The sequence below is a fragment of the Eretmochelys imbricata genome, chromosome 11 (genome assembly GCF_965152235.1).
Source record: "Eretmochelys imbricata isolate rEreImb1 chromosome 11, rEreImb1.hap1, whole genome shotgun sequence".
NCBI lineage: Eukaryota > Metazoa > Chordata > Testudines > Cheloniidae > Eretmochelys > Eretmochelys imbricata.
Window position 1 is genome coordinate 55,321,910 of NC_135582.1, and position 72,089 is coordinate 55,393,998.

Genomic DNA, 72,089 nt, shown 5'->3' on the forward strand with positions numbered 1-72,089 from the left:
AGATCTGATTATCTTGCAATTTCCTTACAAAGTCCTCCATTGGGGATAAATCTAGTTTAAATTGTCTCCCTTTCTTATGATTTTATCATATTTTAACTGTAAGAAGATACAAAATTCCTGTCTTTCTAACTTATATTCCAATTGTAACTATGTGAAAGATTTTAGTTCAGTTTTGTCAAATTACTGTCTTAAATTTTTATTCTATTTTGTCTTATACTTCCTGTGAAGTTAAGAATAACATCTATTTTTCTATCCTTATACTGTTCCCATCACTGTGATACTTTACTGTGATATCTGGGATATTATAAATGGTGGTCAGTTTTGAAATACCTCTTGAAAATCCTAGTTGTATTATCATATCTCCCCTTATTTTTCAACAAAATAGAAATTCATGGATTATTGCCTAACAGATGGTTGCTCATTTAGATTCTGGTTTAGCAAAGCCCTTGAACACATGATTGAGTTTAAGCACATGGTTAAGTCCATCCCAATTCAGTGAAGTACTTAACCATGTGCTTAACTTTAAGTAAATACTTAAGTCTTATTGACATCAGTGGCTACATAGCGGGCAGGCCAAAAGATGAGGCTGAAGGGGAGCTCACATGATCTCTGTCCCGGTCCAGTTCTGTGTAGCATAGGTTGAAAAGATAATACACAGCCTGGAATTGTATTATCTTTCTTGCTGAGTCCTATCCTAGGGGTCTGGGAGCATATGTAGCCAGAAAGAACCCTTTGTAGTGCAGTTTCAGTGGAGCTAGGGGAAAAGTCAATAAGGTTTTGAGCCAGTGCAGAGTCACAGGACTTCTGCATTGATGGTTCCAGCTTCTCGTGCATCCTTGGGAGCCTGCCAAGTTTAGAGATTTTTTTTCAAGACTGGACCAAACATTTTACCCTACCCCACTAATGCAATGATATGTGGGAAACAATGATTAAAAAATTCCCACAGAATTTTCCTCCCTGAGGGCCTCCAATACACATGACCTCCATGACCATAACATAAAGGAAGAAAATGGAAGGTGAAAAGAAGATAGTGGGAAAACAGGAGGAGTTTGCACCAACACCATTTTCTCTCATTCTTCTACCTTCAAACTCCAAGTGATCAGGCCAAAAGAGCTATCAGAATTAAACTCTACTTTTGGATAAAGCTAGTGAAAAATATCCTGTCAAAACTGTTGTTCATGGAAAACTGGGATTTTGATTAAATAAAATATGTTGTATAAACTGTCTACGTTCCACGGAAAAGTTTAACTTTTCATCAAAAAACAGTAAATCAAACATTTTTTGTCTGAAAATGTTTTGGTTGTTTAACAAAAAAATCTAATTATCCTTGGGGGGAAAAAAAGCTTTTTCTTCCTAGCTCTATTTTTTCACATAATGAAGATGGATTACTAACAGGTATCTGCTACAGACCACCTAATCACACTGGGGAAGAGGATGACAGACTCCTTACGCACTTATCTGTAATGTGAAGGAGAATAAGTTGCACCAACAGGGTTGACTTCAATTTGAGTGACATATGATGGAGGTCTCATGCTGCCAGTACTAAAACATCCTTGGAATTCTAAATATGATGATCTAAATAATATAAATGACAATTTCATAAATTAAGAGTGTGGGAACCAATACTATTCTATACTAGATCTCATCTTGACAGATAAAGAACTAAAAAAAATAATGGTAGTTTAGGTACAAGTGATCTGCCTTGATCACAATTATAATGTGCAAACAGAATAAAATACAAACCAGTTTTTTATAATATAGATATAGATATATAGATAGATATAAAAGGGCCAGTTTCACAAACCTGAAAAGAATTATGAGCTAAATCAGCTGGGAAGAAGAATGTAATTAGAAAAAATATGAATGATAATTGGGAATTGTTTAAGAACACTTTACTAAATGCCCAGAAAGTCACTATCAAGAAAGAAGACTGTATTGGTTAAAAGGTTACTAGGTTTAGAGGAGAAGTGAAGACAGCTATTATATATAATTTCTTTCATTTGTGTTATATATCACAAATGAAAGAAAGGGGAAGTTGATAGTAATGAACATAAAGCAGAAGCTTGGAATTGTAGAAAGTTGATAATGGAAGCAAAGGAACACAAGTTGAAATCTATGGCCAGCATATTTATAGACAATCACAAGACAACAAAAAGAATCCTGACAATGGTTTTGGTCAATTACTAGATGGAAATGGTGGCATTATTAACAATAATGTAGAAAAGGCTGAAGTGTGCAATAAATATTTCCGTTATTTCTGTATTTGTGAAAAAGCAGATGTGGTTGTCCCATGATATGATGATAACAGTCTTTCCATTCCACTTGTATCTCAGGAGGACATTAAACAGCAGCTACTAAAGTTAGACATTTTAAAATCAGTAGGTCCAGATAATTTGCAAGAAGACTTTTTAAAAAGCTAACTGAGGAACTCACTGGACTGTTAATGTTGATTTTTTCCATACGTCTTGGAACACTGGGGAGATTCCAGACGACTGGAAGAAAGTGAAGGTTGTACCAATATTTTTAAAATGTAAACAAATGACCCAGATAATATTCAGATAGTAATAACTGGTTACTGTCCATAAGTATCTAAATGGGGAACAAATTTTTAATAATGGACACTTCAGTTTAGCAGAATAAGGTATAATACAATCCAATGACTGGAAGTTGAAACTAGGCAAATTCAGACTGGAAATAAGGTGCATATTTTTAACAAAGAGAGAAATTAACTATTGGGACAATTTACCAGTGGGTCATGGTGATTTCCCCAGCAGTGACAATTTTAAAAACAAGACTGGATGTGTTGTTTTTTTTCTAAAATATCATCTGTTCTAGGAATTATTTGAGGGAAGTTCTGTGGCCTATACAGGAGTTGAGACTAGATAATCATAATGGTCCCTTCTGGCCTTGGAATCTATGAATCTATAAAATTACCCATCACTAGTAAAATCTTACCTCAAACTGCAAGCAACAGTTGACAAATTATATTAGGCTTACAATAGGGAGCATACTCTAAAACAATATAGATGCCTTAACTTCTCATCCTAAAGTGTATAAAAGAAATTGTCCCACAGCTAAGGGGCAATTTATCAATTAGAAAACTGAAATCTTAAATTACCATTTTGATCAATGTACTAAGCAAATGCAAAGTCTGGTCAACCCATTAAATAAGAAAGTTAATAAGAAAAGAAAATCATCTCAGAGTTCATGAAATAGTACAGCAAAGTATCATTTTTCAAGTCCTAGTAATTATGTTGGCTATCACACCATTACTGATATAATGTGAAGCTAATAAGCCAAGTAATTAGAGTGCACTGGGTCAGAGTTTTCACCTGAATATCTGAAGGGTAAAAGAAAATGAGGCATTATAATATTTAGCATATGCCTAAACAGCACAAACACAATATAGCTGAAAGGTTACTTTTTAGAGGGAATCTGCTGTGTCTTGCTCATTGAATTGTTTTTATTGACTTACATGCTGGGCCTAATGGAGGTCATTACAGGGATTTAATTGTGTTACAAATATGTCAAAGATGTATGCCTATCTGACTATCTAGTACGGAAACATCTTGCTAAATCTGCTGATGTAAGGTTCTTACATTTTGGATTAATGTTCTCACTTAGATTCACCGATAAAGACACGTTATTGACTGCAGTACTAGTAAAACATGGTGGGATCTAAAGTCCTCATCCATTCACACCCAACAAGGAACAGTGACATTCTCAAAAGACAGGGGGGAAAAGGACTTCCCTCCTCCTGTTTTAGTTCACAAGGATACAAGCTGTACTTCCAATATTTCAGGTTTATAGCTCCCAGCTTCTCAAGCAATTTCAAAGGAAAGTTAAACACAGATTTCAAAGTCCAGCTGTCTCACCAGAAGATGGCTGGAGGCAGGCCTGTCAAGAGAAAATTGGGTCCCCAGTACCTCACTGTTGCTGGTACCTCACCCATGTCCATTTCACTTTATTTACAGAGGTGTTTTGGGAGCCCCCTCAAACTCAGGGCCTTGGAACAACTGTCAGTCCTGGCTGGAGTCATCATCAAGATTATTCATTACTGGCTGTCCTAGGGGCAGAAACTTGCAGTATTTCCTTTCTTCTGGACAACAATACATCCTGTGGGTGAAATCTAGCTTCCAAAAATGCCCAGATGAAGCTCATCAGCAAGTGACTAGCCTGGAATGGCAACATAATAATGCAAAAAACGTGCCACTAAACCAAGTTATCAAAAGAGAGAATTTGGATCAAGGCTCATCTTCACAGCAATAACTCCATGCAAGATGCTATCAGCACAATGCCCTGGCCTACCATTTCTTTTAGAGAGCAACTGAAGTTATTTTTAATACCTTTTTTGCAGTTTCTCAGGGCCACATTCATGACCTTTGATCATAGCTAGATTTTAACAGTGATGCATCTGGTTTGCAGATCATGTGATATACTAGAAGGGTTTTATTTGAAAGTGAGGCTTATCCTTAGGTAGACTCTACTTCGCATTGAAGTCTTTCTTGCTGACCCTCATTTGTCAGTATCAAAGGAGAAGTGAGATCAGAGACTCAGTCTGCAGTGAAAATATGCGAAAATAGAACAAGTGAAACAACAAGTAAGCGAAACAAGTGATTTGCATTCTTATGGCAGAGCCTTGCGAAAAGACTTCCCTCCCCAAAGCTTTTGAATTCAGGGCACACCTTTGAGGTTTTGAAATCTTTCTCTGCTTCAGATCAAACATTGGAAGTGACAAGAATAAAATACACTTCTAAACATTGATATATGGAACATGCATTCCTATGGTTCATTGAACAATTGTACTTTGTTACTTAGTTGAAAAGTTAATTGTTATATAAACCAGTTCTTAAAGCTTACCACACTAATTAAATGAAAGGAAAAAATAACTATGTGTTAGTATGCAGCCTACAATGCATTTAGTTAATAATTACCATGTGCTGGATGTGTGGAAGGGACCCTCTGTTCATGGATCTCCCTCTCCCGAGGCAGAAAAGTATGGTACCACCCTTATCTTCCTCCTGGATCTTACAGAGGACTATGTGGAAAAGTGGAAGTGGGGGATGGTAGTACCATTTTCTTAACCTCCTTCTACCAGCAAGTGATAATCCAACTGAACAGGGACATGATTCCTGTGTGGGAGCAGCAGGAAGGCATCCCTCTAAGAGTGTAACTCCATCAGTCACCCTGCCAGAGAATCAGAGGGGAGAAGAGACCCCAGAGACAGTAGATGGCACAGGGCCTCTACCCAGGATCTGTGCAGTTGGGGGTCTGAACACTATGCTTCTTGCCTGGAGGGCAAACAACAGAATTTGAAGGAACCATCTGAGATGAACCCTTGCAAAGTTTCCATCCCATAGGGAGTTGGGGACAGGCAGGTTTCCCCATGGGATGGAGCAAGTTTGATTAGAATCCACTGTTTATCAGGGACACTAGAAATCTCCAAATAACAATGATTGCATAATTGCATTAATTATTTATTGTCTAGCATGCAGAGCCCCTGATCAGGAGCAGGGTCCCATTCTGCTGGACTCTGAGGCAAGGGCTAGGTCTTCCTATTGTATGTACTTAGATCTTAGTCTAAGAAGTGAAAAGGCATTGTGTTAATTGTTAGGATTTGTGTGTGTGTGTATAGTTGTTCTTTATAAATAAACAAAAATAAAGTGTCTATCTCCATCTTCCTGCCCTTCAAGATGTTGCTGATTGACTAGATTGGATTTTTATGGATTATTTGTCTATGTATCTTATTTACTACAGGATTGCCAACCACGGTTCCATTGTGCTAGACACTGTACAAGCACAAAGTGTGAAACAATTCCTCAGCAAGTTTTCAATCCAAATAACAACACAGGCTAATGGTGGGAGGGGGTAATGTTACCCTCACGTAATAAAGAGGAAACTGAGGCACTGAGAGATTAAATGACTTGGCCAACACAGGGAGTCTGTGGCAGAGCTGGAACTGACTCAATATTTCCTACGTCCCAGCCCAGTGTTTACCCACAGCACCATCTTTCCTTTCGGGAGGAATGAGTCTCCAGAAGTGATGAGATGGAAGACAGGGTGTTGGCTTTAGGGACCAGTAGATATGTATTCCCCAGTACATAACGTTTGTTTTCCAAAGTCAATCTCTTCAGCTTCTGTAGGTGCCATCCAAATATGAATGGTTTTACACTTGTCCATTTCACTAGTGCTCTGAAATCCAGAAGAAGTTTAAAAACAAACAAACAAAAAAAACCTGATGAACTCCAAATGTGCTTCAGAAATCTCCCTCTGTAGGGCTCCAGTTACAAATATCAAACTTTGTTAACTGCATATTCTCACAGCTAATGTTTGTTGTTTGTTTGTTTAAGTCTTTTATAGCTGTACATTTAGAACATGCTTCCTTTTTCCATGCAGCCTCCTGTGTTTCAGGTCTTCTGATTTGCTAGTCTTTTGGAAGAACTAATTAATTTGTTTAACAAACTATATTAAAATCCCATCATCTGAGTTTGCATGAAAGAAATTGAGGGTTGGATGGAGATGGGGCCATGTCCAACTCAGCGTACTCATGAGTAGTTCCATTGACAACAGTGGAAATATTCACGAGTATGATGAGTGCAATTTAGCTACCCTGACCTTGCTATTTGTGATTTCCAAGTATCCATGACACAAGCTAGTGGAAGACTGAAAATTAAATTTATGAGGCATCTGCATAATTTAAGAAAGCAATGAATTATTCTAACTATAGTATTCTCTTTAGCAATGACTCTCCTAAGAAATTTCTGTTTTGGGCTAAATCAGCCCCTCAGGGTCATAGAATCATAGAAATGTAAGGCTGGAAGGGTCTTTGAGAGGTCAAATCTAGCCCCCTGCACTGAGAACATAAGAACAGCCAAAGGTCCATCTAGCCCAGTATCCTGTCTTCTGACAGTTGCCAATGTCAGGTGCCCCAGAGGGAATGAACAGAACAGGTAATCATCAAGTGATCCATCCTCTCTCGCCCATTCCCAGCTTCTGGCACTGAAGAAAGACCACATAAAGGTAGGCCATCCCTGACAAGTGTTTGTCCAATCTGTTGTTTAAAACCTCTAGTGATCCGCCTCTCTTGGAAGCCTGTTCCTGGTTGAACCCTGTGTACAAAGAGGGAATAGAAATTCTTTGAGGTTAACTGCACACATTTTCTATATAATCAATGGGCAGGAGGGATGTTTGGGGACAAGGGCTTGATCCAACTTCCAGTAAAGTCCATGTCATTCTTTCCTATTACTTTAATGGGAGCTAGATCAGGCCTAAGGAAAGTATGGGAGCATAGCCTTCTAAAGCCACACTTTCTGGGGATGCGCAGGGAAAGGAAGATTTTTCTAAAACATATGCTCTAGTTCAAACAGGAATTAATTTAGGGAAGTCCTGTGGCCTGTGCTATACAAAAGGTGAGACTAGGTGATTAGCGTAGTCCCTTCTGGCCACATAATCTATGAATCTATGCTGTGCAGATGCTGCTGTGTCCCCTGCTTCAGAATCAGCACAAGAGCCCCCTTCCACTTGCACAAGTGTGGGGAATGAACTTGAACTCTGATGAAAAACAATTTTTTTTCTCTCTACTTATTATTTGTATCCTATTAAATAACACAATAATCAATAAAGTAAAAATAAATGAGCACAGAGCTAACTTGTCATCACTGTGGTACATTATGTCAAATTATAGTACATCAATCATGACTTAATTGACGCAGCTAAGCATAATATCTACCCTATCCATATTAATTAATGGTATGTCAGTTCAAGAGATTCAAAAATATACTTTTATCCCCTTAGAAATGATGTATAAAACATCAGAGAATTTTCATATAAAATTCCATTTAATATTTATATTTCATTAAAAATGTGCTTTTACTTTGGAAGAGTATCTACCATTTAACTTTCATTATTATCTCACAGCTCTTAAAATGTGCACAAAGGGGAGTGAATAATACATCACCAATCATTTATTCAGCTCATTTCCGCTCTTTTTTCCCGCTGTTTCATGGATTGTCCATGAACAGATCATGAAATTCTCAAAGGTATGTATTACTCAGATTGATTTGTGATTATTGGCAGCAAACAGTTCTTGGGCTGTAGTGAGGCTGTTGCACACATTGTCAATTTTTTCAGAAAATAATACAGAATAAAGTGATTCAGTGAGCTTCAGAGACTGGTACAGAGGCTCCTGAGAGGTGGAGATTGGCAGTCTTTTGTCTTCTCAATGCCTCTGCCAAAGGACTTTCCAATAAGATACTCAGATATCTGCATTCTAATTTTTTTTTTAAACTTTGTGTGATGCTTCAAGCTGATAAGGGACTGAAAGTCACTCAGATTTCATCTCTCCTTCCCCGCCTCCCCCCAGTCTCTCTCACCCCGTGTGTGTCTCATGTAAATCAACATGAGGGAAAGTAAGGCAAATTAAGATTCAGAGATACTGGAGCAGCTCTAAACCTGGTTGTCTTCTAGCCCACAACAAAGTGTGTTTTCAAAGAGTTCCAAAACTGTGTGACATGAGCAGGTCTGAATGGCATTATGAGACAGGCATTCAAACCAGAAAGTGCTTGTTCATGTTTGATACCAGGATTTTTATATGGCTTTAAAGATATTGAAGTAGGTATCCACTTATATCTAAAAATGAACCTTTCTACATACGATAAGCAATCAAGAAAAGACAAAGAAGGCATTTAATATCCTTACTATGACTATGCAAGAAACTTTCATTTCCTTTTGAATCTCTGGTTTTAAAAAAAGCTCACTCCTGTTTAATTCTTTTTAGAAACATAATCACTGTCTAGATTATGCAGAAGGGCAAATGCTGTAGAGATTTGAGGTACTGTCTATGTTGGAGCAATATATGATAATTAATGTCCCAAGATAGAAGAGGCAAAGAACAGAGGGGAGTTGTGTGTCTGTTGTGCATTCTTAATGAACACAAAACAGATTAAAAACAAATATTGTATGTTGCAAGCCTTAGCACTGAATTTTGCTATCCTGGAATTCTTGACACTATTTTTTAAGTTAGGTCAACAGGTTTCATTTCTGACTAAAAACAACAATGGGTGAAGTTCTAATGTTCAGAGGCTCAGTGAAGTTCAGGTGAACACTAATATGTTTCAGTGCTTCACCCAGCTTATCCAAACCATCTTAGTCCGCAGAAATATGCTCAAAACCTTTCTTGTGGCAGTAAAGCACTCCTGTTTCCAGACCCGAAGAAAATCCAGAAATACAGTATTGCACCCACCTGAAATGCTATTTAAAGGATCATCAGAACTGTTTCAAACTTTCTACAAGGTTTCATTTAAGTTTTTTAGTCAGGATTTGTACATTGTAGGAACCAGATTCCATCCCCAATTAAAACTCCCTCCACAACATAGAAGTCACCATGCACCTCTGCTTTGGAGCATGCATCAGCTGACAACAAGCATAGCTATTCTGGATCAACCTAGTTCTCATAGTATTTCAGAAAATGATGACATCAGACCTTTATGCTTTAAGGTCCCAATCCAAAGCCTACTGGAGTCAATGGAAAAACTCTTACTAATGGAGCTAATTATTTTTTACTTTTTCATTAAGGTAGAATGGTAGGCCTACCTCTTAATAAAGGTAGGCCTTTATTAAGAGGCCCTAACTGAGATCACTGAATCATTGTGCTAGGCTCTGTGCATATTCAGGCCATAAACCCCTGAAGGTTGATCAGTATCCAGTTCCAAAACCTCAAGACTTACTTTCAAAATTGGCAGGTGGGGTGAAGTTTACAAAACTTGACCCATCTCAAGCACATCATCAGCTGGGTTCCACAAATAATCCTTACTGTGAACACATGCAAAGGGCCTGTTCAGGCATAAAAGGTTGACATATGGTATCATGAGTGCACTTGCAGCCTTGCAGAAAATGATGGATCAAGTGCTCTAGTAGTTACATGGTGTCATCTGTTATTTCGATGCTATATTGATAAATGAGAGAGATACAAACCAATATATGTTGTATTCCAGAATTAACTAACTAGTTTGGGGTATATAGTGGTGTAGACTGGCATACTTTAATATGAAGGTAGAGAACACATGCACCATTCAGAACGGGGCTGAATCCCCAGATCATTTTTGACAAGGCTAAGCTATTATAAGAGATTCCAAATTCATCATCACTAACAAGCTGAAGGTTAAGGAAAAATGTGATATAAATTTGGAATGAGAGAGATCGTATGTTCTCTGAGGCGGAAAAAACAAACCAAAGTAGTCCCCATAGCTCAGAGCATTTTAATGCCAGGCTTCCTCTGCTGCTAGCATGCAGTCTCTCTCTGCAGGAGGGAAGGGAGTTGTCAGCTTGCATATATGTAAAGATGGGATTTGTTTCTAGACTATAATGGAAGGCTCCGAGAAAGTAGATCTCAAATAGAGAAAGCAGCATTAGGCATTATGTTTGGAATAACTTACATCTCACGGCTGCTTCTTGGTAACAATGTCACATGGATCACAAGCTGAGGAATGCACAGCTCATCTCAGAAATGGGGTGTGCAAAGGTGGACTTTGTATTCTCCTTCTTTTGGGCCATCTGTTCCTGGTTCCCCTGCTCTCTGGCATTTTGCCCCCTGCCAATGGCCTTAAATGGTTGATAGGGCAGGTAAAGATCACCAGAATGTCAGGAAGACCCATAATGCCCCATTCCCTTGAACCATGTCCTTTGTGACCAGCTGCAGGGAAGGGTGGCTTAGTAAGTGCTATTCTGGCTATAACCTGAGTAACAACCTGAATTGGGTTGAGCCTCACATCTGAGTGTCAGTCAACACAAGTTTCAGAGTAAGAGCCATGTTAGTCTGTATTCGCAAAAAGAAAAGGAGGACTTGTGGCACCTTCGAGACTAAGTGAGCTGTAGCTCATGAAAGCTTATGCTCAAATAAATTTGTTAGTCTCTAAGGTGCCACAAGTAGCCCTTTTAGTCAACACAAGATCATCCATCCTCTCCAGGGACAGGACATAGGAACAGTCTGCTGTTAAGACTGTAAAGGCATTACAATATATGATTGTTGCTTATAGATTACTTGAAGATGGAGGTCTCAGATAGCACTTCTGGGTTACTTCCTCAGGAAAGCCAGTTACTCATCAGGGGACATTCAGTAGAGTATTAATCCTGGTGCATATCATCCAGCAGCAAAATGAGTTAGCAGACTGCTTTGTGCTGACACCTAATAGGACCTTAGTTAAAAAAAAGTGAAACCTGAAATAGTACATTTCAATGGTTTGCTGTTGTCATATTGGCCTGCACCTCAGTCAGTGCAATACAGAATACTCCAATACAGTAAGTTCTAAAATATCATTTATTAATTAAGGGACAGATTCTGTCACCTTTACTTTCATTGGGTAGGTGCTCATAGAGTGAGCCATTTTCCAACATGAGTAAGGATAGCTGAATCTGGCCCTGTATTTGATTTCCTTTGACCTGATTTAATAAAAGAAATGGTTGGAAAACAGCACCAAGTAAAGGACCTATAAAATGTGCCTCCCATGGTTTTACACCTAGAGTGGAGAGGCACTAATCTGAAATTACAGAGGAGGGAAGGAGGAAGGGGGCAAATGGAATTGCCAAGGATAGTGCCATACGTGGCTGAAATAAATGGTGAGGTGACAATGCAAGAAGTCTATTGCCCAGTTGTAAGATAAAGGTAAAGAAAGAAAGAAAGAAAGAAAGAAAGAAAGAAAGAAAGAAAGAAAGGCAGCTGCTGAAAGTGAAAATCATGACCGTGGGCCTGAGCCTGACTCACTGAAGTAATCCGAGCTTTGCTATGGACTTAAATGGACAGTGGATCAGCCCCAAAGTGATCACTACGGAGGGAAATAGTTGTGTGTTCTATTGGCCTGAGAAAGCAATTGAAAAATTACACAGAAGAAGGTTGATCTCTAAACACAGAGGAGGAATTCAAAGAAGAGCCAGTGCTGACCATCCATCGTGCCAATGGCCTTTGCCCGCATCTTGAACACTGGCCTCCCTCTAAATGTAAAGGTATAGAGAAAAAAATGCCAAGGGAAGAGTGTGGTGTGCATAAATGTAAATGCAGGGGATATGTTAGGATTGTCTTTTCTGGGATGCCACCTTTAAATGTAAGGGATCTGACTCTGATCTCAGCTAGCCCAATCTAAATCCAGACTAATGCCACTAAAGTAAATTACACCAGTGTGAAATCAGTGTAAGTGAGAGAAGCATCGGTCCCAGGAGTCTCCCTTCATGTCTACTGTAGGGTACCGCTGTGAATCAATTCAAGAGGCCAGTTCAAATTGAATAACATGCTATATTCTCTCTCTCTCTTCTCCCCCTCCCCCCTAAGACTCATATTGTTCTTTCCTTGTTTGCAGTTTCCCTTTATCTGAAATGAAATCCATCCAGAGTGAAGGTACAGGCTTTGCTCTTCGGTGAGGGAACACACCATGTATTTGAAGGTTACAAACTTCAAGGAGGGAAAGGAATTATTTAGGGCAGAATGAAGGTTACTAACTAGGAGTAATGAGATGAAAATAAGAAAAGGAAAACCAATGGCTGAAACCCTGGCAGTGAGATCTACTCAGATTTGGTTTGACTCAACTGATAGCCACCAAGGTACATCATGAGACAAAGTGGTTGCAAAAAAAGATGCTCCAGGTGACTGGAGAGGTCACAAAGAGATAAATGCAGTGCAAGAGCATCAAACAGAAACAAGCCTAACAGTGGCAGCAAATGTTCCTGGGACGACAAGGAATAGCAGAAGCCAACAGAAATAAACTGAACATCAGCAGCAAATATTCACAGTAGAGTAAACAAGTACAGCAGAACCAAACAGCATGGCAGCAATGATTTCCCTGAAGAGTTCTAAGCACAGCTCAAATACAAATGCCCTGGAGAGACCACTAGATTTCCCAGCTCCTGTTAAATGTCTTGCCTGGGTTGGGGGCAGAGTGGGGCAGGCAAACAGATACAGAGCATTTTGCAAATGTTTCCATCCGAGCTGCTGCTCTCCATCCCATGTCCCTTTCCTGAGATATCCAGCTACCAGAGACTGGGGGAGTCAGAGGATGGTGCAGTCACTTCTTTGACATTCCAGTCATTCATGCTGGAGATGGAAGTTGGCTAGCTACAATAAATTAGCATATGTAGTCAGCCCCTGGTACAGTACCTGATAAACTGGTACAATCTTGGAATATTGGTTTGCTTGAAGGTTCTGAAAGCAACTCCCAGGCATAAGAGCTGGGTTCTGCATGTTACACTCCTAGGAGGAGTAAATAGGGACCAAGAAAACCCTGCCCCTAGGAAAAGGTTCTAAACCATTCCTAGCTTCGCTGCTCTAACTTACAGTACCCTCCGTCCCCATATGCACCACACTCTGCTAATCTTTCTTCCTCAGTGATACTAGGCATTGTGACCATTAGTTACAGCCATTAACAGGTTCATTCTTACTAATGACAGGCTTTTCTGTCATTAGTAAGAATGAACAATACCATGGAACTGAAACTCCATTTAAATCTAGTCAGTTTCTCAAATCTCAGTAATTGGAGAAATAGAATCTTGTTTCCAGGCATGTACAAGGTACTAGGTTTCATTATCAGATGGCCAGAATACAAAGCAATAAAGGGCCATATTATATATGAAGGTATGTCATGGACTCCATCCTGAACAGTGGATTCAGTACTAGTAAACTCCAAGGTCAATATGGCATCGGGCTTTCGGGAAGGAGCAGCATTCAGCAATGAAGATGATATGCCCAATCAAGAAATGCAATTGAGGTTGTCATAAATATAAAGGGAAGGGTAAACCCCTTTGAAATCCCTCCTGGCCAGGGGAAAGCTCCTCTCACCTGTAAAGGGTTAAGAAGCTAAAGGTAACCTCACTGGCACCTGACCAAAATGACCAATGAGGAGACAAGATACTTTCAAAAGCTGGGAGGAGGGAGAGAAACAAAGGGCCTGTGTGTCTGTCTATAGTCTGTCTTTGTCGGGGATAGACCAGGAATGGAGTCTTAGAACTTTTAGTAAGTAATCTAGCTAGGTACGTGTTAGATTATGATTTCTTTAAATGGCTGAGAAAAGAACTGTGCTGAATAGAATAACTATTTCTGTCTGTGTATCTTTTTTGTAACTTAAGGTTTTGCCTAGAGGGGTTCTCTATGTTTTTGAATCTAATTACCCTGTAAGGTATCTACCATCCTGATTTTACAGGGGGGATTTCTTTATTTCTATTTACTACTATTTTTATTAAAAGTCTTCTTGTAAGAAAACTGAATGCTTTTTCATTGTTCTCAGATCCAAGGGTTTGGGTCTGTGGTCACCTATGGAAATTGGTGAGGCTTTTTATCCAACATTTCCCAGGAAAGGGGGGGTGCAAGTTGGGAGGATTGTTCATTGTTCTTAAGATCCAAGGGTCTGGGTCTGTAGTCCAGTCCAAACCTTGTCCAGGAAGTGGGGTGCAAGGTTTTGGGAAGTATTTTTTGGGGGGAAAGACGCGTCCAAACAGCTCTTCCCCAGTAACCAGTATTAGTTTGGTGGTGGTAGCGGCCAATCCAAGGACAAAGGGTGGAATATTTTGTACCTTGGGGAAGTTTTGACCTAAGCTGGTAAAGATAAGCTTAGGAGGTTTTTCATGCAGGTCCCCACATCTGTACCCTAGAGTTCAGAGTGGGGGAGGAACCTTGACAGAGGTATAACAGGGTGGCTTTGTCCCTTTATGGGCCAGAGGCCTGGGCCCACCAATGCTGATTACCTGAGAAAGATCAACTTGTCTTTTTATAAAAAGTTGCAGGAAGCAGATTGATGAGTGTGGAGAAAAAGGGAGTGACTGGCATGGAGAAAGGACAAAATGATTATTGCTCAGGAAAGATCACACACTGGGTCTTTTGTTGGTTATTTTGTGGTACTGTACAGTTCTGCTAAGAAAATGTCAACAACAAAATGTAGCCAAAAACTGATATATAACTTTCCGACATTTTCACCCCCAAAATTCCTATTTGCTGTAATAATGTAAATATCAGCATAAATGTGGAAACACAAAATGGACTAGGGATGTATTGGCAACATAAAGTACAAATGGAGAGACCATCAATTATGAGTCTAGAATTTAACCTGAGGAAGTAAAATGGTGGGGTTTTGAATTTATTGTAGAGCTGATAAGCCCAATTTTAGGAGTAAGCTTCCCCCTTCTATTTCATCTTCAGGACTGCCCTGGATGAAACTGACCATCAAGATCCTAGACTCATTCAATTAGGCCCTCATCCAAAGACCATTCAAGTTAATGGGGTTTGGATTAAGCCATTATCCAAAAGATAAAGGAAACAATTTCTTCCAATCATGAATTATATATTACAGCATTTTTAATGTTCATAATAACAGCTTAATACTGATTTTTATTTATACAGAAACTATATTCACGCTAAGCTTCTGTACAATTCTTTGGCTCCTTAATTCTGTAAAGTCCAGGATAAACTCATTTTTTATGAAACTTACAATATTTTGCTATATAGAAGGCAAATACTTGGATCCTCAACAGTTATACTTTAGCAAGAGACCATTTGAACCATTCTGAACAGCTGTTAATGTTGGGAATGTTGTCTTTTGCAAAATTTTCTAAAAAATTCTCACATTATATGCCCAACTTTATCTGTCCAAATACTGATTCTTCAAACTACACTGTTTTGTCTATCTAAGAATTGGGTTTCTGAAAGATGTCCTCACCTTGAGCTTCAAGATCTGGCTCAAAATGATTTGTAAGGAATCACATTAATTTCTGTAATAAACCAATCTGACCTGATGACACTGGAACAATGAAGAAAACAAAAAATAATATATTAAAATCATATTTCCAGAAAGCCTTTAAAATAAACAGGAAATGAGAAATCTGTATGCAATAGATACAATGGCTTCCAGGACTGCTTTTTTCCCCCTAGTCACCATTCATAGGATCACTAGAGAGACCAAAAGGTATATTTATTTATGTTGATTTATCTTGGACATGTATGAGCTTTCATATTTAAACAATTTTTTCCCTTTTTCTGTTTGTGTTTACCAGATATTGAGGAAATCTGACCGAGGGTTTTCTTTTTAGGATTTTTTGGGGGGAGGGGATGTTTTGTTTTGTGGGGGGGGGAGGGGTGTTTATTTTTTGGTTAGTTGGTTGGGTTTTTATATTGTAGTTTCTTGAAGTTAAACATATAAATTCTAAAATCATATGCAAAAACTATTAAAATAATGCAATCAAAGTATGCGTCTTTTGGAGATTCAGTTAATACATATGCACTTTGATGGAAGAAATGCAGGCCCTTTTATGTAGTTTGAATGTCATCAAGGAGATATTCTCATGCTAATTATTACAGACAATTCATGACTGAACAGCTCTCAGATAATACAAGAAATTTTCAGATTCCTATATTCCTCTTCTAAAGTTTCTTTTAACCACTTTTTCACTAGCTTGGTTATTAGAATGAAAACTGAAGCAAAACTTTGGGGAGATGAAATGCATGGTTTGTAAGTAGTTCTAAATTACTATTATAGATTTAATATATTCATAGTCATTAATTACTTTAATATATATAATGTCTTTGAAACAAATGAGTTACATATTTCAACCTTTCAATGCATGATGCTGTCCAGTTTAACATAATTGTTACTTTTACTATCTTGATTAATTGTAGTTACTGACATTTCTTCCATCTAATGTCATAAGAAAAGCACAGGCCCGATGGAATTTCAGGGCTAGACTGTGCAACCCTAAGTCACAGTGATGAGAGCTTACTTGCATGAGCAGTCCTATTGGTGTCAATGGAACTGTTCATTGATTAAGTGTCCAGCCATGGAAGTAAATGTTGTGCAATCATTTAGACCTCAGTGAACATGGGTTGGATGCCTTGGATAATGAGTACAGTATCTTGTGCAGGAGGAGATGAAGAAAATAGAAAAGGAGATGGGAATTACCCAAAGCAGAAACAAATTCAATATTTTATTTATTCTAACATTTCCAAGAGAAAAGTTGGGAGCCTGAGTTAAAGTTGTCTTTAAAGATGGCTTTCAGTGGCAAAACTAGAGCTTACTCATCAGATAAACACACAGGTCTTGTTAACCTTGGCAGCATTACCAGTGTTGTTATTTTCACACAGATTAAATGTTTTTGAGAGTTTTCTTCAATGAATGGGCACAAACAGGTTTCTCTCCTCAGGGTCAGAAGCACATGCCTTCTGTTTTTTTTCCCATTTGACTTTCGGGAAGCACATAAAGTGTAACTGGCTAGATCTGCAGTCTCTTACGTTATCTCAGAATAGTGAGTGATCACAGAACCTTCAATACCTGCTGTATTAAGGGGATCTGTTGGAGGTGTAGGAAAGAACAAAACTACAAAGAAACCAGAGTAGTTGTAGTTCTTACATCGTACAACAGAAATTTGAGGGAACAGGTTTGGGGCAGGGGTGCAAAGAAGACCGACTATTTTGATATTAGTTTGGAAGATGCCCAATGAGCACTTGTCTAGTGTACACCAATATCCCTCAAGAGAGGAAGGATGGTCCAATGGCTGGTCAAGTAATTGAATCTCTCTGTGCCTCAGTTCCCCATATATAAAATGGGGATAATACTTACTTCCCTACCTGACAGGTTTGTTGTACATTAAATACATTATTCCAGTAATATGGTAATGGAAGCTGTATAAGTATCTTAGATGGACATAAGTGTTAAGCAGCACCAGGAGTGGAAAAGGTGGAGACAGTGGAGTACAAGGGAAATAAGTAATAAACACAACATCAGGCATATGAATATGAGTAGGTTGCATCTAAAGGCAGATCTGTCAACCATTACCCATCTCCCCAAGTGTTATCTGGAGCACCCTCTTTAAGGTAAAATAGCTTTTAACGGATGAACTGAGAAATAGGTTATATGGTAGAGAAGGGGAATATCATTCCTATATACATCCAGTACTTAAAATCTACATTCAGATAACCACATCTTGTCCTCGGGGTGCCAAAGTACCACAGTTTTTATATCCTTTGGGTTCAGTACCATGCAGCCACCCTGCCATTCCAAAATTATGGAATACGGGGAGATAGCTGAGTTAAGATATAGCCCAAAAAGAAGGTAGATCTGAGGATCAGCTTCCACGTAGAATCAAATTTTCATATCTGCTTGCCCGAACCTTAACTGGACTACCCAAATCTCTTGGAATTTACAAAACTAGGCTGGAAAGCTTATTAGAATAGATTCTGTTATGGACTTTTTGATACTTCCTCCTTCAGATTGGCACAAAAATATTGAGAGAACAAGCCCTCTTGTGTTTTGGTACAACTTCTGGCCATTCCCACAATCAATGAAGGGAGAGTATAAGCAGACTAAGTTCCCACCCTGCTCTGGACACAGTATACACACCGAGTGTGCAAAGTCTAGCCCCTATTTAGGGTGAAACTCTGCCCCGTTCAAGTGAATGGCAAAACACCCGTTGGCGTCAGTGGGGGTAGAATGTCACCCTTAGGGCTTGGATTTATTTCTAATTTAAACAACAAAGAATAGTCAGCCTAAACTTTGTCCCCAAGAGTGCCTGCCCCTAATTTTGTCTCTGCGACACCTCTGCATCCCAATTCCTTCTATTCTTGAGCGAGAATAGAGTTAACAGAATCTACCTGCGAGTATGATTCAGTAGTAATTCGTATTGCATCCTCATAAAGGGTTCAAGCCTCTGACAACAGGATGATTTGACACAGAAGCCCTGCATACCCATGTGTGTTACTAGGCCTGATCCAAAGCTGGTAGAAAGATTATGCCCAAATAAATGTGTTAGTCTCTAAGGTGCCACAAGGACTCCTCCTTGTTTTTGCTGATACAGACTAACAGCTAGTCTGAAACCTGTCATTGATTTCAGTGAGCTTTATATTAGGACCCTAGAGTTTGCCAATTCAAAGATTTGTTTCTGGTTGTTTCTTATTTTACACAGGAGCAATTAGCACATTCCTTACAAATAATATATAATTATAATGATATAATTATATTTTAAAAGCAAAAGTATCAACCATCTTGATGGTATTAACTTCCTGTGCTGTGTTGTCTGTTCTTTCTCACTGTCAGTGCAAATGCTAAGCATGATTAGAAGGAGAAGAGCTGGAAAAAAATGTCCATCAGTGTGAACCAGCAAATGTCAGGTTTACAGGTCAATGGACCTGCAGAAAAATGAAACTGGGGGTGGGGGGCGGAAATCCCCATTTGTCTGTAAAAGGGCATCTGAAATAATTGGCATGGAGCTCGAATTCACAGACATCCTTAACAACAGCAGCACATTGTTGAATGATTTGAAGATCTATCAGCATTTTTTCTGTAGCCTGGCCCAAAGTTCACCTCAAAGTCAAAGAGAATCTGTCCATTAGCTTCAGGCCTGTGTCAGTAACCTAGGAGGGCATCTCCTCCACCCCATCCCAAACCTGTGCCCATGTGATTGCTACAGAGAGAAGATTCACATTGGAATAATAAAACCTCCTGCAAGTTGCTTAGCTGGGTTTAAGATTTTGGGCTCACCCAAATGCAAAACTAATATTAAAACTTAGGAAGACAACTTATAAACTTCAAGTAGATAGTTGCCAAATCCTGGAACTTCATGCAAACCATTCCACTTATGCACGTGGTAAAAACCATGTGGTATCAGCCTATAAAGTGGTAGTAGGAATCAGGCTTCACAATACTAGGTGATGGTACATGGACTGCAATTTCCAGTCCAGCTGATCTGCATTCAATGCAAGACCAGAGGGAGTATGAGCTTGACAGTCCATGGCTCAAAGGGGTCATGCCCAATCAGGGATCACTGGAGCATAATGGCATTCCAACCATATTCCTTTTCCTTGGCCATTCCTTTGCACCAGCTCTGCATCACTTGGGAATTTGACATAAGTTGTTAGCTAATGTTTCAGGCCTTTCTGGGTTGTTTCCACTAGGAGGAGAAAGCGATGATAGATATTTCTTTGGTGCAATCCTGATTATCTACAAAGAATATACACAAAGTCCTATTTCCCTAAACACAGTAGAAACAAACAAGACTCAGCTTCTTTGCTCAAGAAATTCAAGTCTGCCTTTTCAGTGAATGCTGTGTCCAAAAGAAACTCGATGTTGGCTTTGTCCCAGGACAACTCTCCCCACTGCTTTTCTGGTTTTCTGCTGGTTTTCTGCCTTGGGCATACCTAGACAGACAAAGCAGCAACCAATCAATTCCCCAGCCCATGCACCTGCAATCAGTCCCCAGGGAATCCCTTCACCCATATGGCTTAGCTTCTGCCTTGCTATGCTTAGCCTTGTCATATTGGCCAGTGACTTGGGCAGTAGTTTATATTACTTCACATACAGCTACCTAAAGGGGCATTTTAACTGCTTCTTCCATTTTGGTGGACTGAAAAGTCTTAGTACACCCATCATTCATCTTTGACTAGGTCTGTGATTAATGACCATTAACACCTCCCAGTTTAACATTCCTATATGGAATATTCCTCTGGAGACTAGTTAAATCTGATGTATGACCTCTTTGTGCCTCTGTAGCAATGCAGAAGGGGGAAAGGTGGGCGTAGGGTGTGATCCCATCTCTCTCCATTTAGCTATTACTAGCGTACAGCATGGGGATACCAATGTCATCTCAAATACAACAAGCTGATATTAATTAATTAATTAATTTATATATAAAATAATGTGTCAATCAGTCCATTTTAACTTTGTTTTCAGATTCCTATGATTTCAGGTATATTTCAGTCCCCAAAAAGCTAATGATTTTCAAAAGTAGAGCCATTCCTCTTACATGTGGATCAAAGCCTTTTACTGAATATTTTTGAAAGAAGACAGTTACAAAGGTAAGTATTTTAATTGTCCCTCTTATCCTTGCAATAAGCGGCATTTGGCGTGTAATCCTGCAGGAGATGGATTTTGCCCTTTGAGTTGGATCTTGCTGTCTTTGCACATCCAGAGATGTCAGGAGAAATGTTGGGTGTACAAGAAGGGCAGGATCAGGCCTTTCATTTGCAGTCAGTTCTTAAAATGATCTGTCATGTTATTGTCGGAATCCTTTTTTCCCCCAACATCGCTGCCCTCTAAGAACGGAGGCTGATATTTCATTCACACACCAAATTATAGTGTAGATGCTGGAACAACCAGACTAAACAGGCAGAGAAAAGGGTATTTTTATTTTCGAACATCCACGTTCTTTTAGGCCCTGATGCTGCCTTCAGATGCGTAGTGAGAGATATTTACATTTGAGTGGAAGTCAGCAGGGCTTTGCACAAGCACAAGGATCTGCCATGTGGGTCTGAGAGAAAAAATGGAGCCTGGATCTTGACATTGCTGGTCTAAATGAGAGAGGTTATGGGGAGTAGGTAGAGGTGCTTATGCAAATCAGTTGCTGCCTTTTCACCACAATCATGGTGCCGCATCGGATGATTCCACCAACTTCCTTTCCTGTTAAACCAAACTGGGTTAATTTATAAAATATAAAGTATATTTTTGGGCTTTTCTTTTAATTCTTTATACTCTTACATATCCTTAGCATCTTCATAAGGAAAGCAAAGCTGAACAAATGCATTAAATCAGACGCAGAGACCGATAAGAATCCAACAACACTGAAAAGGCATAGAATAGAATCCGTTATAAATGATTTATTCTTCAGGATCAGGAGGTTAAAAAGGCAAAAAGCTTTATTGTTCACTCTTGCAAGAATGTCAGATCACTGGTCTAAATAAAGAATTTGACAGTAATAAGATTTTAAAAGTGAATATTTTCAGGTAGCAATGTCTGACATAATAAATAGAGGTCATAAAACTTTGATCTAAGTAAGTATATTCAAGAGATGTTAATAACCGGCTGGTCGTTCATCTGAACTTTGAAAACATATTTTATAGACCAATTTAATCAACAGCTATTAATTTAAGGTTTATTTGGTCATCTCAGTAAAACAATCCATTTCTGTCTGAACCTTTTTATTTTCCACCCAACTCTCTGCAATTCTTGCTTAATGAAGGAAGAGGGCATGCTTTTACTACAGGCTTTCCCATAGAGATACACCTCATTTTCCTTTGTACCTACTCCGGGGTCAGAGAAATGTATAAATGACTTGTACTTTTGACAAGAAAGAAAATTGCTAAATAAGTACTAAAGAACTATCTCCTGAATTACTTGGGATGGAACTTTCAGTACAGTGCAACACATGAAATATAATAGAAAAGCTAAGTTACTCTCCCAACAGAAAATTAAGCATCCTTCCTATTAATGTGTATTGTGTTGGATTTAAATATGTTCCAGTCAGTGAAAAAAAATGGAAGGAATATAAGCCTAGCCATAATATGATTAGCCTAATATGATTAGATGCTTACCTTGCTACACAGGACTAGTTTCTATATTTGTAGATTTTAGCCTTCACCAAGAAAAACCTAAATATTACTGTAGGGGAGATGTGATGTAGTGTATTTTAATGCCTTTGCTTCAAATTCTGAGAGGCCTGGGTTCAAATCTCAGTTCAGGCCTCGCTTGTAAATGGGGTTGATTATGCCATTCTTTGTTGTGTATATCAGAAAATTGACAGGATTGGTAGTTCAACAGAGGTACTGAGGCTGGGAGAGCAAGGATTCCTGAAGGCCAGGATTAAGAGGTGTATATAGAGAAGATTGTCAGACAGTTACTCACCTTATGCTTGGTGCAAATCCAATATTTCTGGTCTGTCTGATAAATTAGCTTTTATCCTCTTTTGTATGGAATTATAGTGATGTCTACTGGCCACTGATGATCATCGCAACACTGTCCTGGGATAAATGCCAAAAATACTGTTCCTTTAAATCATTCTCTAATACAGAGATTACAGAATGAATCCAGTCCACTACTACTTTTTCTCCAGGCATAGATGAAGCTCTTTACACCATAATTACAACCATACGTCTAGAGAGTGCCTGCTCTGTCCTGCAACTCAAGGACAGCTTCACAGCATCTTTCTTTCAGTTTGGGAGCTGGATGAGACCGCTTTCAAAAAGAGTTTACCTCAGCCTCAGGACGCACTGAGGAGCAGGGCACTATGTGCTGCTTTACTTGATTGGCTTCTCACAGAGTTTCCCCAGCCCTCCCCACTATGAATGTTTCATACACTTTTCTTTTCCTTTCATCTTGGTACTGCAACAAATAATACCTCATGCAGAACCAACAAGCACCACTCACCTTGGAGACAAATCTTTTAAGATGTCCGTAACTGGAAAATCCTCCAAGACTTAGGTCCATGTTCTTATCCCAGTTAAATCCAGTCACTCCACTCCAATGGAGTGACTCTGGATTTACACCATAGAAAAAGATTAGAATCAGATGCTCAACCTTTGATATTCAGCACATTTTATGATCAATTGGAAGACCTGGTTACATAGAGGAATTTACTATAGTGTTTCCCTAGTACCAATATGACAGAAGCAGGTAGGGTGTAGTGTTATGCAGACAGTGTTCTAATTAAAATGTTCCTCGCTGGCTTGTACAGAAAGTTAAGAGGAAAAGAGAGGCAAAAATACCAATTTCTGTTTGAAAAATGTTCAAAGCCAAACATTTTTACAAAAGCTCATGAAACTCTTTTGAAAGTACAAGCTAATTAGTCATTAAACCAGTAGTTTGTTTATTTTCCTTGCGAGAGAAGGGGGGAGGGGAATGCGTGGGGGGGGATATGTAGGAGTTCAGAATGCATTCATATTGTTCTCTGTGCAGCAGGGAACAGAAAATAAAGAAGCAATTAGAAGGTCAGAACTAATAATAATACCCTAGTAGCCTACAGAAGCTCTAAGGCAGATGCTTGTTCTCATGTTATTTTTACCACACACCCTCATTAAAGCTGTGTGACACCACCAGTTCTCATTTCTCTATTATTTGCATGCAAAACTGACATATTCAGTGATTAAGATACATTACATCTTCACTAATTTGGTCCAAAGCAAATTGTCACTATTTCCTCCAGCAAGCATAGCTTCTCTTGCTGAAATTATTGAGCAAAGATTAACTTTTCATGCATTCAGTCCATACAATGTTTTGCTTTCTTTCATTTTCACCATATAATCAGGTATTCATAGAAAATGACAACTTTCTGCTAGGGAAGTCCAGTGCCTTTTTGGGTGTGGGGAAGGTAGGGAGAGAAGAGTGGGACTGACAGGAACCAAACAAGTGTTTTGTTTTCCTTGCAGCTGAAAAAAATGTGATAGTGGTTTTGCCAAGTGCATTGGAGGATGATTTTTTTTTCCACAGAGTTCATCATCAGAAGTTATAGGCTGCATGCCGGGAACCACTTGGTGAAATTCTATGGCCTGTGTTATGTAGGAGGTTGTTATGTTATACAAACATAGACGTTAGACACAAACATAAAATTCTCTTGCAAGAAAGTTTCAACCTAACACTATTTCATTTCTTAAAATACAGACCCCTAACACACATGAACCAAAAACACACAAAGAGAGAAAGCAGGCTGCTCTCTGAGACTGAGAGGCACAATTCACACCCACCCTTCTGTAAACTAGCTATTTGAAGACTGACTCAGATAACATGCTTTCCTACAGGGCTCCTTAGACTGCAAGCAGGACCAGAAAAACATTTACAACTTAAAGTGATAACTTGTAATTTTAACACAGTTTTTCGTACATCACAGTTCAGATAAGATTACGATGATGGTCCGTTCTGGGCTTCGAACTTGTTAATTGTGGTACTGAAAATTGTTGTGAGCAAGGAGGAAAAATGGTTAATGGATAGAAATATAACTACTCCTAAGTTTATAATATGTCTTACATCTAGATGTGATTACTAGTGTCTTGGTTCCTGTGTTTGACACAAGAATGAAGCAGAGGGACAAAGGATGCTCTAAGTCGCCTTTGCATTTCCCATACTCTTGGAGCAGTTGTAGAACTCTCAGAACACCCATTTAACTCAGGCTTCCCAGGGCTCCCTAGCCATGTCCCTCCTCTCGCCTGGTCCTTGGCACAACGTCTGCTCTGGCAGGGACCCTAATGAGGTGCCAGCATGGAGCTTTTCCAGCAGCTCTAAACTGCTATTGAGCCTGATTATGCCAGTGATATTCTTCAAGGCCCATTTTTTCCTGGTTTAATGCCCCCAGAGCTGCTGTCAGGGCATCATAAAGCAGCCTTAGTTACACGAACGAATCCAGCCCATAACTTCAAAATGCTTGTGCAAAGAAAAATACCGCATTTGAATAGCATAGACTCTGGGGACACTTCGATTTGAATTTGAACTTTATGTGTTGTGCCCTTCATTACAAACAGCTAAGCTGACCTGTCTATGGAAGGAAGCAAGTGAAATTCCTAAATCAATGCCTTGGAATACTCAAAGCATCAGCTCATTTGTAATAAATAATGCTGCTTTCCAAGAACTGAAGTGGATGCTCAGTGACAGAAAGATTTGGCAGCAGTAGCACCTGCCTCTGCCTCTCATTCATTGTCATATGTAGTCACTTGGTCCCATAGTTCTGCCTTCCCTTAACCACCTTCTGTTTTCTTGTTTGCTGTGTGTGTGACATTTTTCTACTCCGCTTCAAACCTGAAATCTGCCACTTACCTGGAAGGTGAATCCATCATTTTAAAGATAATACACATTAGCAGCACTTTGTCTCACTCCTAAAGATAAGGAGAGAACCCTGGTTTCTTAGATTCAACCCAGCTTGCGAATGTTATACTATATATGGCCCTCATCCAAAGCCCATAAAAGCCAATGGAAAGACATCTACTGACCTCACTGGCCTTTGGATTAGATTCTGTAAGTATGAAATGTAGATGCTGTTGAGATTCTGCCATCAGGAGCCTTATTTCTCTCTCTAGAAGCCTTTACATTTGTTTTTCAATTGAAACAGTTAGCTAGGCATTGATCTCCTATGAACACTTAAAAATGAGAAGATAGGAAAATATTAATGTTTCATTGTCTTCATGTTTGTAAATTAAAGCTTGTAAAGAAATGTGTCTTCATTCTGGTTAAGAGAACTGCTTTTGTTAAATGCATAGCAACAAGCTACAGAAGCAATTATTTACACCAAGTACAAAAACTCCCCCCTCCAGCCCTGTGCTTCATGTATTCAAAGTTACATTTGTACTAGGTTTTTGTTTTCACAGATGGCTAAAATAATAATGCTGTCTCAGGCTTAAAAATCTACACAAACTTTGGCACTCCCTGACAACAAAATTAGATTTAAAAAACCACAAAAACCTCAGTAAAATTTTAAAGCCTTCTAAACAGCATTGTAATATTTTTAACCAGTTTTAAACTGTCATTATCTTCAGTGCGATTGAATGTAATCCTGTCATTGCAACATAGTATTGAATAAAAAGCCTGTATGGGAACCACTGCTTGCCAAATAACAATTGAAAATCAAAAGTGGGCTTTTAATCCTTTTATGAAAGGTATAGGGTTATAATTTGATTCCAGGGATGGTGTGAGTGTTATGCGCAGAGAAAAGTTTCATGTTATTGTTTTGAAAGAGGCAGAAGTTGAGCAGTTGTAACTCAAATATACAGTCCAGGAAAGCTGAGATGAAATTCCCAATTTTTGTCCCTTGCATTTTTCATGATGAAAATATAGCGGATTGGGGAGTTTTGCCTTGTTTTTGAAATTTGGGGAAATAGCATCCAGTGTTTGCTTACAGCAACGTTTTTATTGGGACATATAGGAAGAGAAATCTTGGCTCATGAGTGGCAGAAAATAATCACAGCAGGCTTTTGCTGTTTCCCTTCTCAGAAGCATACTGTGGTTAGGAACAGTATTGCTCCTTCAGATTATGTATGAAATGACAGCACCATGATCAGACCTAATTAGAACCCATTCATTTTCCGTTATTCATCTGCTCTTTAAAATATCCATTTGAAAAAGTTCCATTTTTAGATATTTCTGGAGAAGATATTCAGACTGTATGTAACGATACATATATTGATTTCCTGATTTGGTGGACATAGAGTGGTACTGCCCGCATCCATAGTAAATACCGAACTCAGAGCAACAAATCTTTGCTACAACAGAGGTGTGTCTACTTACCAGTCCATAGTATAATGTTTCACGGGCCTTGTGTAATAATTGAATGATTTGCACTATATCACATGATTAAACAAATTATTTTCCGATCAAACTGTAGCCCCACAAAGGTATACATTTTATGTTCTTTAAGAACCATTTTGAGAATCTAGGAAAAGAGTATACATAGCCGCTGCACAGGTACACAGAGGAGAAGAAGGCATATGTACCTAAGTTCCCATCAGGGACTTGTCTCAAAGGCAATTCTTGGGTGTAAGGAGCACAAGGTGAGAGGAACAGGTGTGGGCAGAGAGTGTGTGGGCAAATTGGGGAGATGGTTGGGAACAGATGGAAGTCAATGCTTCCTCGCGTAGCTTTGTCAGTGCACTTAGTTTCTGACTAGGGACTTCCAACCTTGTGGAATCCTTGTGCTATGGATAAATGTAATGTATGCTAGGGATGAGCCCAAAATATGTATTTCATTGCCCAGGTCTCCCAAAGTAAACTTGTAGTGAATTAATTAGTCTGGTAGATCAGGAACTGACGTGGGAGTCATGAGGCTCCTGCCTCTGCCACTGACCTGCTGTTTGTTATTGGGCAATTTGTTTTGTCAATCTGTGACTCAGTTTCCCCAGCTGTAAAAAGGAGTTAATGATGCTCTGAAATCTGTGGATGCCAAGATGAGATCTAAGGGCCAAGTAGTGGTAATACTAATGTAAATCACTGTTCAACCTTTGAAACAAAACAGTGTTCAGTGCACTCCAACATTTGTAAATCTGATCCTACTATCTAATATAACCTCTTTATAAGTGCTGTAGCTATAATCTTTTAGCACAAGAATGGCTGGCTTGATTAGAAACAATTGCTCACCTCTACTGCAGCTCTGCCCAGAGTGAATAAAGGATACTTTTCACCAGCTTCCACCACATTGTTTTCATATCAATCAGACTCTATATAAAACAGCATGTGTCCATTCATTAAGAGAAGAAAAAGTTGATTGGTACAGAAAATGAGTGCAGAGTGATTTAATTGTAGTCCTTTGGCACATCTGTGCTAGATATATTAGGCATTTGGATATCTACCCCAACAGCAACAATGGGAGTTATACTGCAGTAATATGATCCTTACAGTCATACTTACAAAAAAGGCTTTTTATCTTTGTGATCAAATAATCCAGGTAATTTGACAGCATCAATTAGTCTCACTTTTAACCCATACTAAAAGCTTTTTAAAAAAGCATATGCCACTTAAACAATAAATGTTGAAGGATGTGCTTTTAGTGATTGTTTGGGATTCTAAGATTATTATTTAAACAAGCCTATTCTGAACCACTCTCTGGTTATCTATGATCCTCTGCTAGAAGCTATTTTATTCATCATGCACTGTATCTTATAGGCATAAGAAGTTTACAAAGCCTGGTTTTTTTTTCTTTACCAGAAAGAAATGTATTCTTCTTCCAGCCAGCAGCAAAGTTTTCTTGAATGAAATTATTGGCATGGAGTCATTGTTTTACCATTAAGTTCTGTCACATAAAACCCACTTTGGACTTTCCTAACTGGGTTTTTCAAAGTGTCCTTAATTTTTCAGTCTCCTGGAGAATTGTGAGAAGATAGATATAGGAAAGAGAACAATTTTCTGAAAGGATTAGTTGTGGAGCGTAGTTACTTGAAGGATTATAGGAAGTAGTCAGTGTTACCTGCAAAGAGCCAAAAGAAAGGCAAATTAGACTCTTTTCCTGTGAGTATGATTCATAATCTTAGTAGAAGCATTTTAAGGATTTAGAACTGAGGGACCACTTGTCACCCTGTGAACATCTGCAGCAACTGCGATCAGTGGGTTTGGAACTACTGATGGTCCCCAGGAGTGCTCTGGAAAGGAAAAAGGGGAGCAGCTCTCTTTGTCAAGAGCCTGCCACACCAGAATACACTTCCCTTTAGCCTTCATCAGAGAGTGTCTCTGGCATCCTTCAGCTCACGACTCCCAGCTAGTGTTGTTTATTGCTGGACTGCTTCTATATTGCTCATTGGGTTTGTTTGTTTCTCCTGCTACTCTTGGATTTATTGACACAAGTTCAGTGTTGCCAGCTCCTGTGATTTTATTGCAAGTCTCCCAATATTTGTTATTTTTCTTAAAGCCCAGCTCCTGCAGCTAATTATGAGAGGAATGGCTCAAATTTTCCTGTTAAAAATAGCTCTCATAGGTGCAAAGAAAAGCTGAACCCAAGTGCACCCTGAAGTCTCAAAAGCCAGAAGGCACATGAAAAGAATCCCAAATTTACTTTTTTATCTCAGTTTTTAAACCTATGTCATGATTTTTGACCTGATTCATGATTTTTGAAAGCTTGGCATGCTTGGAATGCTGCAAGTTATGTTAACTGTGATTAAACAGGTGGGCAGACGGTGCCTAGCCCCTGGCACAAAGAGATGAAGGCGGGCACAAATTATCATCCCTACCCAGCCACAATGACCAGGAACAACCTCAGTCCTTGAGTGCAGGGTCTGCTCCCACCAGGCAATCGTGTGGGCCTAATCCACCCTGACAGACACAAGCAAGAAGCCCCATCCTTTTCACACCAACCTTGGGAACAGCTGGACATGCAGCAGGAAGCAGGCTGCACCTCCCTCTGTGAGCAGGAAGTTTAGGAAGAATGCCTGAGAAGGCTTGGAGTAACAGGACTAAAAAGGGCAGGAGTATTGGAGTGATCCCTCCTAGAGCTGCCCCAGTGGTCATTGCAGCTGTGGCCCACACCCAGCATAGGCAGTTGTGTCTGGACATGGGTGTTCAGACACTTTTATTCAGGAGCCAGCAAGCTTTCAAGCACACGACCCTACAAATTAAAAATGCATCATTTCTATGGGAGCGTGACTAAGATTTTTTTAAATATTTCCATTTGAAATGTGTTCCCCAGTAAAAATATCCTTGCAGAGGAGAAAATTCTCTTCAGATAATCTGCTAATTAATTTCACAGTCTATAGCCTACTTTTAAATTTCTAATTGTAACTATTACTTCTCATTCATGTACATGTGCTGGATCTTTGCAAGGCAATAATGCATTTTATGCTCAACAGCACCCTGGCTCTCTACCCATTTGTCAAAAGGATAGGTATACAGTGGGTTCTGAATCTGAGGAATAGATTGCATTAGCTCAGTTATGAAAAAGAATGCCCATACAAAGGTATAACAAATGTCAAAGGTACAACCAATCCAATGACTGGAAGAGGAATAGAGACAAATTCAGACTAGAAATAAGGTGCAAACTATTCACACGGTGGGTAATTAACCCTTGGAACCTACACTCCATCACTGACAATTTTAAAATCAAGATTGGATTTTTGTTTCTAAATATATATATCTAATGCAAACAGGAATTAATTCAGGAAATTTCTATATCCTGGTCCTTTCGGTCTTTATAAGCTATGAATCTACAGATAATGAAAGTTGTAATGTATGTATGTGAAAACAAAAACTAGTACTTAAGTAATTTTGCTGAAATTTCATTTTCAGGTTGGTTTGAATGAACAGGATTTCAAAATTGAATCAGGCCAAGATTTTCAAAAATGGGATCCAAAGTTAGACTTCTCATCCTTATTTATGCTCCTAAATATATGGACAGATTTTCAGAAGTGCTGAGGAGCTAGCATCATCCATTGATTTCAAAATCAGGCAATTTATTTAGGTGCCTAGAAAGTAACCACCTTACTGATGTCACCATTTCCCTTTCTCTCCTTTTCCTCTTCACTCACATATTTGTTATTGTTTCTGACCCTCACTTGTTGTCAGATTTAGACTGTACCCTCTTCAGGGCAGGCACAATGAGAAGAATAGGTGGATAAGATAGTATATTTTATTGGCCCAACTTCTGTTGGTGAGAGAGAGAGAAGCTTTTGAGCTACACAGAGCTCTTCTACAGGTCTGGGACAGGTTCTCGGAGTATCTCAACTGTGTCAGACCTGAAGAAGAGCTCTGTATAGCTCAAAAGCTTGTCTCTCTCACCAACAGAAGTTGGGCCAATAAAAGATATTTCCTCACCCACCTTGTTTCTCTAATATTCTGGTACCGATACTGCATACAACGAGAATAATTCATCCTTCGGCTGCTGCTGAGCCTTGTGCAGCTGTGTGTGATGTGGCGAGGCACAGCATCTTCCTGATCACCGGCGCTGCTGGGGACTGGTTCAGCCCTCTGCTTAAACTCGATCAGCCTCAGTGACTGCCCAGACTTGCACCCCTGCTCCAAAGGCCCTTATAGACTGTTCCAGTAGTGGGGGATAGCCAAGGTGGTATAGGAACACCCCAGCTAGGGAGGCTTCTGCAGGGGTAGGGGTTAGGAGAACCAGCTATGCCTGCTCTACACCCAGTACTGGGGTAATTTCCTTGGTTGCTTTGTGGTCACTTTGTGCCAGTTCTATTGGCACACACTGGACACAGCACAGGGCAAATAACTCACCCTGACTTAATTTGTGTTTGTGAGTTGCTTTCAACAATTTATGGTGCTTGAAGAGTACTAACTATTAACATCACCATATCATACAGCTTCATGGGTCCATGTTATGCCCTCAGAGTGCAATTCAGAAATGAGCTGCCCTGGCAACAAGTAAAGAATATGTCTACTTGGGTTGGAAAGGTAGAGAGCAAAAGCCCAGGACAGCTTTTTCTCCAGCTGTTGCACTAGTTGGAATAGAGCTCAATACATGCATGAAGTCATTGTATTGCAAAGTCTCTTTTTCTCATGCTGCTAAAATATTGGTTCAAATGAAGATGTGTTAGACATAACAGAAACTTAGTACATGGCTATCTTGAATTATATCTTTTCATGTAAACGGTTGAATTAAAAAGAGTCCTCTTGCTTAACAGATCAGAAAACTAAAACACCATTTGAAGTGAGTTAGATCTCGTAGTAGGTTTTTTTCTCCTGTTACACACATTGGTACCTCAATAGAGGTTGAGCCTCTATTCACCCCACTGATGAAGATGACTTGGCTATAATCTTCTTTGCAGACTTATTGCACAAAATTGTGTTTCCTTGGCTGGGATCTGGTTCTCCACCCCACACAGCCTATTTAGCCACCTGCATTTATTCTAATTCTTTGTTCACTTTCACCCCATTAAGCTTCCGTTTTCAATCATCAGCCACTGAAGCACTTCACAGCACTGCTAAGCAAGCCCCTGTGTGTGCCGCATTCTGGAATAGCACTGCTTTCCTTTATCAATTTGCTGATCCTGGTCTGATAAAACAAATCTGCTCTAGGGACTGATGTTGGGAAAAGGCATATTTTTTACAAAGAAACCTTCACAGTATAAAAATAGCTCCATTTTTAGACATCAGCAGTAGTATTCCTCTAATCTGGTGCAGCATATGGCCCCAGTGTGGAGGCTGTACTCTAGGGCTTTGGGACTAACTGCTGAAAAGAGAAGGAAACATTGTTTCACTGCATATCATATTAATTTATTTTTCATTTAAGAGTGTCTGTGTGTGTGCCAAGAAAACTGGAACAGAAGGGAACTTCTCTGTGTTTGAAACAGAAAATGTGCTTCTAACACAAGTAGGACGAAAAGATTCTCTCTCCAGGGAAATGCTAACAAGTTGTGTTTTTTTAAAGGTTGGGAAAAAGTCAAGCAAAAATTAGACATTGCATCATAGATAAAATAAAATAAAATCTGGATATCTGCCTAAAGCCCATGAGTTACATATACATGTAGGTTAATCCTTAGATCTCACTAAATTGTGCTGGAGTTCAGGGAGGAACAAAAATGGCTGTACACTCACTTTCTTTGTGCTTCAACATTCCCAGCACTCCCCAGGGCTGTTTTATCCCCCAGAATAATTTAAAGCAGCCTCAGGGCTGCTGTAATTTATAGCATTAGAAAGGATATTAACTCATTAGGTTATCCAGGGACTGGAAATGTACCTTCACTCCAAATATATCCCTTACACTAAGCTATGCCAGAAGCTCCAGGCAACAGAGACATACACCAGCTTTACGCCACTTTGGGATTCACCCAACAATGGATGAATTTTTAGCTGCCCAATTAGAGCAAATATATAGGCCCTTTTGCACCACCAGAAGTGCTCAAAGGGGATATTTTGGATCTGAGACTCTAATACAGAGTGGACACTTTTCTGCTCTGCTTAGCAAAAATTAGAGGGTCAGAGCCTTAGCTAGTTTACATCATCATAGTTCAAGTGAAGTCTATCTCAGCTCTCAGTGAGTGGGATTAACCAGTGGTTGCCTTTCCTCTATACATCCCAGGTGTCAAGGTTCCTCCCCCACTCTGAACTCTAGGGTACAGATGTGGGGACCTGCATGAAAAACCTCCTAAGCTTATCTTAACCAGCTTAGGTCAAAACTTCCCCAAGGTACAAAATATTCCACCCTTTGTCCTTGGATTGGCCGCTACCACCACCAAACTAATACTGGTTACAGGGGAAGAGCTGTTTGGATGCGTCTTTCCCCCCAGAATACTTCCCAAAACCTTGCACCCCACTTCCTGGACAAGGTTTGGTAAAAAGCCTCACCAATTTGCCTAGGTGACTACAGACCCAGACCCTTGGATCTTAAGAACAATGAACAATCCTCCCAACACTTGCACCCCCCGTTTCCTGGGAAATGTTGGATAAAAAGCCTCACCAATTTGCATAGGTGACCACAGACCCAAACCCTTGGATCTGAGAACAATGAAAAAGCATTCAGTTTTCTTACAAGAAGACTTTTAATAAAAATAGTAGTAAATAGAAATAAAGAAATCCCCCCTGTAAAATCAGGATGGTAGATATCTTACAGGGTAATTAGATTCAAAACATAGAGAACCCCTCTAGGCAAAACCTTAAGTTACAAAAAAGATACACAGACAGAAATAGTTATTCTATTCAGCACAATTCTTTTCTCAGTCATTTAAAGAAATCATAATCTAACACGTACCTAGCTAGATTACTTACTAAAAGTTTTAAGACTCCATTCCTGGTCTATCCCCAGCAAAGACAGAATATAGACAGACACACAGGCCCTTTGTTTCTCTCCCTCCTCCCAGCTTTTGAAAGTATCTTGTCTCCTCATTGGTCATTTTGGTCAGGTGCCAGCGAGGTTACCTTTAGCTTCTTAACCCTTTACAGGTGAGAGGAGCTTTCCCCTGGCCAGGAGGGATTTCAAAGGGGTTTACCCTTCCCTTTATATTTATGACACCAGGCATATGAATTGAACTTAGATAACAACAGAAGTCAGTGTGCAGGTCTGGTTTTGGTCCCTATTGGCCATTTATACGACTGGAAAACTACCACACACTACAGCACTATTGGGATCCACATCTCAAGAGTTTCACAGGGTTGAAACATCAAGGATGGATTGAGGGTCATGCACTAGCAGAGATGTGTTTTGAAAATGTTCAAGACACCTGCCAACACAGTGCCTGGTTTTATCAATTCTCTGCTTTCATGATGAACTAATGAACTCAAACTGCTTTTCAAACTATAAGAAAACCCAGTCATTTCAAAATGGAAGTTTTGTGAATATATTTTAAAATCAAATTAAAAGAATTATGGTCTCTATTTTTATGAGTTTTTATTTCTACATCCTTCCTGGGTATCTCATATCTCTCTATTGTACTTCAAAGGCATCTTTCAGTATAGAATCATTATCTCAAGGATGGATAGATAGTGTAGCAGGGTAGTTTGGCTCTTTAAGATTCTGTTTGGGATTTCTATTGGTTTGTTTTCCCCTTAAGGTTCCAGGTCTCTCTACTGTTCTGGGGTTTCCTGTTTTGTGTGTGTGAATGGGGTATGATTGAAGTGTGAAAGGCTAGACTTTTTTTTGGTCTCTCTCCTTTTTTATTAACCACCACTGCATTCTCTAGCTCTCTTTAGTTTCCTTAGAAAATAAGCAAAGCACAAAGAGGCAACTAGTTGCATCTGACTTGCGTCTGTGAACAAGCTGCTGTTGATGGATACTAACTGACTCAAGTGCAACAGGTTAACATCTGAAAGGCTGAGGCACAGGAAACTATAAACAACAGGGCAAACTCTGATAGGAAGGAGATTAGTTTGGGAGTATTGGCTAATGAAGTAAAGACTTTATATGGATATCAGTGATAAACTGGGTTGGGGGGGGTCATCTTCTGGGGTTCCCTTTTCCAAGATGGAGAGAAAAAAACCATGTGCAATGTATTTCCCCCTTTCTGACCAGAGCTCATTTTCCCCTCCATGTTTCCTGTTTCAGTTCAGATAGGTTACCAAGTTACCTGGGCCAGAGTTTGCAGTGTCTGTTTACAGGATAACAATAAACCAAACTCTGCAGCTTTACTTGGAATTTTAAATTCTACAAAGCCCAAACATTCCCCTGCCCATTTCCTCCTTCAAGTCACAAGATATCATCCGGTCTCCCTGATCCTCCTTCCAGGTAGCCCCATCTCTAGGATGTTTAGGTGGGGCTTTTCCTACCTGTATAGCTTCCGGATTCTACTGGTCCCTAACTCCACAGAGGATCTGCAGGGATCAGGGACAATTGTATAGGCATTGATCTCAAAGGCCCAAAGAGTTAAAGGGGTTTATTAATTTTCTCACTGCCCAATATAAAACAGTGATAGATAGGTTCAGAGTTATTTTGAAACAGAGCCCTTGGTTTTACACAAGGTAGAGGAGAGACAGGATAGAAAAGCTGGGTTGAAATATGGCTTTCATTGATGTCTTGGAGCACTGGCCCACTGGTTAATTATGAGTGGATACTTCATGCCAAATCAACCACACCACCTGTTGCTTGGATCCTGTTTAGTTACAATCTGGTCAGGGCTATCACTTGGTTCGAGCCTTTCTCCTTAGACAAGGCAGGTGTGAATGGTTGCAGTATACTTGACTTCAGGATTCAATGAAAAGACAAGAGAGTGAGAAAGGATAGAAGGAAAGAAACAGGGGGGCAGAAAATAACATGAGGGAAGGGAATACAATACAGGATCCTATGTGCTTTTGCAGTGCTGCTAATTAGATATCCCAGTGATGGGCTGAGGACTGGATGTCATGATAATGTGATGACTTTCAGCACTCACAGGTGAAAATGAGGTTCCTTATACAAGAGCAAGGTCAGCTGGCCTTCCTCTCAGGAAGAAAGTCCTTTAGATAAGTTGAGATGAGTTGCAGTTGTGGCAGTTGAAGGGATGAGCTGGGGGAAGATGAGTTGAGATGAGGCAAGGTAGGATGTAAGGTGGGCCAGGAGATGAGAGGGAATGCTGAACAGATAAAGTGTTTTCAAAGTCTTTTTTTTTTTTTATAAACCCCAAAAGGGGGAAAATGGGCAGCATAGTTCATCCCTCTCCTTATTTTGTCCGCCAATTAGACCTAATATCCATCACATTCATTTTGGTCTGTTAACTTCTGGTTCCACAGCTTCTGTTTTTACCTAGCATAATTTCAGCAGTCCTTGGTTTATATCAAGATGGACTTCTTGGTTTAACTAATCCAGCTTCTCAGTCTTTTCTCCTACATTTGTTACAACATTCACCATTGTAAACAACTTGATCTATTTTTCATGGTTATTGTAACATCCTATGAACTTTTCACATACTTTTGAGTTTTCAGAAGGGCTACATTTTGTAGGCCCAATAGACCTCAGATTTCTACTGAATTCTTCACACTCTTTGCAGTCATATGAGATTTTAGCTGTAGGGAGACCTAGAGAAACTTTACACAGAACAATAGAGAAAGAAGCCAAATCCATCATCAGAACACTCAAAAGCCTGAACAGACCAGCACAAAAATGCAATAAAGGGAAGAAACTGGTGGACCCCTATGCACCTGAGGGTGCTGGAGGATAAAGAAAAATGAAAGAATGATGTAGGTCAAACTGGTTATGCACCTAGCTTCATTGTGCAGTATTCCTAGGTTCAAAGTTAACCTAAATGTCTTTTTCTTTCTTTTTTTCAAATGCATTTTTTCTCATGTCTTTTATTCCCTTCAACAGATGTTTGATAAGTTTCTTTCATATACCTAAATTGTAAAGTCCTTACTCAAGCAAAACTTTCATAGAAGTCAACTGGAGTTTTGCCTGAGCTAGGACTTGTCATTCCTAAGTCTTAGACAATGTTAATGCGGTGAAATTTAAAAGTTGAAGCAAACACACACAATTTTCAGGACATAAACATCTGAAACATCTCAGTACTGGTTAGACAAGGCTGCCATTATTTAACATACAGAAGCATGTGTTATTAGAAGTGGAAACACATGGAACCATAATTTAAAAACTCTTCCTTTTCCACAGTGACAAGATTAAAGACTCGGACTCTGATCCCTGATGTTTAATATGTAATAGCCCAAATGATGTATGTGTTCATAATAGTAATAATAATAATAATTAATAATATATCTTGAAAATGCACACAGGTAATGCACACATTGATTTTGATAGATGTCTCATTTAAATCAAAAATACTAAAAAGAAGCAGCCTTGTAGCATATTTTTACGGAGTAAGGTATCAATAGGAAGCCAGGTGGGATACAAAGACTAAAGATCAAGCTGCAGAGATATTACAATTTTAAAGGCCATTTAAGAGGGCAGATTTTATCTTATCTAGGAAGAATTAATGTTCTGACTTCACAAGTGATTGAACTGGTCATATGAAATAGTAAGCATGAGTAAACGGAGTGTTCAAATCCTTCAGAGCTGGTTACTGCTCACCTCAGACTCTTCCCTAGAGAAAAATGAATCTAGATCAATACGACGCAAAAAAAGAAATTGATCAGGGCTTAAAACAAATGGTCTGAGTTTCAGAGGTGCTGCTGGGTGCCCACTGAAATCAATGCAGACCGAGCATCTCTGAAAATCAGATCACTGCTTGGCTTCCTATCTCTCACTTACTACTTATTGGGTAAATCAAACTATCTGGTAATCTCAAAAGTAGAAGCTGGGCGTTTATAATGAGAACTTAATAAAATTTCCAATTTTAAAATGTGTGGTAAAAAATTCTGTGTTTGAAAGGGAAGGAAAAAGAGAAGACTCACTAATGTTTTCCAAAAAGAAAAGGTATACTTGTAGCACCTTATGAGTATCCAGTTTTGAGAGCTCATTCTTAATCTTTCCCTGTTTGCTGTAGAGGATGTTGATCAGGTGGTTCTGCAGTTTCTTTGAGAGCATGTGGCACAAGCTGTCAGCATAGTCTGTGTGGTATGTAGATTGTAATGGATTTTTTACCTTCAGTCCTTTTGGTATGATGTCCATCTGTTTGCATTTGGAAAGGAAGATGATGTCTGTCTGTATCTGTATGAGTTTTTTCATGAAGTTGATAGATTTCAGTGCCTTGCATAATGACAGGTTTCAGAGTAGCAGCCGTGTTAGCGAGTGCTCCTTTTCTTTTTGTGAATACAAACTAACACGGCTGCTGCTCTGAAACCTGTCATAATGTTTTCCAGTTACCTTAATCAATGGCCATTCTACCTGCAGAACAATGCCACCAGGATGCCCATTCATAACCATTCATATTTTTTTTTCCTCATAGCCTTCCAACCTTTGTCCTAATCCCCTGATAATTGTCTAAGGAGGAGAAGAATGCCCACTTTTTAAATATCTCTATCAATTAATCAAGTCCCCATAGACTTTGAGTTTTATTGCATGACATGTAATAAGAACTTTACACTGCTTTAGTGACATTGATCAGAGGAGAACAGAATGTATTACAACCATTAATTCATTATTGTAATTCATGCATGGAGATGCATGAAACTTTCAGACCAGTGCTTGAAGCCAGGAGAAACCTGGAACTTAAGTTTTCAGTTGTCATTGAAAGTTCAAAATTTGGAAAAATGTTACCAGCTCTGTCTGGAACGCCTGTGAAGATTCTTTCTGTAGATTGCATACAGACATGAAAAACTGGTTGTGTTCTTTTTCCCAAAGACCAAAGATGGGTGAAGAGATTTCCCCACAGCAGCATTAGAGGTGCAAGGTGGGATTGAAGTCTATGCCTACTACTTCAGACTGGTCTTTTGCTGAAAGGGGTTCCATCTTGGCCTCACATAGGATTAATCTAAAACTTGGCTGTTCCAGCTAAGTTTCGCTTTGACTATTTCATGTTCATTGGAACCCAAAACACAAAATAAAATCCACTTATGTCTTTCACTAACTGAAACGGCAAGAGAGAGCCATCATGATTACATTAATTGCCCATGTTTACAAAATGTGTCTGTGACAGAGTCAGCAACACAATCTAGGGATGCTGAATTTTGATCTATCCACCGGATTAGCTTCAACAGTGGGATATGAACAGACCAAAAGAAAAGACTACACTTTCTCTTTCATGCTCACTTTCAAGTTTCAGTCAAAATTGGAAGAATTCTATCATTTTAAATCGGCAGAAAAAAATAATTAGGAAAAGGAAGTTGTAGGATGTGGCAAAACATTCAGGCTAATTTCTTAAGTCAGCCCAGCTAGTTTCTAGGAAAAACAGTCTAATAAATTATTACCTGCAAATATATGACAAGATAAATAGTCAGTAATTAGAAACCATGATGTTTTTCCAAACAGCAAAAGTAATATAATCTCTTTGGTAGATTATGGGTTCATTTTACAAAGTCAGGTCCTCCATTCATTTGTTGCTAAAATATATTCCTTTATATTTTAATGTTGCTTTCATATGGTTTTATTTGTTTGCATTTATTCATTAATATTCTTTTCCTTTTCTTACCTTTCCACTGCTTCTATTGTCACAGGAAAAACAGGAAATAAAGAAAAGAAAAGCCGAGGTATGTGGCATCATGGTGACAGTACCACAGCACTAAGCTACCTCTCTTAAGATTGGATATATTGGCTCTGGTGAGGATGCTAAAAATGTGAACCATAAGTAATTTATGGTCGCATATTTTCATCTAGTTCTAAGTACAATTTACCTGAGCTGAAAATACAAGGCAGAAATAAAGTTAGAAGTTAAGCTATAGATCCATTGTTAAATACTGTTTACTGAAGGAAATACAGAAACAGGACAGTTTATTAAAGCCTGATTCTGAAAATGCTGAGAGCACTGGTGAGCTCTTATATTGATAAGAATCCCTATTGAAACCAACGGGGAAATTCGTCTGAGTAAATGCTTACCATTGCAAATGAGACTTCATCAGTTGAGCTCACATGTAATAATAGAGTTTAAATGAAAAGTCTGCTTATTTATTTGGTGCACTGCTGTTATTCTCTGACTTCCTGTAGTAAAAGTGCATAAGAAACAAATCTACAATTTGCTGTGATTGAAATGGAGCAAACGATTTAACGTAGCTGGAAAAGCATACGTGCTAAATTGTTGGGACTAGATCGCCAAAGTGCTGCCAACCAGTTGCTTGGAGCAATGATACCTTTGTACCTCAAATCAAGATTACAAAGCTACCAGTACACAAACACACACCACATTTTGAAATTGCAAATGGAGATGATACTATGCTAGAGTGCGTGCAGTGTAGCATTACAGGCAATACGGTTGGATCCAGAATACATTTCGGCATTTAAGCAAGCAATTACAATATTGGGAAATATGTAGGTTAGGCACCCTAACTAGTGACTGCTTTGGCATGTGGTATCTTTATATTGGCTAGGAAAGGATCCCCAACACTAACGCACTATTTGCTTCTCAGCCTCCATGTATGCAAGTGCTGAAGGGGGAAAAGAGGCTGAAAACACATTGCTGGACACCTCAGGATATTATAATTTTTCCCAGAGGGATTTTGAGGCCCTTGAATAGAAGTCTTTAGCCAGTTCTTCAAAGGTTAAATGCTGTCATGTGAAAGACGAGAAAATAATACTTAACTATGGTCATGGCCACGCTTTTGGCTGTATGCTTCAATTCTGCTATATGTGACCATGAAAATTATACTTGCATAACATCCCACCTCTTCTAATCTGACAAGTTTCCTAAAAAGTTCCCTAGAGACAGTTATCCGAGAATGTAAAAGTAACAACATGCTTTAAGGTAATAAACATCCCAAATTGAGTGTTAAGATATCTGAAATCTTCAAACTCACATATTCATAAGGTTAAAAACTCTTCCATTTTCATTTGGGGGCCTCGGTAATGGGAATGTCTCCCTATGTGGTCTCCATGGTGGAGGAGTATCTGCGAGGGATGTTTGTACAGTCTGTAACAATGAAGACCTCATGGAAAATGAACCATGACATAGAAATCTCTGATCTGTTGTGGGATGTACTCTTTTTTCTGGGAAAATTATAGTGATTAGTACTGAGAAAATCATCAAAAACCAGTGGGAGGTGACAAAGGATAACACCTGTGCTCTCTGATGGGAGAGTAGATGGACATTGTTGCCAAGAACCCAAAAGCTGTTGTTACTAGGCAACGTGTGACTATGTCTCTCCGAGTCCATTTACAATTCCCAGGGAGTTACAGAATAGTTTTTGGTCAAAACAATACCTTTGAAACACTTGTTCCTCTGTGAGGAGGAAATTGATTCTTGGCTTCAACACCTCATGTTCCAAGAATGGTTGTGGGGACTGATGCCTTTCTCTGCAACCTGTCACTTTAACGACTGATCAGTAAAGTGCTATGTAAGTGCTAATTAATTATTACTTTTTCTTCAGTGGTGTCCTATGGCTCATAAATCAAGGAATGCACCTAGCACAGTTTCAATGGGGGTTTCTACTGAATCTTAACTAGCGTATGAGAGTCATATCTCCTTCCTACTAAGTTAATGGTTATGGACTGGAAGAGACATTTTCTTCCTGGAACATATGCTATACTGTCTATATATTTCCTTTCTGTGAGACAGGCTCTATGCTTACCACACATAGCTTATATAAGTCTGCCAATATGGGCCTCCATTATGCAATACTGCGGTGCATGTCCCCTTCTGAATCTGTCCCCAGTAGGTAGTGATGAGTAGAGGATCCACAACATTGGCATCCTCCAGGCTTACAGAAGGCTAGCACTGATGAGAATCATTCATGAATGCCTTGTGAGTATTTTGACTACTACAGGATGTGTCATATGCTGTGTCCAGCAGCTCGTTAGGCTCTTTCTTCACCACAGAGTTATCTACGCTTGAGCTAACCTTTCCTGAGTTAGCCCAGCTCACGTAATCTTTCGGTGGAGTAGAGTGCAGCATTTGACATTTATTCAAGGAGCTCTCCCTGCCTTCCAGTGGGGTTGAGCCTGCTGTCTCTGCAGAGCTCCCAGTTCTTGCTGGTTTAAGCTGTGCCAATTCAACTCGGAGCCCTAGCTGACAGCGCATTGCACCATCACCAGGCTATGGGGCCAGGCCAGCACTCAGATATAACACAGCACAATAACTATCAACTCCTAGATAGGTTCTGTTGGTAATTTTTTTGAATTTAATTTACAGTATCTGAAAAATATTCCAATAATTATATTTCAGTCTCCCCTTCAAAAATATTGAAATGTTTGCTGATTTATCGTGATAGGTAGGGAAATCTGTGCTTTAATATAAGAAATAAATAATTATTTCTGATGCCAAGGAACAACTTTGAAGGATCCAGACAACCCAGAAAGCCACATAATTTGGGATTTCAAAGTGCATTGTGGGAAAATTAAGAGCTGTTTGTTTTAATTTAAGTGACAGTTCCTTATTTTTCAGCTGAATATAAAGTGTCAAGAGTGAATCTAACAATACAAAAATATATTTTTATCTCTTTCAAGTCTGTTGTCATGTAATGATATTTCATACTGTGAAATGTGGCAAAGTGCATCACCACAAGTTGTAATTTTTAGAGTGAAAACCAAAGAATGATGGAATTTGCGTGGGGAGTGTTGAACTTTCTGAATCAACAAATCAGGACCAGGTCAAAGTTTAGCTGAAGCAGCCTCAAAAAAGTTATTATTTTCTTAGTGCTAGATTAACAACATAAGAATGCCCATTCTGGGTCAGACCAAAGGTCCATCCAACCCAGTATCCTGTCTACCGACAGTGGGCAATGCCAGGTGCCCCAGAGGGAGTGAACGTAACAGGTAAAGCCCAAGTGATCTCTCTCCTGCCATCCATCTCCACCCTCTGACAAGCAGAGGCTAGGGACACCAATCCTCACCCATCCTGGCCAAGATCCATTAATAGACTTAACCTCCATGAATTTATCTAGTTCTCTTTTAAACCCTGTTATAGTCCTAGCCTTCACAACCTCCTCAGGCAAGGAGTTCCACAGGTTGACTGTGCACTGAGTGAAGAGCTTCTTTTTCTTTGTTTTAAACCTGGTACCCATTAATTTCATTTGGTGGCCCCTCGTACTTATATTATGGGAACAAGTAAATGACTTTTCCTTATTCACTTTCTCCACACCACTCATGATTTTATATACCTCGATCATATCCCCCCTTAGTCTCCTCTTTTCCAAGCTGAAAAGTCCGAGCCTCTTTAATCTCTCCTCATATGGGACTCGTTCCAAACCCCTAATAATTTTAGTTGCCCTTTTCTGAACCTTTTCTAATGCCAGTATATCTTTTGAGATGAGGGTACCACATCTGTATGCAGTTTTCAAGATGTGGGCATACCATGGATTTATGTAAGGGCAATAAGATATTCTCTTATCCCTTTTTAAATGATTCCTAACATCCCATTTGCTTTTTTGGCTGCTGCTGCTCACTGCATGGATGTCTTCAGAGAAGGACATTATCAAAGGAATGAATTAATCAGCAAACATTTTTACAATTACTGAAAATTTAAAGGAACACAAAAGAAAACTCCCATGTGAGCATCTTTCAGAACAGTTATGTTTTGGTTTCACAAAAAGGAATGATAACTGAGACTTGTTCTCAGCAAGGTTCATCAGCAGAAAGATTTTAAGTGACTGAACTGTAAAAATGAAGAACACATACAATTTCAAGACTGATAGATCAACAATCTTACAGTCACATCAAAACACATTTATAGCGGGATGGAATGGGGTCTGAAAGTGAATCATGGCAGCACTGATGTGTCAAAAAAATAGACATAGCGATTGTAGGCTTCTCTTTATTTAAGTAAAGGCTGTTAATAATAGTTTATTCTCTTCTCTGAATGCAGTTTAGTCTCTTAGGGACTTCCCCCCATAGAGAAATTAAATGATAGTTTTATGAAAGAGACTTCAAATTCTGCCTTCCATCAGTAGATATATATTTGTTATATTTTGCCAACTGTTTTATTATGTGCTTATACAAGTCACATTTTAATTTGCAAACTTCCTTTATCTACCATTACATTGGGGATTTTAGCTGGAGCTGGGAATAAACAGAAAGATGTTCCTTCATGCTGAAGAAAAATGTGTGTAATTACATTAAAAGAAAATAAAAGCTACTGGGAGGTAGTTTTCTAAGGGAATTTAGTGATAGAATATGAAGCTTTTTACCTTCAAGGTCTTGGTCCTGCAAACAACAAACTTAAATGTGCACATGTGACGAGCCCCATTGATTAGAAAGCTCAAAGTTAAGTATGTGTGTAAATGTTTGCAAGGCTGGGGTCCAAGTCACTGGGTTTAACTAAGCCCAACTTCTAGTGACCAAAAATACTTATCATCTGAAAGCTCTTCAGGTGCCTGTGTCAAATGAGTTTCCATGATCACCTCCATTCAGCTTCTAGTGAATGGTGTCACAACCGCTGCCGCGACCGGCACAGCTGACTATCTCACTCAAGAGACGCAAACATTGTGACTGTATACAGAGCCCAACCTGACTCCTTACCCCTGGAGTGCATGTCCCTGAAAAGCATTGAGTGATATAGGTGGTGGGGCCATGAGCAGTTAAGGGGAACGCTTGCAATGTCCTTACTAATTCTGGGCCAGTCTATTTGGTGTGGCCAACTCAGTCCTTCGCATAAGCCCCAAAGGATGAAAAAGACTCTTTGGTTCTTTTCTTGTTTTAAAAAAAAAACCAAAAACCTTTCTTCACACCTCTCTCATTCTTCGTACTATTCTTGTTTAACTGAAAATTTTAGGACAATGGCCCATATCATGATGTTTCCTTCCCATAATATCAAACAGTTACTTTTCTTGTTGTCATTTGTTTGTTGTAAAGCAGCACTACCTTTAAGTTTTACAAAAGCCTTTTTCTGTTCAGGGGCTTCTCTAATAGTTTTAGAAAAGCATTATCAACATCATCAAACACGCTTAGTCTACAGAGCACCATTGCACAGCCGATGGTGTTGCACCAGGGACCAAGTAATGAAATTCCCAGACCTAGTTCAGTCCTCCAAGTCCAGAAATCTCTGGGGTAGCCCGCACAGGTAGACCCAGGTAGGGTCAGGATGTACACCCCTTCACAAGTCGATGAGAATTATACAGCACAGTCTGCTGGGGTGTTTTCATCCATCCGGGCTACGTGGCCAAAGAGCATGCAATGCTGCTTTTTTACATCATGAACAACTGAAGATAAGCCAGATCTCTGAGAGAATATGACATTTTGCAGAAAGTCAAATCAGGATTTATGCTCAGGATTTGGCACTGAGAGAGCATATAGAATGCTTCCAGCTGCTTAAAGTCTGCCTGTAAGAGGGTCCAGGTTTCTGACCCATATAGCAATACAGGTAGTACACAGGTTAGATAGATCCTGAATTTTGCCACGTTTGCATCCATAAACAAGATGTGGACTTCATGCAGAAGGTGGCATGGCTTATTTATCAAAGAATGTCCAGTTAGCTGCAACTATTCAAACTCTGCTTGCAGGTAGATGAATTTTTCAATGCTCTCCACAATACTCAACCTCCCCTCTATCAGAGGTTTTGGAGGCCCAGCTCTGAGGTTTTAGACCTTGTTTTTCTGTCATGAGACATTCAGCCCCATAATGTGGTCAGTGTCTTGGAGACCTCAGATGGCAGCGCTGAAATTCTCTGACTTCTCCACAAGAAAGACAGTGTCGTCAGCATAGTCTTGGTCGGTGAACACTTGGTTTTAGAAAAATGGCACAGGAGAATTGAAACTATCACACTCTGAAGATACTTGTAGATCTTTTGGGGGGATCCATCTTTAGACTTTATTCTTAACTGCTTCCAAAAGCTGCTATATTTATATAGATTCTATATAATTAAAGTCTAATTCTTGTTAGCTAGTGAGCTACAGTTTTGATGTGTTCAGTGCACTGATTCAACAGTTCAAAGTGCAACACAAAGAAAACTATGGCCAAGTCCTGGACTAATGCAGGACTGGCAGTGTGAAATAGCTGTTAAAAGAAAATCCTTGCTGGCCCAGAGGAATTTTACTAATATGTTGCAACAAATTCTAATGCTGCTACAATGCTTACCATTAAATTGTGATAGCTACAATTTGCAGCTAAATTTGAATCTCTGGTGGTGTGTGGAGCAATCCCCTGCTGCGAATGTGGAATATCACAGTAATGTATCTGAAATGCTGTAGTGATTTATAATTTGTTAAAGTTATAAAGGTAACCGCTGTACAGTTTCCCTGAAAAGGATGGGAACTAACACCCTGGTTGCCTACGCAGCACGGCACAGATTCTGTGTAGATGTCACATGCAATATACTCTTGACTGCACCTTCTAATGTCAATAATGAGTTTCTTTAGGATGACTAAGTGGATGACTTGATTATGTTTATCAGGGACAGTGAGAAATACAATCATCTTTCAATTAATTCTGACAGAGTCCCTGTCCAAAACTCTGTGTTGTTGATTTGTGATCTCTAATTAGATGTATTGTAACTATCTGTATCTGTAATTATATGTATCTGTAACTATATGAAAACTAATGAAAAATTCATCCTTGATGCCCCTCAAAATGCATGGCATTATTTTTATCTACAAATGTTGATTCATACCATGTAGTTGACAAAATGGCTTATAGTGAGATAGATACAGGGCAGCCACATCCCAGGGGGAGCTCCAGGAGGCATTGTACCCCCATCTCTTATGCCTGCATGGGGAGTCTGCGCACTTAGAAGATGTGACTTCCACCATTTCCATTGAGAGATTTTTCCACAACCTCCTGTATTGGTTCTCACTGTCAAGAAATGTTTTTAAAATATTCATCCAAAATTTGCCCCTGCTGAACTTCATCCCATTCTCCAAATTATGTTCCATCTCCTAAATAACTCTTGGACCTCTTTGGCACTCTTCAGATATGTATAGACAGTTATCATGACCCCATAACTTTTTAGTCATGTCTTAACCAAGCTATATGGATTTAACTCTTTTAATTTTTCTATACAAGTAATTTCCTCCAACTCCTGGCTCATTTTTGTTGTTCACTCTGAACTTCCTCCCACATATCACTATATATTTGATAATGAGGTGCTCAGAACTGAACACTGTATTCCAGGTGCAGTCACTCCAGAGCTATAGAGGAAGAAATTATCACATTCTGTGACATTATGATGCCTTCTGACTGTGTATTCATGTTTGATTGCTTCTCAGATTCCAGAGTCACCTTGGTAAACACTGTTACAAATACCACAGAGCTCATGGACCTAGTGTGTTAGCCAACAATTTATTTGTTGACCACAAGACAGTCATTGAGAAAGCCAGGACATCTTTGAAAAACAGGCTCATTTTCAGTTTGTAATCAGCATGGCATTAGATTAGTCATTGCCAAGACTTTTATGATGCAGAAACAAGTAGCTGTATTCTTCTCTCAGTTTTAGTGGTGTAAAATTGGACTGATGGCATTGGCTTCATAACCTCAATGAATTTGTGCCTGTAAGTCTTCTTGCAGCTATTTATAGGTGTGATTTGGTGTTTGCTACCACAGGTTTCCTAGTTTCTACATTCATCTCATGCTGTAGCTTCTTGATATGCTGTAGCTTTTAAAGAAGTCAGTGCTGCTTAAACATAGTTTAATGTTGCATGCTCTGATTATTTTTAAAGTAATGTTTTTATATGATGGTCAGGGTTGCCCAGGAATCCCAGCAAAACTGCATTCCATTGAGTTTCTGATATTCCTGGGGATCACTTAGCTGGCACTGAGATAGACACACAGTTGCAGGGGGGTGGCAGCATAGGGGGGAGGTCAGGGAGTTTCCTGTCTCCCTCACCACTTTTTCCTACAGCGTATTTAAGGGCCAGGCAAAATTGCAGTCCAGATTCCTCCCTTGATTTCCCCAAAGGGGATGGTCTATGGTTAACACTGGTCAATGGAGCAGAACAGGCTCCAGTCCAAGGGGTGCAGCAAATGCAGCACTCCACCTAAGGCTCTGAGGTGGCACACAGAGCTGGACAAAAAAATTTTGAACAAATCGTTGAGTTGTTGGGTTTTGTTTCTTTTTTTTTTTTTTACAGAAATGGCCTTTTCAGACAACCCAAACTTATGTGCAGATTTCACACATCCTTTCCCAGTGTTTCACAAAACAGCCAGAGGAGGAGCTGGTGCTGCTTCCCAACCCTTTCCTCCTCACCCATTACCTTTAGCCCTACATGTAGGAGACCCTGGTTCAAATCCTCATTTCAGATTTGGTTTGACCTGTACCAATTATTTTTTCTTTGCAACTGCCACCAAACCAAAAATTCAAATATTCATCCAGCTCTAGTGACATGGCTTCACAGTGCCCCCCAGACTATGCCTCCCTTTATTTACCAAGATCTTGTGTTGTCTGCATTGGATAAGTTTAAATAACTGTATTGAATAGGAACAACAAAGAGAAAGGAGAAAGAGAATGATCCGACAAATAAGAAAAACAAGAGAATCTGAACTTGTTTAAAAACAAAACCATCTCTTAGCAACCACCCTGGTTTTTTACCATTTTTCTATGTCATCCAAACTTCCTTTCCCATTATGACAAGTTCAATGACAGCTTCAGAATTTGCCTGATTTGCATGATTTTACTTTCCATGCTAATTTGATCATTGCTTGTGTAAGCTACACTTTGTTTGCACTGATAGCTGATTACTAGTAACAACCAGAAATATAACAGGGCCCTTCTTACTCTTTCTACTATTTCACTAACTGGTAGTCAAGCATCAGTTGCTGAGAATGCCGTAAGAATCATGCTCAAACTTTAATGCATTATTATTAGTTATTTGTAGTAATGTCTATGATGTTAGGTGCATTCAGACAAGCAGAAAAGGTTCAGTCTCGTTCCCAAGGAGCTCATGGCCAGAGGGCAACAAGACAGATATAAATCAGGAAAGGGGAACAATGGAAGGGATGCTTTTATACATATCAACTAAATTTCCTATAGAGGGCAGAGGTGAGTTTTTTAGGAATGACACACAAGGTTTCCTGAATATACAACAATAATCATTCAGCCCAGGAAAAGGAAGAATAGTTCTTGCAGCAAAGGCACAGGCTCGTCATTGTTCCAGGTGATAGACAGGAGAGCTCTAGCCCCTCAACCAGTTCTTAGACCAAATTGTCCGTTTGACCTTCCAAGGTCTGGCCAACTGGCTTCGGCTAAACACATCAAACACTCCATCCTCATAAAGAGAGGGCTAGAGCAGTCACAGTCCAATAACTGGCAGTCTCAGAAGGAAAACTGTAACGTGTTAGCTAAACATGTAGTGAGTAATGAAAGAACTTCATAAAGCTCACACAACCAACTTAAACAATCAATACCTCGGCTGCAGCACATGAGGGTGTGATAATTCACATTAAAGGGGAGGCAAAATTCCGCATTTCTCTTAAGAATGGGAGGGTCTGTCCACCCCCACCACTTAATCCAGGAATTTTTTATGTCCCAGCGAGGGACCAATTGGATGTCCTGATTGGCTGGCAGGAGTGTGGGTTTCTTGCAGTCCTCCCCAGATAGCCTGAGGCAACAGCACCTTGGCCCCCATCTCACTGACACAGTGAAAGCAGGGTGGATTGGTAGAAATCCTAAATTCAAAGGAAGGAGCATTCTCCAAATATGGAAGTCTTTATAACTGTGTACTTCCCCCGGAAATTAAAACACAGAAGAAGTAGAAAGAAATATGTCCTCAAAACCAAATCTATTGTTTTTATAATGTGGTATATCATACGGAAAACTATAAGGGATCTTCGTACCAGGTTCAAAATTCACAACGCTCATCAGTGTAGGTGATAGTTAGGACCCTTCATTTTCAGTTTTTATTTTATTTGTTTTTTCTTGGGAAATTATCAGTGTTTATTACTACAACAAAAACATGAAAATTGGTGAAAAAAATTAATTTCTCTGGGTAAATATGACGGTTTATTTTAGTGGACAGAAGGACAGGAGAAAAAAGTATTTAGTAGATTAATGCTTTGATGAATGGAATTCAATGTGGTTTGCTGCAGAACTAAAACAGAACTCAAAACACAATGCCACCTCTGAGTTTAAGAAAATAATATATCTCTAATCCCCAAATAAAGCTTTTCATTCAAATAAACAGTTTACTTGTAGACTTAGAACTATTAACCTATAAATATTTACATTTAATAATTGGGCTACACCATTTGCAGGGCATACACTAAACTTTATCCTTTTCTCCTGTTTTTATTTTTTGTAAACTTTTAAATACTTCTTTGTGTTCTGAAATGTATTCTGATAGAGATTTTTGTTTTCTTCCGATGTTAGTGTGTCAGATCTTTAAACCGCTATTGCCTAACAGATTGAAATTTGTGCATGGTGGTCATGAGATTCATCAGTACATTCAGATGCACGTGAACTTCAGAGCTTGCATGCATGCCTATTTGTTTATTGTGTGTATCTTCTAGATTAATACATCGCCTTACTTCAACAGGAGCTTTGCATATACACACAGACTAATGTATTATTGTAATAGATATATCTCATTCGATCTATTGTAGTTTCCTAATAAAACAAATTATTTTTTATATATTTTGAATGATACAACAGTAGGGTGGAAATTGGAAAAAATCAAATAATACTTTTTGTAAAACCTGGGATTTTTTTGGTAAAAATTGGTTTAAACTGAAACTGAAGGGATTTAGTGATAGTACAGAAGAGAAAATGTGAAGCAGGGTGATGGCTTTCTTCCACATAGAACCCAACACCTGCATGTTTTAACTGGAATAAGTGAAAAGGTAACATTGTATAAAATGATCTGCATTAGGAAAGTGAACGAGGGAGGCCATATCTCCATGCATCTGAATGAAAAGGGCATGCCTATTTAGCCTGTCTCTGTGACATTGTTAAGTCTTTTTATATTTGTGTGTCTGTGTGAAATCTGCTCTTTTTCACTACCACGACATTTTTCTTCTATTGTGGTGATGTCTCAAAGCACTTATGCATTCCATTTATAATGTGAACCACTGCTCTCCCACCATGGAGTTCACATTTAATATTAGATTGCTTTGATTCTCACTACTGCCCTGGTTGAAGGTCATTTCATTTAGAAATGGAGAGGGCAGTTGCCAAAAGGTAATCTCATTTCATTTGCTCAGGCAGTTGGCTGATGAGTTCAAATCATGCCATTAAAAGGCATAGGTACAGTATGGCTCCAATCTAGCAAAAAAAATTAGAAACAGCCAAGGCATTGCAACTAATTCTCAGTAGATTTGAAATAAGGGGGAAATTCAGCTTTTCAGAAGTGTTTGCTTTGCTAATACTATATTTGCAAAGTAGACCTGATTGATTGCAACTGTCAAACCCAATGCACAATTTATAACTCTCCATTTCATGATAATGTAATTTTTGATGTTGGGCCACATTATGGCATAGTATAATGACACTAGTAACACAATATACTTTCCCTTCCCCACTCCTAAAAAAATTCTCCACGTCAATTGGGAATGTGATTGTTTCCTATAAAGTTTCTGAAGTTTCTAGTAGTGTTGAATTGTGATAAAACCACCCTATCCATTCTGGCACTGGTCATGTTCACCAGGGTGTCTTTCCTTTATCTAGGAGAAGAAAAACACATTAATAATTTTCCATGATTTCTTGGTGTTTTTATATGTTAAATTCAAATATGTATATAAATCTGGAAGAATGTTGAGGTCAGACCAGTCAAAGTTCTATAGCTACATTGAATTGTTACTATAGAGTCACAGTAATAGGGTTTAAGACCAGAAGGGATGACTAGATCATTTAGGCTGACCTCCTAAATATCACAGACCACGAAACATCCTGCTGCCCCCATATCTGGCCAAAAACCAGAATTAGACCAAAGTATTCTAGCCCTCTGGAGACTAAATTATTCTATCAAGATTCTCATAATATCTGATGTTTTTCTTAAAGGTTCACCACCTGGAGCCATAAATCTCAGCTTTCAGTAGGTTTTTAGTCCTTGTGGTTACAGAGAAAAGCTGGAAATCATGAACCCGAAAGACTAAAAAACCCCAAAATGACCCAAAATTTAATGTGTTTTTTTTTTAATAAATGTATGAGCTTAAAGCCAATGTCATGACCTTTTGGGACCTGATTCATGATTTTTGAACCCCTGGGGCTAGCAATACTGCATTTCCAGATCTGCTCATGCTATCTTTAGTTCAAAGTATTACAGGGTCCTTCCAAAAAAGCATCCCCAGCCATGTTCTTGATTGCACCAAGCCATTATTTGGTATTCAGATGAATGCTGTCAGTATTGTTTGTTTCCTCTCTACAATCGAGTAAATTCTTCTTTTTTAATATGTTCAAAAATGAAACAGTAAAAGGAATCAATCAAATGATATATGGCAAACTTTCACTCAGTTATCTAGGAATTCCAGAATGAGAGTCGATTCACCTTTGATGGTCCTTGGCTTTGTAGTGATGGTGATGCATTGTATTTGATTGTGTGTTTAACCATAGACAGGGGAGGAAAAGTCTGCACAGCTCCCCATTTCACAACAGATTATCCTGGTCATTTGTTTGACTTGTATTCATAATAATGTTAAAGAAATCCATTCCCCCCACCTCACACCAGAAAGTGAAAGGCAAAATACAAAGCTGGAACTGGTACAAAAGGCACAAACACCAGATTTGCCCTTCTTCCCTGCATTCTGGATGTTCAGTTCAGTATTTAGTCATTCCTGTGGTGGGCAGGAATTGAAAGCCGGCACCTTTTAACCTAAATGACTGAACGTGGCCAAGCTCACACAATGATAACCTGTGTGGCTTTGGCTAAATCCGTATCCCTATCTCTAAAGCGTGGCTACCAACTAATAGGGGCATTCTGAGTATTACTTATTGCTAAAGAGCTTTGGAATTATAAAATGATCATTACTATATATGTCTAGGCAGGTATTTTATACTGTAAATGCCAGCTCTTTACATCCAAAAATCATGTATGCATTGCTAGCAACTGTTGGAAACGTTTAAAAAAAAAAAAAAGCAAACACCAAACAAAATTAGGAAAACCGTACACAATAATACACCAGGGCAATAACAAAATTGTAAAATCATTTGGAATGACAGATTTTGTTGCTACATTTGTTTGCTAAATTAGATTCCTGTTAAGTGCAATTGAAGGAAAAATTATCCTAGTTAGATGGATAAAATACCTTTAAAATGAAATGGGTTTCATGAACTCAGCTTAATTTTTGAGATACCATACCAGAAGGGGGAAAAAAAACATATTAAGTGATAATGGCAGTCTGTGTGGTTGACTATAAAGACCCAGTAAACTAGTTCTTCCGCTAAATCTACTGTAAGGCTCATCATGTCATGGTTGAGATGATTATGCAAAATAATATCAAGGGCCCATCTGCAATGAGGCAGCCTATGTCTAAACATGGGACGTCATCCTCCAGTTCTCTTTCATTTTTCTCTATTAGGCAGCAAATGTAGTGTTTGTGTAAGTCATGAAGTGTGAATAAGGACATCATACGATTTAATGAGCATGGGAGATTAGTTATGCTACAACTTCAGAAAAAAGATTGGTTCCTTTAGATGTTGCAGCTGAATGTGCATTTTTGTCATTATTCTGGAGCTTGTACTCCAGGTTCTCACTCCAGGCTGATAGAGATTTTCTGTAAATGAATATAAGACTGAAATCCCTTGCTGGCTTCAGTGGAACCCCCTCACACTTCTGTTAGGCATGCAATAAAATGCAAATGGAAGAATGAAAGCCCCCGCAAAATGAAGGCTATGCAACCCTAAACTGCCAAGTGTTGTATTTAATAACCACTATTCTTTTAAACAAGTGGTTTAAGAAATACATGTAAAGATTAATACCTTCTCACAGATACCTTTGGAAAGCACCAAAGAGCTTGTTTCTTAAGCCTAGTCTACATGGGGACATTCAGGACAATTAATCCAGATTGACTAAAGGTGTTAATTTGAAGTGGATTTGTTAAACCACGTTAAATTGCTGTGCAGGTGCTTTTCTTCAGAATTGAAATAGCTTTAATTTGGTTTAGTTTAATTCTCTTGGGAGTGAATTAAAACAAAAGCTGAATTAAGGCCACTTTAATTCTGAATGAGGGTGTTTACAAAAGGGTTTAATGTGGTTTAACTCATCAACTTTAAATTCATATCTTTAGTTAATTTGGATTAAATTTCTTGGATGTCCCCATGTAGACAAGCCCTTAGACTAGTTATTCTGATGTGGTCCACAATGTCTATGCCCTCTATTCTCTCTCTCTCTCTGTGCTCCCCCTCATCCCCAACAACAACAATAAAAATCTAGAGTGGAGCTGCATGCAAAAGCTACATCTTGGTAAAAGAAATTAACCAGCTGCTTTGAGATCTACTGATTAGAAGTGCTCTATAAGAGCTAGGTATTATTATTATTATATTTTATTTATTATTTTTGTGGCAGATCGCTCAGCATCTGGTGCTGACATAGAGATCTTCTAATTTAAGCATCTCTACACATCTGTAGAAAACACTTAGGATTATTTCTTCTTTTCACTGTTTATAAAATCAAAGCCAATGCATCTGAGGCTTATAGTGATGCTAGCAAATATTACAAAGACCTTTCATATGCAAAACCGTTTTGTATGATTGAAGGTTTGAAATTAACTAAGCCTATCTTGCATTGAAAAAGCTGCTTTTCAGGATTTCAGTTTTGTTGTGTGGCTCCCCCCCTCCCCCTTTATTTTTAGGAGTTTTTTTTCTTTTTGGTTCATTTTTCATGAAGTTAGTATTATTAGCAGTTTGTTACATTTTCATAGGACTTTTTCCTCTTGATCCCTGAACTTGTTGAATAAAAAGAATGATTCGTAAGTGTGAAAACAGCCTTCCTAATATGTCTCCCGGCTCTGGACATATTCTCAGAATTTTTAAAATTATCTGATGTATTTTCACCAACAACTTAGCTCTGAATTCCATATTACAGCACTAAGCTTTAAAATTCTAAAGATCTTTTTATGTTGTTATTATGCATCTTAATGGGATATATCTCATTGTGATGGAATTTGGGGTAAGAGGGGAAGAAGGGAAAGCACTTCATAGAAACAGTACCGCAAGAGATTTTAAAAGTTAAATGTTGTACCTTTAATGAAAACCAGTGTTGCCTCTAGTGTCACATTCTGGGGTGCAATCCAGACCAGTGGGGGTGGGGAGGTGTTGGGTCACCACCTGCCCTGCAACCTTGGATGCCTCACAATGCTTTGTTGTTGTAGCTCCCACCCTAAACCGCTCACAAACAGCCGCATACAGGTCACACACCCTTGAGTGTCTGTGTATAGCTGCAGTCCTGGTCCAGAAACTCTGACCAGCAGCACCACTCCAGTCGCCCTCTGGCTTCCACCAGCCTTGATTACTACTTGCACGGTGATCCCCCAACACACTCCCGGTCCTGAATTTCCCCCCAAAACATGTGTTCTGCACTCTCCAGCCCTCTCCTGGGCAGTTCAGATATTAGAGGTCCACTGTCACCGTAAGAGGTCGATATGAAACAGTTAGCTACTTTAACTGGAATTACTTAAACAGTTCAGTTTAAACTCAGCACTGGATTAGTTTGTAGTTAAATAAACTTTTTATTTTTGAATCAAAAGATATAGATTTTAAGTGAGTACAAGTGTAAGGAATTAAAGTCAGAAATGCTTACAAGAGAAATAAAGATAAAATGCTATCTAGTAGCTGAACATAACAAGCTAGATTGGTTCAAGGTAAATTCCTTACCTCAGGTTCCTTTGTTGTCTTACATGAAAGAGAGAGAAAGAAAGGGAACCTGGGGGAATTTTTGCCTCTCACTTTTACAGTCTAGTCACTCTCCGAAATGAATTTTCCTGAGGGTTACTCCTAGATAAATCTCCTTTCTGCTGTGAGGGCGGAGACATGAAGTCTTGTGGTGAAAGAGGTTCAGTGTAGTTGCTTGCTAAAATACAGATGGATCTGTTCCTGTCCCTCTTTCCTTGCCAAAGAATGACCATTTGACAGGTGATTGCCCACTAACTTTGATGACACCTGGCTAGAGGTTTTAGTTTGTCCTTTGTCTTTGAGGAATTGGTTTACCCTCTCTTTAGGGTCACCAGACAGCAAGTGTGAAAAATTGGGACGGGGGTGGTAGGTAATAGGCGTCTATATAAGAAAAAGACCCAAAAAAACAGTATTGTCCCTATAAAATCGGGACATCTGGTCACTCTACCTCTCTTGCTGTCCCAAGGACCCTGTTTAGTGTCTATATGTGAATTGAGGTAAACACACATTTCTTTGTTTAGGACAGACCTGTTTAACAACTTCTGCCTAGTCAGGGCTACGTGGGTTTGATCATGTACTAACAATATCATACGGGGGAATTCATAACTTTACATGTAATGTTGCTACATATATTTCATTGTGACAATATTGACCAGTGAGTTTAGTTTTCAAATTGTATCTCACAAATCATATTTTGTACAAAAGACTATTACAATAGTGTGTAGGGTGTGACTACAGGGGTGCATTTGGTCACATCTGCCATGTAATACCCTGGCCTTCCGCCATGCCCGACCTTGAAAGGTGGAGAAATACGCCTCTCTGGATGGCACCTTGAGAGCTAGGGGTTACCAGGTTCAGACATATGCATTGATTGTCGGAGCCCTGGGCACATGGAACCCCATTAATGAGTGAGTGTTGAGAGAATGCGGAATCAGTCAACGCTATGCTCAGCTGATGCGGCAACTCATGGTGTCAGATGCCATCAAGCGGTCGAGGGACATCTTCACAGAACACATCACTGGACATCAGCAATACCAGGAGGGATGAGCTGGAGTGCCCATGAGAAGCACAGTAAGGAAAGTAACTGAAATACTTCCCTGATAGATTGTATTTTCTGAATGGACAACCTACCCTAATTCTCAGTTACTGAGGGACGATCTCCACTAATTGATATATTTTGCTTTCCACAACCAGCTCTCTGTACAACTCTTCATGAGTGATGTACCCAAGTATTCAGATTCTAATATTTAAACTGTATTGTTAAATGGTTATTGCTGATTCTGTACTCTATGTATCATATGACTTTTAAAAACAAACTCTGTATTTCTGGATAATCTAAGCACCATACCCATATGTACAGACACACTTTTCTCAATCTATGTATAACATAATTTTTTTAAAATTAGCTTTAAAAACATTTTTAAATTTATTGTTTTGCAGTTTCTGACTTGTATTTTGCGGACAGAGGGAGATTTTTTTTGGTGAAGTTGGCAGGGAGGGATTATCTATTTGTAAAGCAATAGGAAATTATCATTTTGTAGCCAAAATATTTTTTGCATGTGTTTTATTGCTTTTGTATCCTATTATCATCCTGTTAACATCTCAGCCCTGAACCAAGAAAATAAATATTTGTTGTTGACAGTCTGGATCGTACTGACTTTGGGCCAGTTGAATTTGGTAGTTACTCCAGTTTTACCCTTGTGCAACTGAGATCAAAACAGAAAATATTTCCTGTGCGACTTGAGTGTGAGAGATCTGTGGGAAGAGGATTTAGGCATTCTGGATTTTGCCAGTCACATGACTTGGCCACTCTTTCAAAAGATATTGCAAATGTTTAGTACCAGTAATATCTCTCAGTCTGCAGCCTGTGACCTGGCCCTTTCTGAAGAAGAAGAGTCATTGGAAGTAATTACTTTGCGGACACAAACTGAGATATAAGTGCCAGAGTAAATCCCGCTGCCCATGGCCCTCAAATCCCATCCCTACTAAATCTGGATTAGATAAGTAACATTGCTGTCACTTCCCTTTGTAAAAAGAAAAGGAGTACTTGTGGCACTCACTTCACGAAAGCTTATGCTCAAATAAATTTGTTAGTCTCTAAGGTGCCACAAATACTCCTTTTCTTTTTGCAGATACAGACTAACACAGCTGCTACTCTGTTCCCTTTGTAACTGACTCATCTGCTCTTCAAGGTGTTAGAAGAAGCAACTGCTGATGGTTTCTTCATTTCCTGATCTTCTGGCCAACAACAGGGATTGACTCCAACACATTAGCATATTTTAGCACCATTTATAGTAACTAATGTGCAAGGTAATATCACAAAATAAAGTCCTCCTGGCATAACTTTTGCTGGCGTGTCTCCCCTGACTGACTGACTGACAATCCAGTTATATCAGTTGTACTTCGAGCAATTGCTAGTCTCACTCCAGAAATGAAATCTTGACCCCATTGACTTCAGTATTGTCAGGATTTCACTGCAGTGCTCTCCTCAGCATGATGTGGCTTGACAGCACCCTTCATCTCAGGTATAGTTTGGTCCCTTTACATTTCCCTCAGAACCACAGGTGTGAATTAGTCACCTATTTTGCAAACCATTGCAATGATCAGTTTCCCAGTTATGGAGAGAAATGACATGGAGAATTACAATTCTTAAGGGATGTATGATTAATTTACTGGTAAAAATGCACAGCCAGGCAGGAGTTAAAAACACTAAACATGCTAAAAACACCTAGAAACACACATATTTTCTTATGGGCATTCCTTTGTGGACTAGATTGGCACCACTTAGGATCTCTGCTCTCACAAGCTTTCTTCTGAGAATATACATTGAGTGTGATGGTTTGGGAGACTTGTCTACATACAATTTATTAATTCTATTGGGCATTAAGAACTTGTATATAACTCCATCCATCAATGTGTAGTAGTGTCCATGGGCTGAAAAAGACCCTGTTATGTATCTCACACAGCCTAGCTAGAAGAACCTACAGGACAAACAAAAGAAGTCACTAACACTTAATGACTTCTTTGGCAAGGTAGTAGGTATGCTCAGGAGAATTCCTGAGCTGGAAGAATCAAATTATTCCTGGTGATATGCAAGGAGGGAAGTTAGAATAGCCGAAAAACAAAGAAACCAAAGGTTAGAAGTGACATTTAAAAACTGAAAATCTGAGAGGTAACTGACCAAAGGGTCCTGATTCTGAGCTAGGGAGAACCTTTTGACAGCTGGACCAGCCGAAGCTGAAGGAGGTCAAAGAAGAGACTCTGTAATCTGGAGAAGCCTGAACTAGAGGAATGAGATCCAGGAAAGGGGGCCTAAAACCTTGAAGGGATACTGACCCAGATCCCAAAGAATGCTCAAGAATGGTGAGGAAACTGAGGCTGGGAATAGAGCGCATGTGTTTTATTGTTTTGCCTAGATCTGTCTCTCTCGTGCTCTGTATGAATAGAGTGAGCTTAGTTTTAGAAATTCCAATGCAGAGTCTCTGTCTGTTTGCTTCATCTATTCCCTGTCCCAAAATGGATAAACTATAAATGAGAATGCCATAAGGGTGAATTTCATGGGCCTTTGTAAGTTGGACAGTGGGGTCCCAGGAGAGGTACTAGACAAAGATTTAATGTCTAAGGAGTGAACCTAGTAGCCAAAGAAAGAGACAGTTCCTGAAGCATACTCAGAACAGGCCTGTTGTTAATTTAGATGGAATGAAAGGGCTCCAAAATCAAAGATGTTACCATGACCCTGTTAACTTTTCAACATTAAATTGTTTTACATAAGGTTCGGGGTTTGGTACACAGAGACCTCAGCTTGCTTAGTTCCATGGCTAACACGTCATTAAAAGTTCTTTAAATTAAAGATACATAAAAGAAAGAAAAAGCAGTTAAAGCCTTTGAAATGTAAAGTATTAAGTATGGTTTGCTTTTTAACATCATCCCTTGTTCCTTTTCTCTATAGCTGGAGAGAGTCTCTAGAACGGGGGGGAAAAACCCTTATGTGACTGTCTCGTACACAGTATCAAATATGTTAATTGTTCTTTCTGGGGGGAGGGAGAAGAAATTGGTTGAGATGGGCTGGAGATGTTTTTATGGCTGCTGTTGTTAAAGTTCAGTTCTATTTCCTAGAAGACATAGCAAGACTAAAACATGCAAAATGGGAAAGAAAAGAACAGGAAAGATAGAAATTGCAGCTGGTTTTGACTCTCACCACACATGGTCTTATCAGCCACTCCAAGTCCTGGCAAACTTGTATCCATATTGGGCTATATAGGAGGGCATTACTTTTAGCTGCCTCTTACTGGTACCAGGTTTACAGCAATGTTGCAAAATATGCAGTCTTAGCCAGCTAAACCAGACTCTTATTAGACAGAAGGAAATAGGAGAGGAATAGGAACAATAAGAAATAGGTGGGTGAAGAAAAAGGACACATGGAGAGAAGGAAAGACAAAGTTTCACATCCCAGGGGATGTTCAGGATTTATCTGGAGCTGATGTAGGTGGCGGTGTTTTCTGGTTCCCTCTCTTTGGCCCTGTCTGGTCAGGACATCTCTCAGAATTAGGATGAAGAAAGACTGGGGTACCAGGAGATTGTGGGGGTGGCAATCATAATGGTGAAGCTCGGTCCAGCAGCCAATTTGTCTCCTAAAGTCTCTCTCTTTAAGGACCCCAAAATGGCATGATGAGTGAAATTGCCCATCCTCTTATTATTTTGGGCCTAATATCCTACATACCAATTTTGGTTAATTAATTTCCAGCTCCATAGTTTTCTTGTTGATTAGGCATGATTGTAACACAGTCCTTGAATTCTATCAGTAAGCCATTTTGTTTGGACTAATTCAGTCTGTCTGTCTTACTTTTTCCATCGTTGCTTTTTCCATCAGCATTTGTTTATATAGGTTATTGTGACATTTTATGAACTTTCAATCACTTTTTAGCTCACAACAGGCCAACACAGGAGCCTGATGAATGTCCACCAAAGGGGAGCTCGACCAGGTCTGTGACATTGGATATACCCATATCAGACTTCCACCCTCAAATGTTCTCTTTTTAAAACCTTACCTTTTACTGGGATAGACCCTAACTCAGGTGCACCTCTCACTTTTTTCATCAAAGGAGGCAGCATCCCTCCTGTTAGGGAAGTCATAACTATAGCTATGGAGGAAATATCCTATAAGCTAGGGGGCTCAGTTAGTTAGAAACAACAGAGGAGGAGAAAGGCCCAGGTGTATTAGTCAATTGCACAGTGACTCTGAACCACCAATGTGATGCAGCCATGAAATAGGCAAATGTGATGCTAGGATGTATCAGGCAAGGTATTTCAAGTAGACACAGGGAAGTACTGATGCCATTGTACAAGGTAAGACCCCATCTGGAATGCCATGTATAATTCTGGTCACACATGTTCAAAAGAGATTAATTCAAACTGGATTAGGTACAGAGACAGGCTGCTAGGATGATCAGAGGATTGGAAGGCCTCGTGTGGGTTGTTTAGCCTAGCAAAATAAAGGGGAACTGAGAGGGGATCTGATTGGGGATCTATAAATACATCAGTGGGTTGGGGAGTAAACACCAGGGAGAGCAAGAGCTAATTAAGATAAAGGACAATGTCAGCACAAGAACAAATGGGTGTACACTGGTCATAAATAAATTTATGCTGGAAATTAGCAAGTTTCTAACCATCTGAGGGGTAAGGTTCTGGAAAAGCCTTCCAATAGGAACAGTGGATGCAAACAACCTAATTAGTTTTAAGATGGAGCTTGAAAAATTTAGGAATGGGGTTGTATGACAGGATTGCCTGCTATAGCAAGGGATTGGCCTCGATGACCCAGGAGGTCCCTCCTACTCTTACGACCTACAGTCCAATGATTAGCCTGGAACTTGGGTTCAACTCCCTGCTCTGCCACAAACGTCCTTTGTGACCGGGGGCAAGTGTCTGGCTTAGACCGCAGTTCTCCATCACTAAAATAGGATACTAGCAGAGGGGTGTTGTGAGGAGAAATATGAAAAAATAAGAAATCGTAGCATGTGAAGTGCTCAGATACTATGGTAATAGAGGCTATATTGGTACCTTGGACTGATAGTTGTACTGCTGCAAGCACAGGACCTTCACTGAAATACTCAGGGCCTCAGAAGGAATCTAGCCGCAGGTAACAGAGAACCTGCAAAAAATATTCAGGCTTGTTTAGAAGAAATTCTGTTGCTCACTCCTAAGCAAGATGAGCACCTTGAATGAAGCTACCAACTCATTTCACATGCCAGTAAACAGCCGGCACATTAACATCTTTCAGTCACTGTCAGCTTGGACTGAATCAATAGTGTATAAACCTAGCATCCCATTATCAGTCCCATAAAGCAGGGTTGTCAAAAGTGCAGCCAAGAGCCATATATGGCCTGTGAAATCCTAATATACACAAAGCTGATCAACTGCACATTGGACTGCTGCTGGTGACTTCCAGCAACGAATGATTCTCTTTCTCTAACAAGGAAGATACAACGATGAGAACTTGATGCACCTTGATTTTTTATCATATATGTTGCTATATGCAAATGAGATCTGGCCTCTGGTGCTACAGGGTGCTAAAAGGCCTTCCATAAACCACCTCAGAACTGTCCTGAGACAGCAGCATTGTCTGTCTACCTTAGAAAGAGAGTCAGAACAAATTGTTTAAAAATAAATGAAGTTAAAAAATGAAAATTGAACCGTATGCAGCACAGACTAAAACATGTGCCCAGCTGCGCAGCTTCTTCAGCCATTTAGGTTACTCTCAAGTATACTGAAGAAGCTCTGAAATTGTTTCAAGTTTATAGCGTGTCACTTCAGTTGGCATGATTCTTTCTATTACCCAACTCTGAGGGAAAATGCATTCCCTGGAGCGTACTGGGGCTGCTGCTCATATTAAAAATAATACTTAGCACTTCAATTGCATTTCATATCTTCAAAGTGCTGTACAAAAGTTAATTAATAAGACTATGAGGCTGAATGCCAAATAGAAAAAAGCCTATTTGTGGAAAAAGTTACCTAGATTGACCTTTCTGGAAAAGCATTAGCAGTCCCAAGGAATCTCTCTCTTACTGCTTTTTGTTTTGGGTTTTTTTTTTTTGCACAGAACCTAGCACAATGGGGTCCCAATCTCAGTTGGGGTCACTAGACACTAGCACCCAGAGAGTGCTAATGTGACTTAGGTTCCTGACGCTGTGCTGAGCTCTGTACAGGTGGACTCCTGCAGTGCGGGTGAAGGTGTCTGCCCTCACAAAGTTCATTACAGGAGCAGGACTATAGTAGACAACCAAGAGTTTGGTGAACAAACACTGTGAAGTTTGTAAAGTTAGCTCCCAGGGGAAGGAGGTGATGATGTGACCCACTATGGCTAGCTAAAGGACGGGCTCCAAAAGGAGCTGCATCTAGCAATCCTCTTCTTAGGGTAGGTCATTATGAATAAAGATTAGAAAAAACGGCTGTTTCTGTCTGTGAATAATCTGTCAACCCAAAGCAGATCTAACTGACTCTCTACTTTCGACCTGTGGGTCCTGTAAAGCACTCCAGCCATTCCCCCATGCCACAGATTGGGACCAGGTCTGGCAAAGAATCCTTATGCCATCCTTATGGGCTGAGGAAGGGCCTTACAGAGGGGGTATGCGAAATGAGCCATTTCTCCCACCTTTATGCTCCTCTTTCACTGCCAGAAAAGCATAAAAGGGTAAGTAACTTAGTGTAACTGAGAATCAGGCTGTTTCACTGTAACCGCACACACTGTACCTGTCTAGAGCAGATTTTGCTGAGTTGAAGACTAGATTGTTGTGCGTAGTTGTTGTTATTTAATATCTATATTACAGTAATGCCACAGGAGGGGGCAAAAGGCTTGCATAAACAATGCATTTCATTCCTCCTTTCTCCCCATTTTTTTCCCGGTTGCAGGAGGCTCCTGGCTGCTCTCCTTCACCCACCTATGGGAAGAGACCAGCACCTGGCAAGGTCCCTGGGGACACGGAATGGGGCCCATATATCCAATCCCTGCCCTCCCCAAGTCATGAGAAGTGCCAACAGCCCCTACCTTCTCTTATCCCTCCCTCCCCCAAGGATCAGAACTAAATTTAAGGAGCATAAGGTGAAAGATACAGAATTTCAGGATTTTTCACCTCTAGGTCTGCTCTGGGGATAGGACATTGCTGCCCTCTAAAGGTTGTTTGATGGCCCATGTGCAATAGGTTTCCTAGTCTCAGCCCAGTCCCCAATGGATAAAGAGTATTTTCTCTCTTGTGAAGTTTTTTCCCATTTATTATTATTAACACGACCATACTTTTAAGAAAACCAATTATAATTACATGACGAACCTCCCACAGGGGAGGGATAGCTCAGCAGGGGGAAGGGATAGCTCAGTGTTTTGAGCATTGGCCTGCTAAACCTAGGGTTGTGAGTTCAATCCTTGAGGGGACCATTTAGGGATCTGGGGCAAAAAAAAATTGGGGATTGGTCCTACTTTGAGCAGGGGTTGAACTAGATGACCTCCTGAGGTCCTTTCCAATCCTGATGTTCTATGATTCTATGAATTTTGACATTCTTTCCTTTGGAATCACTTTGCTGAGAATCTAAACAACCAGTTGAAAGTGTTTCAGAGTAGCAGCCATGTTAGTCTGTATTCGCAAAAAGTAAAGGAGTACTAGTGGCACCTTAGAGACTAACCAATTTATTTGAGCATAAGCTTTCGTGAGCTGCAGCTCACTTCATCGTGAGCTGCAGCTCACGAAAGCTTATGCTCAAATAAATTGGTTAGTCTCTAAGGTGCCACTAGTACTCCTTTTCAGTTGAAAGTGTGTTGTTCTTGCTGAGAGCAAATCATTAGCAAAGTCTTAGGAAAAGCCTAGTGAGAATAACTGTTCTAATGTGACACTTGCTGTTTGCTTATGTCATTAATTTTGTATTGAGTGGCATACAGACATGAGTCAGCTGCAGGCTGACCAATATACTGTTTCTGGTCAGGATCCTTTGATGCTTAGTGCTCTCTCATTCCACAGTTCACCTATCACTTCTTTGGCATTGCTAAGAGAGAGTCAAGATTTTTTTTATGGCCAAAATACAACCACCCCAACAGTCAATACCCTACACAACCTTTTTAAGAGCTAAATTGTGACTTTGTCATGAGCCCTATATGTGGAATAACAAGGTGGTATGCTTCCTCAGGAACAGCCTGGAAAGCAGATTGTGACTCAGAACCAGTCTCCTGGTCCGCCCCCTTCTCTAGGGACATATCTTCTGGGCCAGCTTTATACCTAGTGCAGCGTACATCCTTGGTGGTCTACCACAGATGAGCTGTCCAGCACATTGTGGGGCATGGAGCTAAGTCTCTGACCATTTCTCTCCCCCACCTGCCCACTCCCTTTCCACCTGCATTAGAGAAGGACTAGTGGCTCTGAAGAGACTTCATCTCCTCCATGTGTTTCCTACAATGCGGGCAGCCAGCACATTGTGAGTAAGGGGACATCTTAGACCCCTGAACTCCTGTGCACATGCACACATGGCAGACAACAATTTGGCCCTAAATATGACAGTATTAATATTTTGACATCACATCCTGCTTTTAATTGGTAAACTGTGTCCAAATTTTCATGATAGGACTTGAACTTGTTCCTTGGGAGGCTGCTGTTTGTAACTCCAGTGATGGCATGCTACCTACTGGATCCAAATAGAGAGGACAAGCACCAACTGATATGGTTTGGGTCTGTCACTTGTTACTGCATCATCAAACAATATTTTATTTGGCTTTCTGATTTGTGTATGTTTTCAAGCAAACTAAAAGTAACAGTTCACTTGATTGGTTTGCAATGGGGATGTGGGGAGAAAGAGCATAGATTATTTTAAAGATTGTGGAGACCCTTTTCTGGTCATTTTGATCTGTTGAGTTTGTAAATTACCATTCTACACTTACTTCACTAATATTTTTCACAAATAATGTTTCTCTTCAGAACACAGAGAAAATTTTGTACAACTCCATTACGAGCTGACAGAGGAAATTGGCCCAGCATGCATGGGAGAGGGATATACATAAGTAGAATCAAAGTAAAGGCTGTTGAAAGCTGACGCTTTCTTTGGAAGCTAAACTACAATTCAACATGTTTTAATGATCGTAGCAGACATCCTCTACTGTTTCCCAGAGCAAATATATATCTAATTCATCAATAAATGATATAAGAGAAATTCACAGTTTACTTAAAGGTAACAAAGAAAATGGCTTCCATAGATGCCTGATTGATACACTTTTTATAAATAAGAACCCAAGGATAGTTTCATCTGAGATATTTTCCTCCTCCGACTAGCCTTATTAACTATCCACATGCAATCTTACATGTTTATCAATGTGCATTATCTTATTCTGTAAGTGGATTCTAAGTGCAGTATTTTATTTGCTCCCAAAGGGGATTTTACATTGAGGGAGAATCACTTATAAGCGCTCTTGCTTGTATCCAATAGGTGAGAGGAACAACAACAGCGAAATTCTGGCCGAATTGAAGTCAATGGGAGCTTTGATTGATATGGGTTTAACAAATTACATTGAATGTATCTCTTTCTGTGGATTTGTATTAGTAAGTCAAGTATGGTGCCAATGTGAATAGTGACTGCAAGATTTATTCTTCTGTAATATTAGAGAAATTGATATAAAGGGATTATCTATGTTATTATTATCTTTAGGTATACATTACAGAACTGAAATTCACCTGTGTGCGTGTATGTATATCCTGTACTGTACATATATATAAAATATTGTTGTTGTTTCTGGGTAATCACTAATGAGGCACTCATTTGTGCTGTAGCTATAAGTACCTCTCTGCTCTTCCCTACCACATCATGACACCAAATATACAGACACACACATGCATCACTGTAGTTCAGCAAAGCTTTCCCAAGAAGCCTGTAACTTTTTCGAAATATGTTTTGAGACTACAGTCAAGAGGAATGCAGCTAAGTGTGGTCTCCTCTGGCTTCAGTATACAGAAGGGGTCTAGTTACAAATAGCCACTTTCCCACTGATATCACAAAATAAAATTATCTTCAAAATACCACCATTTCACTTGTCCTGGCTTCTGTAAATGGCAAAAGACTTAATACAATGAGCAGCCACCCACCACTGTGAGTGAGAATTAATTGAGGCCTAAATAAAGGGTTAGTATTTCAGTCAGTTCTTATTTTATCTGAATTGGTTCTATCCACCAGCATTCCAGAGTCTAAGCTGCCTTAAGATATTTGCAAACTGTTTATGTAATGAGCTGCATCTAAAAATCTAGCTGTGAAGTCAAATTTTGCTCTCGGTTGTATACCAGAATAAATCCAAGGTAACTCCACTGAAGACACACGGTGGTATAAGCAAAAGCAGGATCTCACCCATATAATAGAAATTACCATCTCATGTCTTAAGAAGTAATTATCTAGTGTCATGAGCAAAGCAATAATGATTATTTTCTAATGTTTCCAAAGTAACATGGGAAGCATCAGGCAAGCTGAATCCATTCCAAAAAGCACAAAATTGCTAATTAAGATGGAGGCTGAGTTAGTGGATATAGCAACGTAATCCCTCTGAACAAAGTAGCAGATATGCCAGCTTATAATTGCTAAGTGTACTTTGTGGTGGACTTTTCCCTCATATAAGGGCAAAAGTACCGATTTTCTCCAATCCCTTTTCAATCATTTTTTTTATGAATGTTACGTTTTGTTCTTTTTTTCTTCACATGCCAGGTGTTCCTTTTTGCTGCAAAACAATACATTAGTTCATTTTCTGAAGCTCAGTGAGTTGAGGCTTTCTACATTTCCCTGCTCTCATCCAATCAGCAAGCAGGAGCATTGGCATGTGTCATAAATTTTACTGAGAATGTGGAGCAGCTGAAAAGTGTACCAATCCAGAGATCATATCTTCTCAGAATCCCAGTGGGCAGAACGGGAAATGAAATGTGTGTTATGTTCTTATGAAGCAATAGGCTGGAGCATGAACAGAGATATTTTTAAGTCATTAGCAGAACTTCTCTTAAAACAATTTTTTTTAAAAAAAATAACTCCTTGACAGTTATGTAAAGTTTACTTTCAGGGATCAATTTCTTGAGAAAGAGAGATCTAATCACCAACACTCCCACCTGCTTTGGGAGAGCCATTTAAGGCTCTTTGCTTCCATTTCCCCAGGTATAAAATGGACTTGCTATCTATTTCACAGGGGTGTTGTGAGTATATGTTATAATTAGTGTTTGGAAAGCTCATTGGAAATGAAAACTATTATCACTGCGAACTATTATTTTTGGCGAGGATTCTCACGCTGTCTGGAGTGGCTCACAACCATGAGTGCCAACTTCAGGGCAGACTGTCAAAAAGCAGGGCAGAGACCCCGAACTGGCTGTATGTTCTACAGTTAGATTTCACCAACCCAGTAACAAGCGTGAACTCCTAAAGCACCATAACAGTCTTACTGTGAAGTCACAAACAGTCCTCTTGGGCATTCCAGTCTATCTTACCACCTAGACAAGCTGGACCTTGTGATAGTTGGTTGCTATACACCAAAGATGACAAAAGATTCGGTTGCCTCCAGTCCCCAGGGACCGTCACTTACCCCACATCAATGTATACCTTAGATCTTGCCCCAAAGACAATGCTTTCCACCAATCCTATGGCAAACTATCTAAGGATTTATTAACTAAAAAAAAGAAATGAGAGCGTTATTGCAAGGTTAAGGCTGGCAAACACATATATTTTGCACAGTTACAAAGCAAAAGCTTAAATATTACCTTCTAGCATATGAGAAAGAAATTGTAAGTGAGATTTATGTATGCAGAAACTTCTAAGCATTTCATAAAATCAAAACACTAAATAAATTATTAATCCAATACCCCTCTTAACCACACTAACACAGCAATGAATTTGTCAGTGCTCAGCTGAGGCCTAAAGCACTTGGCCAGATTACTAGGATGCTCATTGTTTGTCCACAAAAGTACACAGGAGCTGCTTTCCTAGTCATTCATTATGCCCCCAATTCTCCACTATCTCCCAAACAATGCTCATATGTATTGGAGAGGGATAGCCACAGAGATCCAGTTGCCACCCTCTGATCTCCCGCCACCCAGCCTCAGCCCCTACAAGTGCAGAGAACCTCCTCCAATTTCTGCCACTGGCATAAGCTCCACAACATATGTAGTAAGGAATGGAAGCTAAGGCACTCAAACAATCTTAACTCCAACCTGCAGTGACACCAGAAAGCAGGGGGAGGGGAGAGGAGAGAGGAAATGGAAGAGAGAGAAAATTTACTGTGGCTTTAAAAATCCATTTAATATAATTTGGGACCACAAACAATAAAATGTCTTAAACTTATGGTTATTGGATGCTTTCCCTGCAGGAGAGAGTTAAGTTTGTTTGTGTGCCCTAACTGTATATTTCCACATCTAAATGTGTTTGGCTTTCTTTTGAGTTTAACTTTAACTCTTGAGTTTGTAATGCTTAGTTTGGGGATTTACAATATCTCTGTAATGCATTTTACCCAGTTTACTAATTTGTACTTCCAATCTTAACTTCATTTTACCACAATTTTTTGTCTGGGAATATTTTATGTATATGTATATATATGTGCATATATAAATATATAAGTTTGTGCTTTTATTAACCTGCATAAGACGTTTGTGTTTTATTCAGACTGGCCTGTATATTAATTTTAAACAAGGATGAGATACCTGGAAAATTCTAGTGTTTACTGCTAAAACCCTTTTAGAGTTATGTATGCTTTAAAGAAAGTCTTATACTTTTTTGTGCTGTAAAAAAGGTTTTATTTTTTCACACTTGCCCCACTGAAAAAGGAGTTAAAGGAATTGTTCCAAATTCCACGGCGGGGAGGGGATACAAACATTCAATTTTAGGTTGAAACAAGTAGGAAATTTTTTCATTTAAGAGAAGAATTTTCAAGAAAATTACATGAAAACACAGGAGGTTATAAGTATCTCTCAACAAAATCTTAACTGTAGCTTCCATAAGGGAGGCCGAATCTTGTTGCCTTTAAAGTTAACATCGACACCAGTGTTGCCAACTCTCACAAGTTCATTGTGAGTCTTGTGATATTTGGTGCTGGTGTCTTGTGAGTACAAGAGAATCTCAGCTTTTACTTTTTTTAAAAAAAGCAAGTCTCTAGCACTCATTGCACAAAACAGTTTGAAAATGTGAACCAAGTGCACCCTACATGCTCAGAAACCAGAACGCAAATAACAAGGGTGCAAATGTATTATTTCAAAGTCTCGTGATTTTTAGAGCAATCTCATGATTTTTGGGGAGCTCATCATTGGTTATGCTGCAACATTCCCACTGAGTTAAGTGGGAATCGGATTGATCCCTGAGTGAAAGCTGTTATAATTAGAGGTGTGTGAGAACATGCACAACAGAATTTAAAACACTTGAAATTTGCCTAATTTTGGTTTCATGGAGCTTCCATCAATGTGGTAAATTCTGTACAAAAAAGTATATCATCAAAAATATTGTCAGATGAAATTTCTAGTGAAAAGAAAAAAAAATCACTCTTCATTGTGCCTGGACCCAAAGCACAGATTTAAAAAGAAATACCGACTGTTGTCTGTTTGTTTCAGTTTATTTCTTCTTAACTTTGCATCAAGGGTATGTATTGACTTTGTTGAATTACAGAGGGTAGTTGCAAATGATGCATGAAATGAAAAATCCTTCTCCGCCTATTACACAGAGAAGCTACAGACAATGCTTAGCAGTCACGGCTCTGCTGCTCTGGTTTCTGTGATATTAAGCGTAGCTAGATACAGCCAAAAAACGTGAGGTTTAAGGGAGGCCTTGGGTTGCTATTTTGGGCATTTCTTTAATTCATTTAATCCTCCCTTTCAGGAAAACTATCCAATTAAGGAGCAAATTCCATCCTGAAGACAATGAACTCACTCCAGGTGTAACTTGGTGTATAATTTGGCCCTAAGCCAAAGAAAACAGCGCCTACAAATGTGCTTGCAGAAATCAGGTTTTTTTCAGCTTCATTCAGATTTATGACCCTGAGTGGGCCTTTTAATATTTATTAAGGTCAAACTTGGGATAGAATACATAAGAATTACCCATTAGCCACAACAAAGTAACGTGTACCTATATGCAACAAGTAAAGCAGTAATAAAACACAATAAAAAAAATCCCCACTAAAGAATAAAACACATTTTTTTTTAAAAGAGAGAGTTAATAAATTATATGTGGAAGAGAGAAACATTCTTCAGAATGTATTATGCAAAGGTACAAAGCCTTTGCCATTATACAAATAACAAAGAATGGGGCCAGGGGAGGAAGAATGAAATAGACAAAATATATTGGGCTACATTGTGACTTTAGAAACAAGACCTGAATAAGACATGATGTGTAGCTGCAGCATTCAGGAGTTGTCCCAAGAGGCAGGACGACTCAGAAGTGTGTTTCTGAGACACAATGATTCTCTTACTTTGTCTTTGCTCCTGGGTTATAGTCAGTGATGAGCTGCCAAAACCTGAAGAACCGGTTCCTTCACTCGCTCTGGTACTGAAGTACCTGCCGCTGAACTGCCGCCGAAGACCTGGAGTGCCGCTGCGTGAGTGAAAATTCAAAAGGGATTCTCAGCCAGAGGAGCATCCCCAGCCGGGAGCTCAGGCAAGCTGGACATGACGGTCCTGTGGGCCAGATGTGGCCCACAAGCCAGAGTTTGCCCACCCCTTGAACAACCGGTTCTAAACTGGCTTCAAAATTTAACAACCGGTTCGCGCGAACCGGCTCCAGCTCACCACTGGTTATAGTCTTTGTTGCAGGTCCATGCCAGCTGTAAATTACCCTCAATCCCCACATGTTGGCTAACTTACTTGCAACTGGCAGGGGATTGGTGATGCTAAGATTCCACTTATTACTTATGTCTACCTGCTCCAGCGATGGAGTAACAGGGCAAGTAGACCAGCTTATTTCTGCTTGTCCAAACCCAGGACCACGTAGCCCACATAAGGGCATTACGTGTTTACTCCCACTTATTTGCATGTGTGAGCCTGTAGTGTGAGCCATAATCTAGCCCACAATAAGCAAAATGTCATTGTCTTTGGGCCCAAGGGAAATTATTTGGTTGGTAGCACTGGTAGCAAGGTGTGAACAAACACACAAAAACCATTCTGGTAAAGGTAGGTCCATGTCTCCCATCCAGTTATCCTCATCTACTGTCTCAATTTCATCCTGCTGAAACAAAGTCTGAAAGATGCCTGTGTCTATAACTGCTCTCGTCACCACAATTTCTGGTCATTTA